This window comes from Eretmochelys imbricata, chromosome 3 (assembly GCF_965152235.1).
Source record: "Eretmochelys imbricata isolate rEreImb1 chromosome 3, rEreImb1.hap1, whole genome shotgun sequence".
NCBI classification, from domain to species: Eukaryota; Metazoa; Chordata; order Testudines; family Cheloniidae; genus Eretmochelys; species Eretmochelys imbricata.
In genome coordinates this window covers 89,821,054-89,893,142 of record NC_135574.1, presented here as the reverse complement: position 1 = coordinate 89,893,142, position 72,089 = coordinate 89,821,054, and the positions used below count along the sequence as shown (strand labels likewise).

General features: G+C 41.7%; 1 protein-coding gene across 1 annotated transcript; it reads right to left on the bottom strand.

Moving 5' to 3' along the window:
• Window positions 1–14,381: 14,381 nt before the first annotated feature.
• RFX6 (regulatory factor X6) lies at window positions 14,382–67,360 on the bottom strand. Its single transcript, XM_077811718.1, has 19 exons — window positions 67,141–67,360; window positions 66,426–66,582; window positions 64,356–64,479; window positions 60,684–60,745; window positions 51,982–52,059; window positions 49,332–49,359; window positions 43,854–43,961; window positions 38,498–38,575; window positions 38,293–38,406; window positions 35,564–35,613; window positions 34,055–34,214; window positions 33,025–33,169; window positions 31,228–31,337; window positions 26,921–27,038; window positions 25,560–25,682; window positions 23,693–23,902; window positions 21,014–21,526; window positions 17,415–17,633; window positions 14,382–14,575 (listed from the first exon to the last, which is right to left on the bottom strand). Exons 1-19 carry the CDS (start codon window positions 67,358–67,360, stop codon window positions 14,382–14,384), a joined length of 2,811 nt encoding a protein of 936 aa, XP_077667844.1.
• Between the last annotated feature and the right edge of the window lie 4,729 nt (window positions 67,361–72,089).

Below are 72,089 nucleotides of genomic sequence, written 5' to 3'. Positions count from 1 at the left end.
GTGATTTGAGTTTGAGATCCCTGGCGTAGAGACTGTCTGGTTTGGCCAGTATACATGGCAGAGGGGCATTGCTTGCACATGATGGCATATATCACATTGGTAGATGTGCAGGTGAACGAGCCCCTGATGGTATGGCTGATGTGGTTAGGTCCTATGATGATGTCCCTTGAATAGATATGTGGACGGAGTTGGCAACGGGCTTTGTTGCAAGGATAGGTTCCTGGGTTAGTGTTTTTGTTGTGTTGTGTGTAGTTGCTGGTGAGTATTTGCTTCAGGTTGGGGGGGCTGTCTGTAAGCGAGGACTGGCCTGTCTCCCAAGGTCTGTGAGAGTGAGGGATCGTCCTTCAGGATAAATTGTAGATCCTTGATGATGCGCTGGAGAGGTTTTAGTTGGGGGCTGAAGGTGACAGCTAGTGGCGTTCTGTTACTTTCTTTGTTGGGCCTGTCCTGTAGTAGGTGACTTCTGGGCACCCTTTTGGCTCTGTCAATCTGTTTCTTCACTTCAGCAGGTAGGTATTATAGTTTTAAGAATGCTTGATAGAGATCCTGTAAATGTTTGTCTCTGTCTGGGGGATTGGAGCAAATGTGGTTGTATCTTAGAGCTTGGCTGTGGACAATGGATCATGTGATGTGGTCTGGATGGAAGCTGGAGGCATGTAGGTAAGTAGAGCGGTCAGTAGGTTTCGGTATAGGGTAGTGTTTATGTGACCATCGCTTATTTGCACTTTAGTATCCAGGAAGTGGATCTCTTGTGTGGACTGGTCCAGGCTGAGGTTGATGGGGGGGGTGGTGGAAATCGTTGAAATCCTGGTGGAATTCCTCAAGGGCCTCTTTCCCAAGGGTCCAGATGTAACTCGGATTCACCCAGGCTCCAGGATAAGGATAAGATGAAAATCTCACTTGGAGATCCTTTTTGTTTGAAATTGGTGGAGTGGGTCAGCGTGTCCAGCAGCTTGTACATATGCAAGCTGCAGGAGTAAATCTGCAAATATTTGATTTAGAGTTAGAGCTAGTAAGAATAACCCCAAGTAAATAACAAACAGCCCTCTTGTATTCATCTCCTATGGAAACTTATAAATTTCTGTTTCTGTTAAAAATATTAATCCAATATACCTTTGTGTTGGCAGTGCTTTGCCATTGACTCTGTTGCCAATAGATCACCAGTATAAATTTTGTCTGTGTTAGAATTAGAACCAATTCTCTGTACTCTGCGGTCCCTCAAAGCACTTAAGCAGCTGTTTACTTCAATTTGAAGTCAGTGGGATTACTCAGATAAGTAATGTTAAGCATGTATAGAAGTATTTGGCTGGAATGGGTCAGCATGTGCAGCATCTTGCAAGATCGAGCCCTAAGGATGTTTTCCCCTTCCACCCAAAGGACTAATGAACATTTTCCCTTGGAGTCATGAGGAAGACTCCTCCCACAAAGTCTTAGCCAATCAGCACCAAGAAAGGCTCCTTTGTCCAATAACTAGAAGAGTTTTCACAAGTTATCCTTGATAACATCTATTAAGATCATAAAGGTAACAGATAAATTATCAAATGTTTATTCTGCTTAGCAAATATGTCCTCCGTCACCTGAATCCACTGTCTTCTACTCACTATACAAATTTAACAGGAAGGGGCAAAAGGGAATGAGGAAAGGAAAATTCACACATCAAGGGCCTGATTCCCATTTCATCTTCATCATTGTAGATCAGGAGTAACTCTATTAAGTCAATGGAGTTACCCCAGTATAAAAATCTGTGTTAGCAAGAAGAGTATTAAGCCCTATTTTGCCTTCTCATTTTGGAGCCCATTTCTGTGTTACTGATACTGACAAACATCATACTCCATGAAAAGTCCCACCTAAGTCAACGGGGAGAAATAGCATCAGAACTGGGCCCACAATTGGCAGCACGTTCTTTGAATGGCATGAATTTGATTCCCTTTTCACCAAACAGTTATCTATATTATCTATATTTATCACTCTCACGTGGTATTAGAGCAGTACCTCATGGAGTGTGTGTAATGTGAATGTAAATATCCTATGATACGACACGCCAGGTGCAGATGTGACATGTGCAAGATTGTGACATGAAGCAATTCTTTGCAGTACTGGCAACTTCTGCCTATTTTGGCTTCTTTTACAAGGCTATAGTAATAATAAATAAGCTGAATGCCTCTATGTGTATAATGTCCTCTGCAGTTGTTAAGGAAGATGTATGGTATGTATATTTGATAGTAAAGAACAAGACTATGGGTTCTTAGCTGTTGAATTTAGCTCTATCGTATCTGGACTCAACTCCTCTAGAATGTGGTGGTCAGGGTCCCTCTATACTGCTTTTTCCGGGGGAATGAAATAAGATTCCTGCCATTTAAAATCATTCCAATTTTTTTCCCCTCTCTTTCTTCCTATATCTCTAATTTTTTCATCAGAATCCCTAGTATGAAATAAATCAGAACTTTCTTAAGAGTCATTTTAATTCAAAATACCATGTTATGATTTCTTTAATATAGCTAGAGATTTATCATACAATGAGTCTTAAAATACTTGCTTATTTCTCCTTCGTTAATAATTCCCAATTCCATTTGGGCCCTAATTATTATCTGGATGTCAAACCATGCCTAAATTATATGTCCATAGTACTGGAAGATGGAGCCCATTTTTTAGAAACTGGGCCTTAGCCTTTCTTTAAAATTACCATCTGGCTATTGCACCTCATGTTTCAGTAAAGTCTTTCCATTTGTCTCAGATTGGTTTGTTCCCCTTTAGCTGCCATGCCTTGATACTAAAGCAGAGATGGTTAACAAATGTAAACTGGGAAAAATCAGTTGATCGTCAGTTTACTAAAGGCCTGATGGAGAGCTATAGCCGCAGTAGCTAATGCAAAGTTCTGGTTAAACATTGTCCTACCGTTTGCACTCTGCCGTCTGTTGTTTTTACACAAGAGCCTTAGCAGAGGTTGGAGGCAGTATTGACTTTGTAATTAAACTATTTTAACTTCAGGATTTTGTAATCGCCACATTTAAACCATCTGTTGTAGTACAAGGGTGATTTCCCCCACCCCCATCCCTTTTAAAGTACAAAAACTCCATAACGTTTTTAATTGCAATGTAGATTTCACAACCTCTTGTTTCGTGGAGCTAGTGTGCCATCATCAATAGGGAAAATGAGGATAATTTCCTCTCTCTAGGACAACAAGCAAAAGTGCACACACTGTATCAGGAGACTTACAGCGGAGTTGAAGAAAATGCTTTTGGCTGGATTATGATTATAACCATAAATCCTGGTCCCTGCTGCCCCCTAGGTTAAGCGCAGAAATAAACTGTGCCAGCCCTTTTGTTGGCATGGGTTACTTCCCCCATCACATTGGTTCAGTTGCGCTGGCCAGCACACTGAGGCTGGGGGTGGAACCTTAGCCCCACCCACTCCTATGCTTCCCCCTTGGCGCTGGCATGGTGTCTGGCAATGGGGATAGCCCACACAGAGGAGTAAAGGACTCCTTATGCTTGGTAAAAGAATAGAGAAATTTAACCTGGGGTAAGAATGACAACAACAATAAGAGTGTGCATATCTATTTGTCTGTCCAGCCAACCAGCCCCATCACTCTAAGTAGTCTGTATACTATATTTCATCTGAGGCTGTCAACACTTCACAAACATTAACACCCCTGTGATTTCCTTGGACAAGTCATTTAGGGCTTGTCTACACACAAAAGTTGTGCTACACCAGTATAATTAAAGCAATACAACCCCCTATTGTAGACACATTTATTGTGTATAAAAGAGCTTGGCTGGTATCCCTTATTCCCATACTGGAAAGGAAATAAACTACTTTTATAAGCACTTTTATACCAATATAACTGTGTTCACATTAGGGTTTTATACCTATGTAACTACTTCAGTAAAAAATCACACGCCTAACCAACATAGTTATACTGGTATAACTTTTAATTGTAGGCCAGAGATTAAGATCTCTCTGAGCCACTGTGAAATGGGTGTAGAAGTCTTTTCTTTCTCCCATCCTTTGACTTGTTTGTTTAGATTGTACCCTCTTCAGGTCATGGGCTGCCTCTTATTGAGTGTATGTTCTGAAATAAAGCTATAAGTAATAATAATAACTAAAGGCAGGTAATGTATATTTCCCCCTTCCTCCCCTGATCTTACAGATGAGAAGATATCAATAGAAGGCTGGATCCTGATTCCCAGTCCCCTGCTCTGACCACTTATCACTACTGCCAGACCACACCATTAAATGTAAAATAAATATTTTATATTCTTGCTTATAAATATTTGTCTTTATTATTTATTCATTCAAACAACTTTTTGGAGCCCTCCTTAGAAATTCTCTTTAGCCCTATTTTACTGTCCCTCATTTCAAACCTCAGGTCTTGAGTTTTACCAACCATCTTTCCACTGCCAGGAAGTTGGAGGGAGCTCCTTCAGCCCAGATCCTGGCTACTCTGTCACCTCTCAATCATTAATAAAACAAAAAATGTATTTTATAACTCAGTGCAAAGTTCAAAAGGAATTATCTCGGAGTTCCATGCCCTCTGCTATACAGGAGGCCAAACTAGATGATCACAGTGGTTCCCTCTGGCCTTGGAATCTATCAGGTGCAAATGGCCTGTGGTTTATAAAAATGGCAGAGTATCTTTAAAGTTGTACTTTAACAGTGCTCACTTTGTGCTGTCGTTCTACATTGTCTGGTACAGAAGCAGTTGCTATCAGCACAGATAAAAATGGTGACATCAGATATGTCACATGGTGTATGTACCTGAATATCAGGTATCCAATTGTTCTTCTATATGACGTGCTGATCACACATGATGCACAGGCTTAAGCTTTGATCTCAGCCCAGGTTTGTTTGGCATTTTTGTCTCAGGAGCTCTTCTTGAGGACAGCAGATAAAGTGGTGCTTAACAGAGACAGGTTTTTTACTGTTAAACAATGCAACCATGCTAGAAGTTGTAAGTTTGTATTTGTGCTTGTGGAGACATAGAGCTGGTCAATCTCTTGTCTATCTTAAGTTGCCTGGTCATAGATTCGCTTCGCAGAATTGCTCACCAAAAGTGGAAATGTCTCCACAATTCTTGGAGGCTGATGAAAAGTTGAACAGTGTGACTTGAATGCAAATATGTGAGAAATTCCATCTAAATTAATTTTTAAAAAGCCCCCAAGCCCCACATAATTAGTTCCTTATGAGCCAGTTTTTTCAGCTCACATTTAATATACTATGTGTGTGACCTATTTAATGATACTGGGATTAAAATGCTGATACTGGGCTTTAATAGTCCTTACTGCTTTTTAAATCAATGGCAGTTTTCTGACTGACTGACTTTCACTGGGAGAAGGACTAAACCCAATGTGTTGGGGATGGTGGTATTATTGTCATGATGAAAATCAAACTAAAGTGTTTTAACAATGATTATTATGAGAAAATGGTAAATAATATGTGCGCAAATGAACATGTCCTGGCAATTATAAGGAAAATAACTGTTGTTTGTTTTGTTTATGGTCCGTGTAGCCCTTCAGCATTTACTACTTCATAAAGTCATTTGAGTAATGGCAGTCAGGAAGGAACGCTGGGTGCACTTCAGAAAATCAGGTCACTTATGTAGGAAGTTAAATAGAGAATTGTCAATTATCAATTAACTGAATGAAGGGAACCCTTTTCAAGTGTTGAGCCCAGATTTTTAAAGATATTTTTAGTTGTTGTTCTGCTCAGAGTTGTAAATCCTCAATTACTTAGCCGGCTAAGTCCTATTTTCAAAAGATACACAGGCACTTAGGAGCCCGAGTCCATGAGTCTTAGGCTGCTTAATCACTTAATCCTTAATCACTGTTGAAAATTGAACTTAGCTGTCTAAATCACTTAGGCTTTGCAACTGTGAGCAGAGCAGTGCCAAAATACCTTTAAAAATCTAGGCTTTGGTACCTAGAGTTAGGCACCTAAATTCCTATTTGCCCACAGAAATATATGATTTTCAGCGATGCTAAATGCCAGCATCTCCACTGACTTCATGGAAGTTGAGGGTGCTCAGCGCCTCTGAAAGTCAAACCACTTATCTAATAGACTCACAGATTATAAAGTCAGAAGGGTCATTAGATCATCTAGTCTGACCTCCTGCAGAACACAGGCCACAGAATGTCACCCAGTTACTCTGCCCAGTAACTTGTGTTTCACTAAAGCCTCTCTTCCAGAAAAGCATCCAGTCTTGACCTGAAGACTTCAAGAGAGAGAGAATCCTTCACTTCCTTGATAGTTCGTTCCAATGATTAATCACCCTGACTGTTAAAAAAAATTGTGCCTCATTTCCTAACTGAATGTGTTTGCCTTCACTTTGCAGCCACTAGTTCTTGTTACACCTTTTGCTGCTAGAGTGAAGAACTCTTTGGTATGTGGTGTCTTCTCCGTGTGAAGGTACTTAAGTGCCTAAATCCAGATTTACAGTACATGAGTAAGTTAAGTCACCAAAGTTTGAACATTTGGCTAAATTCTCTAAATTCCTTTTGATATTAATCGTTGTTTAGCAATATATTATGCATTTAGGGTGGAAATTCACCTTTCAGATTAGGACTTTAGAGGGAGTTAAACGCTGAGGTTCTGCGTAGAGGTGAATGTTCTGGAAAAATCATGGAAACATGATATAGCTTTGTTCACTGTGTCAAATACTAAGAGTTGTCTCTAACAGTGTTAAAAAAAACCCACAGAGAGTCTTCTAATAGAAATTGAAGACAATTAACGTGGGCTTTAACAGGACTCCAAATATAAAAACTTAAACATATTGGCAACTTCAAAAATAGATATGAAATAGAGCTATAATGGCAATGACACCCAAAGGAACGCCATGTGAGCAACTTTTCAGGAGCATGAGGTCTGTACCTGTGGCGACCATGGTGGGGGTTGGACCAGCTAAAAGCATGAATATGAACTCAAGATTTAGATCCCGTAGCTGAGGGCTAGGGGATACCCTCTGTAGGTTGGCCATAGTGGGGGCCATGTTCCACACACTAACCAGTGAGCTACATAGCTACTCTATATAAAAAGAGCAGATTCAATATAAAGATGCCACTAAAGGATGCTAAAAGTCTCAGCTAATCTCTGAGACCTGCTCCTTCTCTAGTAAAAATGAGAGCAGATAGAGACGGTATTAGAGAGAACTACATTCCAGATTAGAGAACTACAAGCGCTGCATTTGGGTGGCAAGGGCTGTGATTTGTCCACTTCTCTCTTATAGTTACAAGCAATTTTAATTGGAGTGTAGGTTGTCTAAAAGATGAAACTTTATACATGTAACTTTATAGATGTAGATGTAATTATTTTTCTCTGTCAGTTGATTCAAGGAGGTGACTGTCTTGTGGAATAAACCTTCCACACGAAGGTGAATGTTAGGATGGGAGAAATACGCTATTAATTTACCATTATGAATGTACAGTACAGGAAAAAAACATAGAATATCAATCTCTTTTTAAATGCAGAATTTCCCTGTATGTCTCTTTTTACTGTAGCAACCAGGGCATAAGGGCAATGTGAACATGTGGCCCTTTATTTGATCAAGGATAATAATCAACTAAGCCAAGAGAAAGGGAAGTAGATTTTCCTATTTCAATCGCTTAATATAATCTTTTATGCGTTTCCAAATGGGTGTCTATCTGTGCTCCCATTATAAGAGGGGAAAAACCAGCACGTAACAAGAATCTGAACAGGATAGACATGGAGGCTTTTAAACATATGAATATTACTGAGCTCATTCTATAGCATTGCTTATTCTGCCTTTGGAAATGCACAATATGGGCCTGAATTTCTGCCTCCTATCACCCTCATTCCCAGACCTGCTCCTCACCCAGAAGCGAAAGGTGGGCGGAAGGTCCCACTTTTGATGATTCAATCCCTTTGGAGAAACTGAACCTCGCAGATGCCCTGTTACCATGGAGAGCGGCAGTGGGATTTGTGGGCAGGATCTCCCACCTGGATAAGCAGCTTCCCTGCCTCTGGGAAGCTGCATTCACCAGTTCCATTTCCATTACCATCATTATTTCAATAATGTTGAGCTTTGAGCAGTTTTTCCTGTTGTGTGCCAAGCTGTTAGAAGTGATCTGCCCTAGCTTGCAGACGCTTAGCCACCTGGGACATCATGCTGATCCCAAGTGCGGACAAAGCCTCTATTTCCCATTGAGATCTAGCCTGTCCAGGCGTATGTGGTACTAATGACCATTCAGACAGCGACCAGTTGCCCCCTTCGCCAATTCAAAGTCAATAATCAGCATAAGGGTATCTTATGTACTGCTGCTTTGTGCACGGAACCGTCCCGTCATTCTCCAATTGCATCATCTGCTGATCATGCGCTGTGCTATTTTGAAAGCATGCAAAGATTTTATTTATCTGGGATTCTAAAGGTACTGATCTTTGCAGTAGGACAGAGATGTCTTTCGCAACTCACAAGAGCATGGAGGCTTTTTTATATAATGCATCAAAGGTGCCGGAGTCCCAGTGGTCCCCTCAGAACTACATTCATTTGAATTTTGATTTTCTTTATGTCCATGGCTGATGTCCATCTTGGAAATTATGACATTTTTTGAGCAGCAGTCGTCTCGCTGATAAGTTTTCCTAGAAAGTGTCTGTCATCCACGAGTAGGCCAGAAATTTTAGGCTCAAGACCTGTTTGGATTTTTTTTCCCCCACAGAAAATTTCCACTTTTCTTTGGAAAACCAAAACCCCTAACCCCAACATTTTGGGGGTTTCAACCAATAAAAAATAAGTTTTTGGAAGTTTGTAGCCAAAATTGTTTGTCAGAAAACTGCCAAAAATAGAAATTTTTATGTCTGGGGGTTTTATAAAGAAAAGGACATGGGAGGGGGGATGAAAGGAGGGTGATTCCTCATTTTCTGGTCAGCTCTAGTATTTATATTTCTGGCTGACTCCAGGATGGCAATAATAATATTTGAAGCCTTATCCAGGTTTAGATACCATATTCTTCTGTCCCCATAGTTTGGGGTATTTGAACCCAGGTTTTGGTCACATCCCTGTACTTTTCCTTTTTGTGATGGTGATGCTTTGTGGGCAATGACTTGACGGGGCTCTATTCTTCTCAGGATAATTCAGCATAAGCAAAAAAGCCTGCTTGGAAATCCAGGAGGAATGTATCTGCCTGTACTATCTTGATGTATAATCAGGATGGTGCACAATCAGAAAGGATATGACTTTTCTGAGGGGCAGGGTAGTTTGATGGAAAAGGGACCAACCAGGAAGTGACTTGTAGGTTTGCTTTTTCTAGTGCTTATGTTCTTCTGCTAGTTGGTATGCAGAGTATTTCTTCATGTGAATGGTGAAGCAATAGGAAATATTGCTTCTCATTTCCATGTGTGTTAACACCACGGAGGTAACAGGGAATCTAGTGTCTCTGTGTACTGTTTTTGGCCTGCCCAGTCCTGTCAGCTCCCAGTTCCTGATGGTCCTCTACTCCAGTCTGTCACTTTATTAACTGTATCCCATGCATTCCTTTATTTCCCATCCATTCATCAATGTTTTTGTATGTTTGCAGTCCTTATCATCCCTGTTTTGTTACAATGGAAGATCATGAGACTTGATATCTATGAGCTGAATATTTATACTTTCTGTCTGTGTCCTCTGTAACTGTCGCCCTCTCCATGCTAGTTGCTGCTGTCTGCATACATTTGTGGAGTGAAGGGGCTATCTGGCTCGGCTTTCTTTGGCCTGCTCCCCAGCCATAACTGTTTTCTGGCTCTCTGTATTCTTCTTTGAACTGGGACCATTTGTGTTGGCAATTGGTTGGCAGTGGCACTAGTTACTAAACCCCTTGTGAGGTTTCCCCATCTGGTGATAATGTCTACCATTCTATGTCCCAGGGCTATGCCAATGGTGACCTGAGTTCATGACTTTCTTTTTTCTGCCAGGTTCTTGCATTTCTCTGCCCCATCTTTAATTCTTTTCCTAACAGATTGTTATTAGTGGTGCCAAATAGATGTGACACCGAGAGGAGTTGGCTCTGCTGTACCTCCACCTTTCCGTGAGGGACTCTGACAGTGGTCTTGGCTTGTGCATTTGCAATTAGTCCAGCTTTGGAGATGGATCAGTTTCTCCACAAGCCCCTAGCCCACAAAACCATGAACACAGGCCCATTTCCTTGCAGCTCCACCGTCTTGTGTAGTTTCCCTTTACTTTCCATAGTGCATTTGTAGTGAGGGGCAGACTCTGTTCACTGGTACTGACAGTGGAGCAAAATCCCACAGTCAACTTATTTTCAGATGACAAGTAGTACACCTCTGTATCAGTTCTGGAGATACATTCTTTCCAGGCCTCCCATAATTAAGGACAGCAGCAGGGCCCATATCTATGAACTCTCAGCTACTTCTCTGGTATTAATATTGCTGCTTGTGTCTCAGTCACTTGCATTTTTATCTGTTTTATTGTTGAACAGAGAGCAGAGTAGAGGAATTCATTCATCCACCCACTCATATACTGCACAGTCCAAGCTCACTGTCAGTTCTCATCTCCCTTTTTTGAGGAATGGCTCTCAGATTTTGGGTTTTGGAATATTCTTATTTGCTAGTGAATAATTGTGTCACATGCAATCTATACCTGCAAGTTTTTATCACGTTGAATTGACTTTCTGGAATATACATACTAGAAATGACACATGAATTTGTATACAACATATGCTCAAACTATTTAGACAGTATTTCCAAATGATCACTCTCCACTGAGTCTATTATTTACTTCTTTAATGATGGTACAATGCCAAAAATAAGAATCTTAAAAAGTTCTTAAATGATCTGAATTCACATAAGCAAGCTTTAGATTGATCTTAGAAGGAAATTCACATTACGTAGTGTAGCATTAAATATACCAAACCACACTTTTGACTAGACTATAAGGCCATAAAGGCACCGATTGCTCATTTGAATTGCTAGGATATCAAATCCCATGCTATTTGCCCTGTTTTTAATTAAATAACAAACTCTGAGTCTTCTGACCATGTAAAGGGCCTCTTGATTGGTTGAGCCATTTAGATGATTATTTAAATATTAGATGCTTGTTTTTTTTTACGGCTCCTGCTGTCGGTAATGAATTACATCTTATAGTAGTTTAATATTTTAGCTGGCCTGCATCCAGTGTCCATTATAATGTTAATCTGCTAATATTTACTGATGGGTATTGAGATATTGGGTCTTGTCTTATCCAAAGATGAAGGGTTTAAATGAAGCACTTTATGACAAAACCTTTAATTAGCTACACAGATCCTTTTTCTGGATAACAATTCCCCCTTTGGTTATATCTAGTCCCTAGATATTGCAGCAAGTGGGTAGAGCCACTCTCTCTCCTATTTAGCCAATCCCCATTGTGGTGCAGCCTTGTGAGACTTTTACCTTTGTGGCACAGTATATTGAGTTTGAAATCTGTATTTAAGTACTTCCCCTTAACTGCTCACTGCTTCCTGTATGAAAGGGAAGACCTAATATAAAATGCCAATTTATAAACTATAGTAAATCAGCACAATGATGGGGGGATAACATAGATGAGATTGAGTACTAGTGGCACCTTAGAGACTAACCAATGAGATTGCAGCTCTACTTTCTTTATTACATGTTCATAATCTCATAGATTTTATGGCCGGAAAGGACCATTATAGCCATCTAATCTGATCTGCTGTCTAACACAGGTCAGAGAATTTCACCCAGTAATTCCATAGCTTCTGGCTGAGCTAGATCATATATTGTAGCAAGACATCCAAACTTGAGTTAAGTTTTTTGGCATAGTGTGACATCATTTCAAGTCTCTCATTTGTCTTACAACATTTGTATAGTGAAACGGTTCTCAACCTATTTATCATTGTGGGGTGTTACCTGGGCCATCGGTTGAGAACCACAGCGCCCCCCCCAATTGTCCCTGACAGATCCCTATGCCCAGCACCCTAGTCCCCGCCCAGAGACCCCCAGAGTGGGGCCAGGAGCGGATCCCACTGTGGGGCTGGGCAGCAGGACAGCCCTGGACCCCGCGGCATGGTAAGGCAGGGCAGCCCCGGACCCGGCCACATGGGGCAGGGCAGCCCTGGTGGACCCAGACCCTGCTGCGCTGGCGGGGCAGCCTGGCATCCTGGACCCTGCCACGCAGGCCTGGCAGCCTTTAACACACAGTTGGGCTGCAGCTGTGTGCTAATTGGGCTGCATGCAGCCCGTGGGTTGAGAACCACTGGTATAGTGAGACTAGCATTGCTACCATTAGCAGAGATGACTTAAAGACATATCACAATATTTTTCTTGTTTTCTCTATTGCAGCCAATACATGTATAATCCTGTCTCAGCTTGTCTAGATCAGTTGCCATTATGGAAAACGGTGTTGGAGGGGTGTGTGCTAAGCAGTACTACGGCTTGTTCCAGAGGCTGATATTTTATACACTTCTTTATCACAGTGTTTAAAATGAGAGGGGATTGTTACTTTGCTCCATGATAGTTAAATTGATGTTTTTCAAAAGGGTTATTTTCTATGCTGTGAAACCATAGAAGATAAATGTGCACTCACACTGACTGTATTATTGCCTTTCTGCTGCAATCAGGCTTCCATGACAGAAGATACGGTAAAGAAAAAAAAAAAAAAAAAGGAAAATTAAGTTATGCAGGAGATGGAACTAAACTGAATACTGCATCATAAACCCATTTCCCCCCCACCATAAAAACCCAGTGGCTCCAACACATGGGGAAGTTCTAATCCTCATCTGAGTTGTGTATAATGGACTGAACTGGACCAATAAAACTAAACAGCCCCTTAAATTTGGGAAATTTGCATTTACATCCAAATCTGAATGCTGTGGCTTGAGACCATTTCTGTAGGATACTGTCTAGGGTTGCCAACCTTCCAGGATTGTCCTGGAGTCTCCAGGAATTAAAGGTTAATCTTTAATTAAAGATTATATCTTGTAATGAACCCTCGCAGAATACATCCAACCAAAAGTGGTGACTGTAATACTGTCTCCTCTTAAATGCATATGACGACAGGTTAGCGTTATGTGTTTATTCCCATCAGGGCCAGCCGTAGACCTAATGGTGCCACAGGAGGGGAGCAACTTTGGCACCTCCCTTCCATTTGTTAAACATTTGAATACCTTATTTTTCACTGCATTTGTAGCCCATTTCAGGACCGATGCATGGTTTGCATGCTTCTGCATCTGTTCTTTGCTCTGTTCATGTGTAGGAACACATGTTCCAATAAATCCCTTCCTCCGCTCACCGTTGCAGCCCCTTTCTATAGAATTCTTGAAAATGCTGTATATAGAGGCTCATGGGCAGGGCCAGCCCTAGACCAAATAGTGCCCCCCAAGCCTGGCATCCCAGGTTGTCTGCCCTTAAATCCGGCTCTGCTGCCCGCCCCCTCCACAAACACTCCTATAGAATCATGACCCTTTTAAAGGGAAATTTATTAAAGCATAACTGGAGTTTTGCCATATGTTTTGATCATCTCCACTCCATTCGTGCTGGGTACACAGAGCGCTAGCCAAAGGCCCACTGAAGACAATGACAGTCATTCCATTGACTTCAGTCAGCACTGGATTGGACCCATACAGCACAAATATTTTCAGAATTCCAGGAGATTTTGTGGCAGTTTCCATTTAATTTCAGTTATCTGGCAACAGTATCAGGCGGTGGTATGAAATATTTAGAGGATAATGTTTGCAGTCTCTAAAGGTAGGATTTAAATAAGAAAGGTGTTTAAATTTTTATTATTACTATTTTAAAAGAAACAAACTGCCCTAAAACATGGTTAATTTTTGTGGACTCTGACTTTAACATAAGTAGGAGCATAAGGCACTAAGCATTCGAAATTGACATTTTAATGCACAACAGTAGAAAACTTAAGAAATTTGATTTAGATTGATTTGAAGCCGTAAAAAATTGACCTTGTAAACATTTCCATAGGAGGTAGAACACATACATTTGACTATTTGTCAAACAAGAGAAAGTAAACAGTGACTCTGCAATCCTAATAAATAACAAGCATCACAGGCATTAAATAAACAATTTTTATACAAAAAGGGTTTACGTGAAAGACTGAAACAGTGTATTTAATAAATTAAAAATGGGAAAAATCATCTCTTCACAGCCAAGTCACGTCTGCAAGAATCGTTGGTTCTTTCTGCTCAGCCTGAAGTTATGACTTCAGAACGGCATTGATGCTGACAATTTCTGAGCAACTCATGGGCAGGGCACAATCTGACTACAGCTTGTTTTCTGTGTGGGTGTTAATATCTTCATGCTGGGTTCCTTAAGACCAGTTTTTAATACTTTTTCATCCCAGTCATTGATGGGCTTTGACAACTAACAAAACCACCAGAGGCTAGAACTGGAAAATAAGTGTAAAAAAATAAAATGCCTCTCCTAATTCAGGTGTCTCCAGCAGCCGCTCCCATGAAGACCGTGGTGATTGGTGGTAAAGATGGCACCATCTCTCTGTTGGGCTGCCCATGGGAGTCCAGCGTTTCCTGAGAGGGATACTGGTTAGATGTTCCGTACATGCACTGGGAGGAGGATGCAGCTATTGCAGTTTGCATATTAGAAGCTGTGAAAAGAAAGGTAACTATCACTGCACGTTGTCTGTTCGATTCTCTCTATCTTAATCTACAGTTTACTTTAATTAGGTACAGGCCTGTATTCAGACATGCCATCTTCCTAAACACAGGTAATGGGGAGGGCAGGAGGGCTGAAATCTGAACCCATTCTGGATGCAGATATGAATTTCCCAAATGGCTCCTCTTTTTCTAAAGGGATAATCTAAAATCCCAGATCTGAAGGAACATCTCTGAATTTTTAGGATGTTACAAATCCAGCTGAACTTCACAGCAGGAGGCCATCTCTAACACAAGGCGTGCAAAATGAAGCAGGTTTGCTATTCCTCCTCCTCCCCCATCAAGCATCAGTCATTCCAGTACTGATTCTTAAGGCTTGTCTACACTTACAGCCTTGCACCAGTGCAGCTACGTTGCTGTAACGCTTAGTGAAGACGCTAACTGTACCAATGGGAAAGGTTCTCTTGTCAGGGTAGGTACTCCACCTCCCTGAAAGGTGGTAGCTAAGTTAACCGGAGAAGTCTTCCCGTCAACATAGTGTGTCTACACCAGGAGTTTGGCACCAATGGGAAAGGTTCTCCTGTCAGGGTAGGTACTCCACCTCCCTGAAAGGTGGTAGCTAAGTTAACCGGAGAAGTCTTCCCGTCAACATAGTGTGTCTACACCAGGAATTTGGTCAATACAACTGCAACGTGGCAAAGTCACACCCCTGAGCAACGTAGTTATACCAACATATGTTAATAGTGTTGACCAAACCTCAGACTGCACCACTGCCTCTAGGTGTAAAAAATCAAGCCTTCCACCTGGCAAATATCATCCCAGGACACAAAAGGCTCTTGATGAGGACAATCCCTAGAGTGTTTTTTTGCTGCTGAAGTTTCTCTTAAAGAAGCCAGCAAGCCAGCCAGCCAGCCAGCAGTGGCTATTTGGAAGTCTCCAGAAGAACCATAGTTAAACACTGTTTGGGGATTTCTTTATGACTGGCACAGGTGAATACAGCTCTTTAAGACGTTATTGCAAGGAAAAGAACAAGGGCACAGTTAAGTGGCAGGATGAGTGGGCAGCTGTCCATTCGTAGATTTGGGGAATCATTTTTAGTCTGACTGTCTTGCCCAAATTGTTGCTCACACTTATTAGCATGATTGTTCTCACAATCAGGAGACTGTATGTGCCAATAGCAGATTAAATGTTTTCAGATTTGCCAACAGGGATACCTGACTAGCATGTGCAGCCACAGAATTAGTGTACAGTTCCACAAAATTTTTTGCATATTTCAAAAGTGTGGCCCTTTTAGTCAAAACTAGTTTAACTAGAAGACAGGTGCAAATCTCTTGGAGAAAGTGGGCAAGGAGGAGCCAGAAAGAGAGCTGGGGCGATCATATTCAACCACATGTGGAGGATAGCCCTGAGCACTTCAACATTGCTAAGTCTTGAAAATTGCTAACCATTAACCGTTAAAAAAAGGGAACATCACCAATAGCAAGTTATCAAGACTCAGGCTTCAGTGGTTTGGAAACTCCAAGAAAAGGCATGATCTAGTAGAGTGCAAGTGAGATGTGATTCAGGCTGAGCTGAAAACAAATGCCCTGTTCTGTGAGCATTTTTGAGATTCTGAAAAAAATTCCCATCCTGAATCATGACAAAAAATCAAAATTACAGAAATTTTCCAAGAACTGGCAGAAATATTTTACAGTTTGGGTGAATGAAAACATTTCATCGTGATAACGTCAAAATATTTTGTCTGAATGTCAGTCTTCCCCCGCCCACCTTTAAAACCTTTTTTAAAGTCTAAATAACCAACATTTCTAAATGAAAAGTTATTTCGACTCAGAAACCTCAAACTTTTGTTTCAAATGTCAAAACTGGATATTTTGGCAATTTAAAAACTCTCCCCCCCCCCAGTGTTTGTGTTATTGTCATGTGAATTCATAAATTCATAGATTCCAAGGCCAGAAGGGACTACTATGATAATTTAATCTGACCTCCTGTACAACGCAGGCCATAGAACTTCCCCACAATAATTCCCAATGCACAGTTTTCAGAAAAACATCCAATCTTGATTTAAACATTGTCGGTGAGAATCCATCACAACCCTGGGTAAATTGTTCCAGTGGTTAATGACTCTCAGCATTAAAAATTTACACTTTATTTCCAGTCTGAATTTGTCTAGATTCAACTTCCAGCTGTTGAATTGTGTTATATTTATCTTTCTCTACTAGATTGAAGAGTCCATTATTAAGTATTTATTCCCCATGTAGATACTTATAGATTGTAATCAAGTCACTCCTTAACCTTCTCTTTTTGAGTTGGGAGATTCATTGAAGCTTGAACAGTTTCAGTTTCTCCCAGCTGGCATTTTTGGACCAAAAAAAGTTTTGTTGAAAAATTCCTGACTAGCTCTACACATGATCTGTCTAAAATAGAAGACATTATTCTTGCCTCTTTTGCCTGTTTATTGCACAAGATAAGCAGAAAAGTGGGGAAAAGAAATCAAATAGCTGAGGTCTAGAAGCAAATGCATATTATGTATATAGAGCCTAATTATGCTGTGATTTACATCTTCCTTGCAGTTCTTCTGACCCCATTAATAATATTGAATCAAAATAAGGGTCTAGTATAATGCAGCTGACTTCCATGGAGTTAAAGGGGGATGAACTAGTCCTTTATTCTTAATATTTACCTTTCCAACCACCTTGGGATCACACAGTTCTCACTCTGGTAAAACTCACTGACATCGGTGAATATTTTGCCTTAAGTAAGGACTACAAGATTTGGCAAAGGTGTTTAGACTACACTGTATTAAGGTGTTACCAGGTTCATAGTGCTTGCTTGATCATCCGAGGTACTTACTTATGGGGGTCCGACAGACTATTGAAGATGAGGAATCTGTATAGTATGAGCCTGCCTGTTTTCTTCCATTGTCATCTAAGATGTTGAGTGGGTCATGAATGTCATTGTATGGCGGCAGTGGTCGAATGCTGCTTACACTACTGATTACAGAAACATGCTGATCCACCATTGAGCCAAGTCTGTGGGATTCTGGGTAGTTTATGTTGTTTCCATAGTATCCTATTGACAGGAGAAAAAACAAAAAAGTAAAATAAAATAACTACATAAAAAAGAAAGGTTTCAGAGTAACAGCCGTGTTAGTCTGTATTCGCAAAAAGAAAAGGAGTACTTGTGGCACCTTAGAGACTAACCAATTTATTTGAACATGAGCTTTCGTGAGCTACAGCTCACTTCATCGGATGCATACCGTGGAAACTGCAGCAGACTTTATATACACACAGAGAATATGAAACAATACCTCCTTCCACCCCACTGTCCTGCTGGTAATAGCTTATCTAAAGTGATCATCAAGTTGGGCCATTTCCAGCACAAATCCAGGTTTTCTCACCCTCCACCCCCCCACACACACAAATTCACTCTCCTGCTGGTAATAGCCCATCCAAAGTGACAACTCTCTACACAATCACAGGGCCTAATAACATCAGCCACACTATCAGAGGCTCGTTCACCTGCACATCCACCAATGTGATATATGCCATCATGTGCCAGCAATGCCCCTCTGCCATTTACATTGGTCAAACTGGACAGTCTCTACGTAAAAGAATAAATGGACACAAATCAGATGTCAAGAATTATAACATTCATAAACCAGTCGGAGAACACTTCAATCTCTCTGGTCACGCAATCACAGACATGAAGGTCGCTATCTTAAAACAAAAAAACTTCAAATCCAGACTCCAGCGAGAAACTGCTGAATTGGAATTCATTTGCAAATTGGATACTATTAATTTAGGCTTAAATAGAGACTGGGAGTGGCTAAGTCATTATGCAAGGTAGCCTATTTCCCCTTGTTTTTTCCTACCCCCCCCCCCCCAGACGTTCTGGTTTAACTTGGATTTAAACTTGGAGAGTGGTCAGTTTGGATGAGCTATTGCCAGCAGGAGAGTGAGTTTGTGTGTGTGTGTGTCCCTGGAAAAAAAAAGGGGGGGGGGTGAGAAAGCCTGGATTTGTGCTGGACATGGCACACCTTGATTACCATGCACATTGTAGGGAGAGTGGTCACTTTGGATGAGCTATTACCAGCAGGAGAGTGAGTTTGTGTGTGTGTGTGTGTCCCTGGAAAAAAAAAAGGGGGGGGGGTGAGAAAGCCTGGATTTGTGCTGGACATGGCACACCTTGATTACCATGCACATTGTAGGGAGAGTGGTCACTTTGGATGAGCTATTACCAGCAGGAGAGTGAGTTTGTGTGTGTATGGGGGTGGGGGGGTGAGAAAACCTGAATTTGTGCTGGAAATGGCGCACATTGTAGGGAGAGTGGTCACTTTGGATGAGCTATTACCAGTAGGATAGTGAGTTTGTGTGTGTGTTTTTTGGAGGGGGGTGAGGGGGTGAGAGAACCTGGATTTGTGCAGGAAATGGCCCAATTTGATTATCATGCACATTGTGTAGAGAGTTGTCACTTTGGATGGGCTATTACCAGCAGGAGAGTGAGTTTGTGGGGGGGGGGGTGGAGGGTGAGAAAACCCGGATTTGTGCTGGAAATGGCCCAACTTGATGATCACTTTAGATAAGCTATTATCAGCAGGACAGTGGGGTGGGAGGAGGTATTGTTTCATATTCTCTGTGTGTATATAAAGTCTGCTGCAGTTTCCACGGTATGCATCTGATGAAGTGAGCTGTAGCTCACGAAAGCTCATGCTCAAATAAATTGGTTAGTCTCTAAGATGCCACAAGTCCTCCTTTTCTTTTTATAAAAAAGAAAGGTTGCTCTAGTGGCTTAACTGCATGACTGGGAGTCAGAAGATCTGGGTTCTACAGCCATCTCTGTTAGTGCCTAGCAGCGCGACCATGGGAAATCCATTACCCCTCTGTGCCTCTGTTTCCCCATCTGTCAAATGGAGGTAATAATACTTCCCAGGGGCGCTGTGAGATTTCAGTTAATTAATGCTAGTAAAGTGCTTTGAGAACTGCTGACAGATCATGCTCTTGAAGAGCAAAAATGATTATCATCAGAGATGGGTCAAAACCAAACGCTTGCAGCTGAACCCACTGAATTTTAGGTAGTCTAGGATTAGCATCTCTAAGTTGAAATTCATTGTTCCAGGTCAGCTTCAAAACCAGAAGGGGCCAATTTTCTGGGTTCCTGTCATGCTGGAGAGAAAACCTAACTAGAACAGCCACTCTTACAAGAATTTGGTACAGTGGAATGCAAAGCAAAACACTAACTTTTATATGGCCTTCAATTCAAACTTCAAACCCTAGCTCAAATATCTGGATCTAGTTCCAAACACGACTTCTTCATTTTCTATTTATCCTTGTTGTGTTCTCTTGAATATGTATAGGAAAAACTAAACAAGGATTATTTATAGAACTAATATAAATTAGCTACAAGTCACTGGTTGTAGTGATTATGCTACAATAAATCCATTATGTAAAATCCACTTCTTTTAAGTTTTCCCTAACTAGCTACAGTATGTAGTTCTTAGTGAATTCCTTGGCACACAGCTTATTAAACACTAAGGCATTATCTATGTGCAATGAAGAGGGAAGAGAATCTAAAAACTTGCCCAAGATTTTGGCACAGAGTGAATCTTTCAATGTAAAGTCAGAGTCAAACCTATCTCAGCCACAATCAAGTAGTCAGAGGAGCATCTACTCAGCTTCATATCCCTAATTCAATTCTGTGCTTTTGAAAATTTGACCCATAATAGTAAACAGATTTTGAAATGGATGGCCAAGAAAAAAATACAAGAGAAGAAAATTCTAATTATAATGGTATTGCATATGTGCTGTGCCTTTCATCCTGAAGGACCCGAAAGCACTTCATAAACTGATCTACAAGTCACAGTCCCAATAGGAATCATTTCACCGACCACATCTCTGGGGTGGGACATGGCCACTGTTTTAAGTTCACAGCAATCCACACTAGGACCAAAATCCTGAATTGCAACCAAGCTGTGCTTTAAGCCACTTTTGTTTTGCTACCCTCGCCTGGGGGCAAGTTGGCCATGGGACTTGTCCTGGTATTAAGAAGAGCAACTTGAGGGTTGCTCCATTTGATACCAGCTGCCGAAGGGACTCTTCCAGCAATGGAGATTGCTGAAGCACAGAGACATGGGCCTTTTACTCCCTTTATGCTCGACAGGCCAACTCTGCTAGAGGGAGGTTAGCACAGGAGCTGCTAAGGCACTCTGTGCCACCCGGGTATCCCCCAGGGCCGTAGGAATAGGGAAATCAATCCTCAAGTAGCTAGTTACACTGGCTTTACAGTTGCTTTGTGTCATCAAAGCAGTGGCAACCAGCCAGGGTGCACAGGAGGATTGAAGTTGTGGACAGGAATTGAAGAACACCTTATGTGCAAAAGACAAAGAGCAAGTATTCCCTCTGGGTATGAATAGATAATCCGAGAGAAAAGAAGATGATTATAAAGATTAATACCATTGGAAGCATTAGGGGGATATGTTGCTCCTGGACAGGCAGCAGACACTGAATTGCCCAGGAAATTGAAGCTCCCAGTGTTCAAAAACTGCATATTGTGTGTGTCCTGTGTAGTCGAGGAGGGACCGTAGTTGGAGGGAGACCTGGGATTGTATGGAGACACAGCACAACTGCTACTGAAGTAGTCTCTGGAGAACTGCTGCTCACTCAAGGCTGCGAATCGACTGTGCTCTGCCCTGTGGTGATAAACTCCTGAAGGGGTAGGGGTCTGGGGCCTGAACATGGCCTGGTAATTGGAATTGCTTCCATAATAGCTCTGATTGGTTTGTGACAAAGTCTGGTAAAGGGGCTCTGAATAGGAAGAGCAGTGTGAATGTGTGGATAACACTGGGCCTACACTTGGCGGTCTCCCAGCCATTGGGCCCTGGTTGATAACACTTCCTCGATTGGCCATGGCTGGGGAAATGGGTGGAGTCATCAGATGACCAGTGCTTTGAGAGAGCTCCAGCTGACCTGCAAGAAACAAACATTAGTGTTTGGTAGAGTTCATGCTGTGATATTCTCAGATGCTGACTAGAGTGGGTTTTTCTAAAACTGTAAATATAATACAGTGGTGAGTGTGTAGAGGATCTGTGGGCCCTCAGTTCAATCTCTGGTGTGCTGGCCAACATGGCAGCCACCACATTCAATGGAGGAGGGGGGCACCTCTGGTATTCAAACTGCAGTGGACCTCAAATGTTTGAAGCAATGATGCTTCTATCCACTGCTCAAAGGAAGTTCCTCCTGAGCATCTGAGGTCCACAGTAGTTCAAATCTACAGATGTGCTTCCACTTAATGTGACAGCCACCCTCTACTGGCTAACATACCAGGACTGAACTGGGGAACTCTAGAGCTAAAAGCATGAGCAGCTCCAGCTCCAGGGCAAATGCTCTGCAGCTAGTGACTGTAACAACTCATATCCTCTTTGAATTGGCTTAGGGGGGACCCATAACACAATCACCAGTTGATTACATAAAGTTTACACACTGTTATTCCCCCTTTAGTAACTATAGACTAAAAGAGCAATTATATCAGTAAAGAGAAGATACTGATGCATAGAATCACAGAAACGGAGGGCTGGAAGGGCCCTTGAGAGGTCATCTAACCCAGCACCCAGAGCTGAAGCAGGACCAAGTGTACAAGACAATCCCTCACAGGCGTGTGTCTAACCTGCTTTTAAAAACCTCCAATAAAAATCTCCACAACCTCCCTTGGAAGCCTATTCCAACGTTTACCTATCCTTATAGTTAGAAAGTTTTTCCTAATATCTAATCTAAATGTCCCTTGCTGCAGGCAGATTGAGCCAATTACTTTTTATCTTTCCTTCAGTGGACATGGAAAACAATTGATCCCTGTCCTCTTTATAACAGCCCTTCACAATTTTGAAGACTGTTCTCAGGTCAATCCTCAGTTTACTTTTTTTTCAAGACTAAAACATGCCTGTCTTTTTTAACCTTTCCTCAAAATTCAGGTTTTCTAAACCTTTTATCATTTTGTAGCTTTCCTCTGGATTCTCACCAATTTGTCCACCTCTTTCCTGAAGTGTGGTGCTCAGAACTGGACACATTACTCCAGCTGAGGCCTCACCAGTACAGAATAGAGCAGAGCAATTACCTCCTGTGTCTTATATATGACACGCCAGTCAATACAGAGTTGACTCATATTCAGTTTGTGATCCATTATAACCCTAGATAATTTAGAGCTATTAGAGTTATTCCCCGTTTTGAAGTTGTGTGATTGATATTTTTTCTTTCTGTGTGAAGTACTTTGCACTTGTCTTTACGAATTTCACATTAATGAAGTCAGACCAATTCGTAATCCTGTCTTCCAAAATGCTAGCAACCCCTCCCTGCTAGCTGTAATTCACAAATTTTATAAGCGTACTATCCACTTCATTGTCCAAGTCATTAATGAAAATATTGAATAGCACTGGATCCAGGAAAGACCCTTGCAGGACCCCACTTGATAAGTCCTCTGAGTCTGACAGTAAACCACTGATAACTACTCTTTGAGCAAAAGTGCTGACTCTGTGGGTGCTCTGGGGCTCAAGCACATGCGGGAAAAAATAGTGGATGCTCAGCACCAACCAGCCATTGTGGTTCTGTGGCCCTAGGGCTGGCCATCAATCAGCTGTTCGGTGGGCCCCAGGGCTGGCTGTCAATCGGGGAGGGGCTGGTGGGAGGCACTTGTGGGAGAGGGTCAAGATGAGCGAACTGTGGGCAGGGGGACATCGGGGGAGGGGGTGGAGTGGGGGAGGGAAGAGGCGGAGCGAGGGCGGCACCTCAGGGGAAGAGGCCCAGCAGGACCAGGTCCTTGGGGGAAAATAGGGGTGGAGCACCCAGCGGGAAAAACAAAAGTCAGCACCTGTGTCTTTGAGTATGGTCTTTCAACCAGCTCATAGTAATTTCATATAGACCACATGCGGTTATGAGAATGTCACATGGAATGTGTCAAAAGCCTTACTAAAATCAAGATATATAATGGCTACAGATTTCCTCTTATCTAATAACCCTGTCAAAGCAAATAACCCTGTCAAAGAAGGAAATTAGGTTGGTTTGCCATGATTTGTTCTTGACAAATCCATGTTGGCTATTCCTTATTACCTATTATTTTCTATATGCTTAAAAACCGATTAATACCTGTTAGCTGCATGTTTTCACTGTCCCCAGTGGAGAAGGGGTTCAAACCAGAATATAAACTGCTGTGCTGGTTGGCTGACAATGACACATACGTTTGCTCTGCAAGGCACTCATTTTTGACTGAAGTGTCACTAGGAAGGGTAGCAGCTTTGTTGCGGTTTGCGAGGAAGCAAGAGCTTGGTGATGCGGTAAAGGCAGCTTTACTTGCATCTGGAAAAGTATAAGAAAATTCTTTTCAGAGTAGCAGCCGTGTTAGTCTGTATCCGCAAAAAGAACAGGAGGACTTGTGGCACCTTAGAGACTAACCATTTATCTGAGCATAAGCTTTCATCGGATGCATTCTTGATTGTGGTTGTATGCATATATAGCATGTAAACTCACTGTCCGTATACATCAGCATGTGAACCGGCTGATGAGAATACAAGGGGCCTGTTAGTGATTCATTAACATTGTTTGATCACTTATTTTAAAACAAAAATCCTACAAAGCCTCCAAATTTGACTTAGTCAACATATGCAACTTTATTAGTGTCACTCTAGTCTTCCCCTTCCCTGCTCAAACGCCTTCCATTGTGTTCTATGTCCATAGACCTACATCATAACAGAAGAACTGCTCATAAATGAAGCAATACCGGTAATCATTTGGGTCAAATGTATCCCTCTGGAAATGTCATTAAAGTAAGTGGAAACACTCCAGCCATGAAGTCAATTGAGTTACACCAGGAATGAATTAGGCTTATAACATTTAATCCTTAATCATATGAAGGGTGGAGGAGGGGAGCTCAAAAGCCCATAAAACTCATACATTTTACAGTGTTGCCTGGCAAAACGTACTTGTTCTTTTCAGTACTTCTCAAGTTCATTGCTCACCCTGGGTGAAAACCTGGCGCCAGTGAAGTCAATGGGAGTTTTGCCATTGTCTTCAATGAAGCCAGGATTTCACTTCAGGTCCTCAAGTCCCACCTGAGTCCCCAAGTTGAATGCAAATTTTTCATAGCACAAAACTCTGTAAAGCTGAATAATAATAATAATAATAATTAATAATAAAAGGCCAATTTCCCCCTCAGATTAAATCAATGGGAACTGCTTGTATTAAAGAGCAGAATTTGACCATTAAGAAACGAAAAGCTGAAGACTGATTTCATTTAGACTGGTGTAAATCCAAAGCAACTCCATTGAGCCCAGGTCTCTGGATTTATATGGTGTAAATGAGACTTGAATTTGGTCCAAATACAATTTCTTGAGCTTTAACTGAGCTTTATTCACCTCACAGCAAAGTGCCTGGAGTATGATAAAAGTGTCAAGGTTAAAGTAGAATGATAGCTGGAAATGCTTAAAATGCTCTTTTAAAATTCCTGTTGTGCCTTTGCTCATATTAATACTTCACCAAGGATACATTTACACTGGAATAAAAGACCTACAACATGGCCGCAGCTGGCGTGGGTCAGCTGACTCAGGCTTGTGTGGCTCGGGCTGTGGAGCTAAAAATTGCTGAATAGATATTTTAGGCTTGGGCTGGAGCCTGGGTTCTGGCACCCTCCCCCTTTGCGGGGTCCTAGAGTTTGGGCTCCAGTCTGAGCCCAAACGTCTACATAGCAATTTTCCAGCGCTACAGTCGGAGCCCTGCAAGCCAAAGTCAGCTGACCCGGGCCAGCTGTGGGTGTTTAATTGCTGTGTACATGTACCCTAAAGGTGAAATACGGCTCCAGTCCTGTAAAGACCTTAACTTTAAGCATATGGGTAGTCCAACTGGAGTCAGCGAGACTACTCATGTACTTAAAAGTTAAGTATGTGCATACGTCTTTTCACGGTCTGGGCTTAAATAAATAAATAAAAACAAAAGGAATCAAATGTAACAATCAAGTTACCCAAATTCTTCATATACTTGTCCAATAGATTCTGGAGTTCTTGTTCTTTGTCATTGTTGAACTGGGTCTCCATGGCTAGCAGGATGTACTCATCTAGTAGCATACGGATCAAATGAAAAGAACCTTGGTGGGGGTGGAGGGAGAGAAGAGAGAGTGTAACGAAATTATCTTTGTGACCATCTCTCAACACTTTACAAGAAGCAAGTGAAACAAACAAATAATTGTTGGACTTTAAATGACCTGCCAAGACCAACAAGGAATAGTGCCTAACTTCTCGCTCTAATCTCTGTTTGCACTGGCCCACCTAGCTCAATATGTTTACTATCCTGTAGGCTATTTGGCCACTAATTACATCAAAGAAAAATACTGATGAAAGTGAGACATGCTTTATACATGAAGAGGGCACACACTGGAGGTAGATAAGGCTGCACTCCGCTAGAATGAGCCTGACTCTGCTCTATTTCTGTTTGTCTTGTACTAAATAACCAGACAATGGTCCACAGAGTCCTGGAGTTGATTTCAAGGAAACAACACATTCAAACCAGATCTCCCACTACAGCCTTTTCAAATATCATTTGAATGAAAAATAAAAATGTAACTTCCAATACAGAGATCAGTTGAGAAATGATGCGCTAACTGTAATTTGTGCTGAAAAAAATTCTAATTTAGAAATATCAGTTTCTAAAGGACGTTTCTAAAGTGTCTAAAGGACACTAAAATGTTAAAAGCTTCAAAGTATATGAAGTGTGAACTTGAAATCTTAAAACAAATAGGAGCAGGATGGTGTGTGTGATGTCCATTATCCCAGAGCTAAACCATAAAGATATTTTGATATTTTGTTAAATTCCTGGTAAAACGACTTGATGTGAAAAACAATTATTTTTGCCAAACTGATTCAGATGTATTATTCTTATTTAAAATCACTTATCTGGACCTCTTTTCTTGGGAAATATGATTGTGTATTTTATTGCCAAGTTAAATAATCATAATATTACCTTGTTCTTACATAGCACATTTAATCATTATTATTTGTGGTATTATTATTGTTATTTAGATCTCAGTACTTTACAAAGGCCAGTATCATTATCCCCATTTTATATGTTGGGAAATTAACTCCTAGCACTAACTCAAAAATGACAAAGAAATATCAAACCTTTAAAAATTGACATTAATCCTAGGGTACCAACTAATTACTGCTAAGAATGTTCTTTAAAAATGCAGTTGGCAATGTATATAGAATAATTGTTTGGGCTCTGGTCAGAGAAACATTCGCCAGAAGACAATTCCATATGTTTGGGAAGTCTGGATAGAGTTCCAAGCAGGTAGTTCATAAAGGAGGGGTTTTATAAAGCCAAGGGTACCAAAACTTGATGCGTTGTTTAGGGTGAGGTTATGCATCACTCGGGCACCAAAAAAGCTCCATTTGAGAAGGAAATCTTGAGCTCTCTTCTTCAGTGACCTCCCATTTTGTTTGCTTGCCTAAAAGAGAAAGGAAGAAAGAGGAATCTATAAGTAAATTATGTTGACTCCTACTTGTCGGGAATCTTATTCAGCCTGTGCACGTGGCCACACAACACAGCAGGGGAGACAGGAGAGTGGTGTCTGCTTGGCAGTTCACGGGATATCTTGGGCAGTCTGGCAGGACAGTTTGGCTGCATGACACACGCTCTGCAGGGCACATACTTGGTACTTCAGAAAGGATTAGTGCGCGCTCTCGCTAGTGCAAGCAGGCTGGGGACCCAGCCAGGCCTCCAATGAGGCAGGCTGCTTTCCCTTTTGGCTGTGAGCTGGATGGTTTTTCTGCTGGGCTCCTGTCCTAGTACTCAAGATAGTAATACCGCTCTACACATGTATAGGTAGAGAGGAAAAAACTCTTTGCACTGTATTATGCCACCTACAAACAAAGAGCTGGAACTGATGATCCCTGTGCTTAAACTTCATATGTACACTATTCAGTGGGCCATCTCGCTTGTCAAACAACAAAATGGGAAATCTAGTATCCTAACACTGGGGCTTTTAATACTAGCGGCTCATTGTTGTCACTTCACCCTGACAGGGCTTTGCTTCATGTGCTAACATTATAACCTGTCACTTTTGCAAACAGAAAGAAGCGGTGTTGTGAATTTGACAGTGACTGCACTTTAACATGAACAGAAGGTAGAGGGCAATGGGAGGATTACATGTTCTGTAAATGATTAGCTCTGACTCAACTAATCTCGACTCCTATGGGGGACTATTGGTTGGGTTTGTTTTTAACTAACCCTGGGAAAACAACCCTGGAAGCCATACCTGCTTGCCTTTGTATCGTATTACATAATAGATGCTAAAGGGGGATGATCTCCTATCTTTTCTGCCTGCTTTGTTTATCACTGATTGTCTAAAAGAATATCCCACATCACATTTTAGATTGTAACAGTCAAATTCTGCCTTCAGAGAAGAGGGCTGAAACCTCACTTAAATCAGTGGGAGTTGTGCATTTATGTATGTAAGACAGTAAATATCATAATGCTGCTTTATAAATCCATGATACGCCCACACCTTGATTACTTTGTGTAGTTCTGATCGCCCTGTCTCAAAAAAGATATATTAGAATTGGAAAAGGCACAGAGAAGGGCAACAAAAACAATTAAGAGTATGGAACAGCATAAGGAAGTGTTATTTACCCCTTCACATAACACAAGAATCTGGGGTCACTCAATGACATTAATAAGCAGCAGGATTAAAACAAACAAAAGGAAGTACTTCTTCACACAACACACAGTCAACCTGTGGAGATCTTTGCCAGGGGATGTTGTGAAGGTAAAAACTATAACTGAGTTCAAAAAAGAATTAGCTAAGTTCATGGAGATAGATCCATCAATGGCTATTAGCCAAGATGGTCAAGGATCAACAATTATGACGAGATAACTGGCTCTGTGGATGAGGGGAAAGCAGTGGACGTGTTGTTCCTTGACTTTAGCAAAGCTTTTGACACAGTCTCCCACAGTATTCTTGCCAGCAAGTTAAAGACGTATGGGCTGAATGAATGGACTATAAGGTGGATAGAAAGCTGACTAGATTGTCGGGCTCAAAGGGTAGTGATCAATGGATCCACGTATAGTTGGCAGCTGGTATCAAGTGGAGTGCCCCAAGGGTCGGTCCTCGGGCCAGTTTTGTTCAATATCTTCATTAATGATCTGGAGGATGGCATGGATTGCACCCTCATCAAGTTTGCAGATGACACCAAACTGGGAGGAGAGGTAGATACGCTGGAGGGTAGGGATAGGATACAGAGGGACCTAGACAAATTAGAGGATTGGGCCAAAGGAAATCTGATGAGGTTCAACAAGGACAAGTGCAGAGTCCTGCACTTAGGATGGAAGAATCCCATGGACCGCTACAGACTAGGGACTGTATGGCTAGGCAGCAGTTCTGCAGAAAAGGACCTAGGGGTGACAGTGGACGAGAAGCTGGTATGAGTCAACAGTGTGCCCTTGTTGCCAAGAAGGCCAATGGCATTTTGGGATGTATAAGTAGGGGCATTGCCAGCAGATCGAGGGACGTGATCATTCCCCTCTATTCGACTTTGGTGAGGCCTCATCTGGAGTATTGTGTCCAGTTTTGGGCCCCACACTACAAGAAGGATGTGGAAAAATTGGAAAGCGTCCAGCGGAGGGCAACAAAAATGATTAGGGGACTGGAACACATGACTTATGAGGAGAGGCTGAGGGAACTGGGATTGTTTAGTCTGCGGAAGAGACGAATGAGGGGGGATTTGATAGCTGCTTTCAACTACCTGAAAGGGGGTTCCAAAGAGGATGGATCTAGACTGTTCTCAGTGGTAGCAGATGACAGAACGAGGAGTAATGGTCTCAAGTTGCAGTGGGGGAGGTTTAGGTTGGCTATTAGGAAAAACTTTTTCACTAGGAGGGTGTGAAGCACTGGAATGCCTTACCTAGGGAGGTGGTGGAATCTCCTTCCTTTGAAGTTTTTAAGGTCAGGCTTGACAAAGCCCTGGCTGGGATGATTTAGTTGGGGATTGGTCCTGCTTTGAGCAGGGGGTTGGACTAGATGACCTCCTGAGGTCCCTTCCAACTCTGATATTCTATGATTCTATGATTCTAAGGATGCAGTCCCACGCTCTGAGTGTCCCTAAGCCTCTGACTGACAGAAGCTGGGAGCAGACAACAAGGGGTGGATCATTCAATAATTGCCTTGTCCTGTTCGTTCCCTCTGAAGCATCTGGCACTGGTGAATATCAGAAGACAGAATAGTGGGCTAGAGGCACAATTGTTCAGACCCAGTATGGCTGTTGTTATATTATATGAGGGCTGAATTAATCTCTAAGGGCTCTATTCAGCATTGTACTTAATAATAACAATGCCTATTTCTTATATAATGCTTTTTATCAGTAGATCTCAAAGTGCTTTACAAAGGAGGTCAGTATCATTATTCCCATTTTACAGATGGGGAAACTGAGGGACAGAGAAGGGAAATTACTTGCCAAAGGTCAACCCACAGGTCCACTGCAGAGTCAGGAATAGACCTCAGGTCTCCTGAGTCCAAGTCCAGTGCACTAGCTACTAGATTACACTGCCTTCCCTTAATGTACTCGCTTACATTAAGGAGCTCAGTAAGATGATATAAGACTTTAGCATTAAAAACCATTATATTTTCAAACAAAAATAATTGAAAAAAGTTCCTCTCTCACTGGAAAGGCTTGATTCAGGATTTGGTATTTGACTTGAGATCACTGATCTCACTATCAGCTGAAGCACCGAATTTTCCTCATCTCTTTGTTCTTCTAGATGCTCACGAATCACAAGCTGGGATGTCATTTATTATTCCAGATATAACCTGGAACTCTGAATGCAGGTCTTAACAGGCAAGGAAGACCCAAATTTAAACTATTTTGTTTTGAAAATATATGTGTGGTTGGTCACAGACAAGCATAACAATCTTAATTTAACTGTACACAAATCTTCACTCTTATGATTTCAATTTGCTTTACAAAAGATTTTCAATTCACAATTCATTATTTTATAAAAATAATTCCCACCAAAATCTTGAGTAATACCAGTGCACTCAGCCTAAAATCACAGCGAGGCACTTTCCATGCGGTTATTCTTTTCATACAAGAAATCCTTCTGCAGATTAGCCAGTCCTGATTCCATCCACCACTTTTTCTTACACCACACTTAATGTCACACAAATATCATTTCGAAAAAAACAAAGATCTCCGTCTCTGAGGACCAAATCTTGCTCACACTCATTTGAGCAGTGCCACTGATGTCAGCTATACAAAGGTAAGGTGTGAGTCTTTTTATTTTTACAACGTTTTGGAAGTGCTGATTTCAATGTCGTAGTCATATGGAATTGAGGTTTTCATATATAAAACACTTGCGGTGAGATTTTCAGAAGAAGTGAGCACTGGCTTAACTCTGACCTTATTGGAGCAGATCCTCAGCTGGAGTGAATTATCATAGCTCCATTGACTTCCATGGATTGATGACAATTTACAGCCACTGAGGATCTGTCTCATTGAAAAATCATTGTCTTCAGGGAGAAGAGAGTTTGCCCAAAGCTGAGTACTTTTGAAAATCCCATCCTTGAAGTCAGTGGGACTTCACTTACATGATTAAGGGGAGCAGGATTTGGCCCTGAATCAGACAGAGCAGTTGAAAGGTACCTTGATAACCCTTTGCTCAACCACAGTATCCAACCATTCAATAAATGATTCCACAGTGGCATTCTTCTTTAGCAGGTCCTTCAGTTCTTGGAACACTGTAATAGAGTCATCTACCATGTAAAAAGGAAAACACATCGTTGCTCGCTCCTCTGAGTATGAGAGAAAGCCACTCACCAGTCACTGACAATTTTGTAGCATGGAAAGGAAAGGAAAGAATTAGAGCATTGAAAGAATGGAAAATTCACCAAGGAAGCAAGCATTCTTGTTTGTTAGCTTTTTGTTTTTGTTTGTTTGTTTTGTTTTAAAAAGCTCTTCCACATTGCAAATTATGGGAGACTTTAAGAAAATGGAGAATTTTCCCATAAAATAAAATTACACACTAAGATACTGACATTTTTCATTAGTTCCAGGATCTGTTCTTGGAATCATGTCTAACTCTAAATTTAATAGGACAAAGAACAGCTTTACCATACTGTAATATGGATGATCGAAACAATGGATGACTCTCAGAGTGTCTTAGGTTTCTCTGACTTCTTAGGTTCTTACAACATACAGCAAAACTAAGCTTCTAACCCTTCCAAGATTCTCCTTTTCTATAAAATGTCTCATTACCTGTCCAGTGCATTCCCAGCTAATCTCTCTTTTCTCTCATGCTAGGAGAGCAAGAACAGAAAGGAAAATAGAAAGAAAGAAAGAAAGAAAGAAAGAAAGAAAGAAAGAAAGAAAGAGCAACTAAAATGAAAATGTGACTTGATTGTGAGGCATTTTTAAGAAAAGAAAGCACAACATATACTTTGTTCAACCTTCAATGATCAAAGTAATAAAATGTAGAAGAACACAGATGCTGCTGCTCTCAGTTCTGCCAGTTTTTGTCCAAAATGTTCCTTAAGTGATTAAAAAGTATCTTTTGTCACCAGTTAGTATATTCAGGCACTGAGAAGAAGGTGGCTAAATCCCTTTATTCTGAGCCAATAGCTATAAGAACTGGTAAAAAAAAATAGAAAAATGATTGTGTGAAAAAATTCAAAATTTTGTAGCTGTTTCCATTATCTAGTTTTTGTGACATTGTCTAGGATATATTTACTGACATTTTTCATTTTAGAAAAAAGGCCATTTTCAACAACAACAAAAAAGTTTTTATGCAAGCAATGTAATCCAGCTCTAGTAGCTATTAAATAAAGCTACAATTAAGTATTAAACATGCTTTTAGATCTGTTTCTTAAAACCCGTAAACCGCATCTTCACTATTAAATGACTGTTAAAGAGACATTTTTCAGAAACTAATCAGCTGTGTTGACCTGTGCAGATGGTGGCTAACTTTTAAAAAGAGTTCTCATGACAATCATCAGATAACACAGATATTTTCTCAACAACCATTTAAAAAATGCCCAGCTGGGATGCCAATAACTGACACAACTGTAAAAAGAAAAGAAGTGCTTGTGGCACCTTAGAGACTAACCAATTTATTTGAGCATAAGCTTTCGTGAGCTACAGCTCACTTCATCGGATGCATTCAGTGGAAAATACAGTGGGGAGATTTATATACATAGAGAACATGAAACAATGTTTTCAAGACTGATATTTGCACGCAGAATTTGGTAAAAGCTTCCCTTTTTGTTGGACACATTGGGGCCATTTAATGGCTTTTTTAAAATTCTGGAGGTGAATCCTGAATTAGCATAGGGCACTCAAAACCTGTAACTGCAAAGACATTTTCTTCAGTCCATCTTCACACAAACTAATTAAGCATAAAATGCAATTTTTTTTATTTTACAAAATATCTTACCACAGACTTACATTCAGTGTAGACTTCCCCATCAGATTCCATGCTGCCTGAGACTGTAAGAAGAGCTTGAGATCCAATGCTATTCAAATCTACCTTCTCAATATCAGCCACCATGGAATTCACCACATGCTGATCAAAGAGGGCTGGTCGAGCAATCTGCAAAAGACCATAGAGTTAAATGCTAAAATCTGCACCTGTGGAAAGAACTGAATAATTTGTGGAAGAGGAAGGACCGTGCGGTCTTTCCTTCCTTTTTTCAAGGCTGAGGATTGATGTGACTTTTTCACCGATTAGATACCACCACAAGAATACAATTATTTCAACACTGACCAAATTGAACTGCCATGACTGAGTGAGAATTGATTCAAGCTCCATATTAACTAACTCTTAGCGTCCCCTTGCTTAGTTACATATACATTATAATACCTTGTTCTACTAAAGTGCCTTCCATCAGAGGCTCTCAGAGTATATTTTCAACCCCACTGTGATGTTTCTGTTGTCTTCATTTTACATATGGGAAAACTGGGGCACAGAGAAATTATATGACGTGTCCAAGGTTACACAGGAAGTCTGTGGCAGAGGCAGGAATAGCCTCCTGTGTCTTAACCACAAGACAGTGTTTCCTCTGATATAGTACACCAGATAATAAGATGATGTTATTTCATAATTGTGAATGACTGCATGTTACTGGTGCAGAGCTAGCACCACTTACATGGGTAAATCACAAGTTAATCCAAAAGGTGATGAACTCACTAACCACTGCACTGAGGAAGTCATCACTGGGAGAAAGATCATTTGATATTTTCCACTTTGGGAATAAACAAATACCCTTTTATCCCACTTCATAATTTGCTTGCCAAAGCATGGAAAGATTTTCAAAGAAAACTCCTGTGGGGATTACAGTGTTGTCACCTGAAATGGTAGCAGACTCATGGGTCCAATGACTATAGCTGGTCAAAATATGGGAAAGTTTTTCATGAACCTTTCACTGTACAGTGTTTTGTAGTGATTCAAATTCTCATTCTGGTCTCCAAAGCTTACCTGAGCTAGGTGTAAGAATGATGTCTGTCGTTTCAGAGAGGAAACAAATCTTCGTGCAATAGGCAGTTTCTTATCTGCCAGGTCTTCTGGTAGATTTTCTAGAGATGAAACAACCCACTGTTCCCAGTTTTTAGCAAAAGTCCTTATATCTGCCAATAAACTACAATAAAAACAATATATTTAAAAAAGGCCAACATTATGGTAAAATATTGCATTGCATCAGTTTAAGGGGAAGAGTTTGAAAAGCCAAGGCCATTGGAGATAGCAGCAGCACAAAGACCTAGACAGACAAATAATCTGCAACAATTTTTCCCCGGGGAAAAGAACAGAGAGGCTCTACAGATAACAGATAATAGTCACATTCTTAAGGCATTGTTGGCAGGTACTTAGATATTATGATGATGGGTGTGATGCAAGAACCATAATAGTATTCTGAAAATAGTGGAAATTAAGCTTTCATCTCACATAACAAGCATGTTCTAGTCCCCTTTGTCTTCAAAGAACCTTCACTCAACCTATCTACCTCTCCAGCTGCTGCCCCATCTACCTTCATCCCCTTCCCTTCCCCTTCAGATTCTCTTCCCCAAACTGGCTACTTTGTGCCACCCAAGTAATACGAAGGAGCTGGAATCTGGCCTTAGCTGGCCAGCTGAGAGCTCCCCTTTCAGCTAGATGGTTTAGCTAACTGTTGGGATATATGCCATGGCACGAGAATGGCAGAGATGTACAAACGGCTACCTTTAATGCATTAACTCTAGCAGAGCTAGCAGGAGTCTGTCTACCCATGCTGCGAATCACACCTCCCAGATGTAGTGTAGACATACCTGGGGGGACTATACTCATCTGGTATAAATTAGAGCAGGCCCGAGGCTGCCATAATTAAGGCCCCGGCATTGGAGGTGGTAGAAATTGGCACCTAGAATAAGGGCCGTAACTGGCTCCTTAACATCTCTCTCCTTACCACTCTCCTAAGAGCCTGGTGCAGGAGAAGATCTGTTCCACGGTGTCAATAGTGATTATGGGCCTAATCCTGAAACCCTCAGTCATGTGAGTAGTCCCACTAAAAGCTTATGCTCAAATAAATTTGTTAGTCTCTAAGGTGCCACAAGTCCTCCTTTTCTGATTTCATAGGGCCACTCACACAAATAAGGGTTTCCATCATTGGAAATTTTAAAATGGCATCATCATTCAGTCTACTTTGATTACAGCTGTAATATGAAAAACAGCAGCAGGAACAGAGAGCAACATACCAGTAAAGTCAGATTTTAAAATATTTTGGAAAAAATACACGCAGGTCTACATCTATACATTCCATCAGTTCAGACTGTAGCTTGCCCTGTACTGCACCATTTTAGAAAGGTACTTAAAATTTATGTTGTGACTGAGTAAAAATCTTCTAAGCTTAGAATTCTATCGTCACATCGGCTGTTTACTCCATCTCTCTTTGGAGCATTTGATTGCATAACCATTACCCAGAATATAGCATTATAGTAACTGCCAAGTACCCACCTTTCTGGCATTTCTTGCATTGTTGCAGGGATGAGTACATCTGTGAGGACCTTGAAAAAAGTAATAGAAAATTGTTTTACACCTCCATTGTCAACACATTCATACAAAGAAATTTAACTTCTGGGAAATTTAATTCCCATTGTAAGTTCCTGGAGGACTCTTCCATTTACACCTCTTTGAATCTTTCCTCAGGCCTCTTAAGGAAAAAAAAATCCAGGTAACGAGAAAAGAACTGGACATTAAAATAGGGGTCTCTTTGCTTTGTTTGTTTTGGATATATTAATGTAACAGTTGAAGCTCACAGCATTGTCATGTTTTCTTATCTGCTGCCTTTATTCTGATCAAGGGAGTCACACCAAGTTAGTTATAATAATGCATTTCATAGAGGTCTGCTCCAGAAATGTCTCCAAAATTCCCCTGTTTTTGTCACACCTGAGATTATTGTTATGGAACCAGCTGGTAGTGTTAAATTCAGCAACGATGACACTATGGATAGGAAGGGTGGCTTGGGGGTTACAGCGTTAGATTGGGACTCAGGAGAGCTGGGTTCAATTTCTGGCTGACACAGACTCTCTCCATAGCCTGGGGCAAGTCAGTGTGCCTCAGTGAAATGGGGCCACCGATACTTCCTTTTCCCACCCTTTGCCTCTCTTGGCTATTTAGATTCTTTGGGGGCAGGGATTCTCTCTCACAATTTGTCTGTAGAGCACAGAGCCATGCTCCTATCTTAGAAATACCTTAGGTACGTATATGACCCCCATCACCGCAGTATCTGAGATAGCTCTGTAGACACTATGACTCAGGCTGGACCTCAGGTTCTGAAGCCGAGGGAGGGGCGCTGGCTCAGAGACTTGCTGCGTAGAAGTACTCTAAATCACTTGCCTACAGTCACACAGGAAGACTGTGCTGGGGAAAAGAATTGAACTCAAGTCTCCCAAATCCTAGGCTAGTGCCCCTAAGCATTAGACCATCCTTCCTCTTGTATGGGTGGAGCCCAGAGGATTTTCAGGGTCTGGTGCAGGTCCCGGGACTCAACCTCAAGTAGGGGCTTGGTGCAGGGTGGGATTCTAGTCCCTTGGTGGAGCAATTAGGGTGAAATAGCAGTGAATATTATCCTCTCTGATGGGTTTTATTTATCTGGCACAACACAGGGTTTCTTATATGTCATATAATAAACTGAAATTTGTTTCTATGAATAATGTTAATGGTATAATAATACAATAGAATGCTAGTTTATGTTTGACAATTGTTATGCCAAGAACACCTTTAATGCTTGAAAGTGAGAATTAGGGAAAATGACATAGAAGAAATAGCAAATTTTTTAATGTGATGACGTTTTGGGGAATTCCACTATTCCAGATTTTGAATTCTGCACTTTGTAGTATTTTTTCCCTTTTAGCTCAATCTTAGTTTAATTTGTAACAAATACTTATGGAGATACTGTGTTTTTAAGCAGAAAATCCATGATAAACTCAAGGCACAACATGTCCTGTATCCGGAACTGATGTTAAGTGGCACAGTCCAAGAGCAGTAATTCATATCTTTATACTAATCTCCTACACTTTTTATTGATTTTCATAATCAATTGACATGAATCTAAAATTTGCTGCTCTGTTTGCTGCTTGATATGCTTCTATGAAATCCTTTCCCTGCATTTTGTAGATTTTTTTTTCATACTTTTATCCAGTCAAGAAATGAAAATAAATTACAATAAAAGACTCAATGCTAACTAGGCCCAAAGCTCTCCATTTGCCACAAACACTACTTTTGATAGGTTTCAGAGTAGCAGCCATGTTAGTCTGTATTTGCAAAAAGAAAAGGAGTACTTGTGACACCTTAGAGACCAACAAATGTATTTGAGCATAAGCTTTCGTGAGCTGAATGCATCCGATGAAGTGAGCTGTAGCTCACGAAAGCTTATGCTCAAATAAATTTGTTAGTCTCTAAGGTGCCACAAGTCCTCCTTTTCTTTTTACTACTTTTGATGTTTTCTGATTTGCAGTAGCCACTTCATTTAATCCACATGCAACTGTGAAACCTATCAGAAAGATAATGATAATCCTTTGTACTTATGTGATGTCTCTTATCTGAGGATTTCAAAGATCTTTACAGCTATTAATTAAATAAGGGGCAGATTTTCAAAAGATCTCAGCACCCAACAGCTCCCAAACAGGTGTTTGAAAGAGGCTATTTCCATTTTATGAGTGCTAAAAAATTGAATCAGGGAGAGATCAAATGCCAAATGTTAAGGGCCTCCCTCAGGCCTGGTCTACACAAAGTTTTTAGACTGATTTAACTATTTTGGTTAGGGGAGTGATTTTTTTTTTTTTTGGCCAAAAAAGTAAAATCAATACAATTCCTAATATGGATATCAAAATACAGGTATAAAGGTTTTTATCCATGTCCTACTCAGCCAATGAAGTTACTGTGTATTTCCTTGAGTAAAACCTGAGTGAGAACCTCAGGATTCGGTCCTACGTGACCTACTCAAGAGCACACAGCAAGTAGGTGGCAGAGGAGAGAATAAAGTCAGTACAAATTCTGCTCGGACACCAACTTTATGCTAATGATTATAGTGAAGTTGCTGCTGATATACAGAGGTGTGAGGGAGAGGAGTCAGGCCTCAGGAATCTTGTTCTAACTTCTGCACTGTATTTTTACTCAATAACCTCCTGTTAAATAGCTGTAGATTGACCCCGATTATCCACAAAACTGAATGCTTAACTCACCTTGTAGAGTACTGAGTCACAAACACAGAAGATGTCAATGATAACAGGATTTTCGAGCAGGGGAAGAAGGTGGTCAGGCATTCCTTGCCAAAAATGTAATAAGAAATGCTGGATCTGGGGAGGGGAAACAAAACACAGAGACAAATAATGTCTTTTCTGCTACCTATGCATATATAACCAAGAATGCGTATTCAAACAGCCTCACCTCTTCAAAGTTCCCATTAATTGCATTGTCAAGGACACACTGACAGTGTGTTTTGTACATCATGATAAGGGTATCTACCTGTTTTGGAAGAGAGAAAGATTAAATAGGATCTCTTACCACTCTCCGTTAGTGCTGTGATGAAGTAGGTTTCGGCTGTCTTTTGCTAGCATTGAAGTACAGTATATCAACCTTCTAGCATAAAAGGAGTGAAAGTGCATGACCTTCAGAAAACAGTAGGTACAGCTTTAGAATGGGTAACAATGAAAGAGGCACCCATCTCTAGTTCTGCATCAACGCTTTTAAGGTCCAATCCTGTTTCAGACCTGCAGAATATATTTTGAAAGTTTACATAGGCAGTGGCCAGTTTATCCAAGTTAGGTGGTGAAGTATACCCACATATTTGAAAGTAGGATTAATTCCCAAGAGTAGTACAAGTTAATCATTAGGCTACTATAGGCGTCTATGAGTGTTTTGAAACATCATTGGGTGGACAAATGGGGAAAAAAGCTGTCAGTCACTGGGTCAAAGTTTAATCATCACCTTTCAAGAGCAAAGCTTTAAAGAGCAGAATTTTTCTTTCATCTCATGCAGCTGATTCATCTCTAGTGCATTGCTCCTTGATTTTAATGGGATTGCAGAGGTGTGACTGACAAAGGAATTTGTCCCAGTGTCTGAAAAATGGGTAATATTCCTAACTAGAGTTGTGCAAAACATTTCCAAAGAAGCCTGACATTAGACAAAACTTACCTGATCATCCAGATTCAGAGAAAGTTTGCTATGGTTTGTGAAACTTTCCAACATACCAAGGCCCAGATTAAACTCAGGTTTGCATGGTTTCTGCTAGGGCTCTCAATTAATTGCAGTTAACTCATGTGATTAATTAAAAAAATTAATCGCAATTAAAAAATTAATTGTGATTAATCACGCTGTTAAACAATAGAATACCAATTAAAATTTATTAAATATTTTGGATGTTTTTCTACATTTTCAACTATATCGATTTCAATTACAACACACAATTAAGATGAGCTATTATCAGCAGGAAAAAAAACCTTTTGTAGTGATAATCAGGATGGCCCATTTCCAACAGTTGACAAGAAGGTGTGAGTAACAGTGGGGGGGAGGGGGGAAATAGTTTTACTTTGTGTAATGACCCATCCACTCCCAGTCTTCATTCAAGGCTAATTTAATGGTGTCCAGTTTGCAAATTAATTCCAATTCAGCAGTCTCTCCTTGGAGTCTGTTTTTGAAGTTTTTTTGTTGTAATATTGTGACTTTTAGGTCTGTAATCAAGTGACCAGGGAGATTGAAGTGTTCTCCGACTGGTTTTTGAATGTTATAATTCTTGACATCTGATTTGTATCCATTTATTCTTTTACGTAGAGACTGTCCAGTTTGTAAGTTGCACATCATGTGCCATCAATGCCCCCCTGCCATGTACATTGAAGTGGGTTTTAGCCCACAAAAGCTTATGCTCAAATAAATTTGTTAGTCTCTAAGGTGCCACAAGTACTCCTCCTTCTTTTTACAGAATACAAAGTGTACAGTGCTCACTTTATGTTATTTTTTATTATAAATATTTCCACTGTAAAAATGATAAACAAAAGAAACAGTATTTTTCAATTCACCTCATACAAGTATTGTAGTGCAATCTCTTTATCGTGAAAGTGCAACTTACAAATGTAGGGTTTTTTTGTTACATAACTGCACTCAAAAACAAAACAATGTAAAATTTTAGAGCCTACAAGTCCACTCAGTCCTACTTCTTGTTCAGCCAATCGCTAAACGAAACAAGTTTGTTTACATTTACGGGAGATAATGCTGCCCACTTCTTATTTACAATGTCACCTGAAAGTGAGGACACGCTTCCATGCTGATGATGCTCGTTAAAAAAACAATGCGCTAATTAAATTTGTGACTGAACTCTTTGGGGGAGAATTGTAAGTTTCCTGCTCCGTTTTACCCTCATTCCGCCATATATTTCATGTTATAGCAGTCTCAGATGATGACCCAGCATATGTTGTTTGATTTAAAAAAACTTTCACAGCAGATTTGACAAAACGCAACGAAGGTACCAATGTGAGATTTCTAAAGATAGCTACAGCACCTGACCCAAGCTTTAAGAATCTAAAGTGTCATCCAAAATCTGAGAGGGATGGGGTGTGGAGCATGCTTTCAGAAGTCTTAAAAGGGTAACATTTTGATGCAGAAACTACAGAACCCAAATCACCTAAAAAGAAAATCAACCTTCTGCTGGTGGCATCTGACTCAGATGATGAAAATGAACATGCATTGGTCTGCCCTGCTTTGGATTGTTACCGAGCAGCACCCGTCATCAGCATGGACGCATGTCCTCTGGAATGGTGGTTGAAGCATGAAGGGACATAGAATCTTTAGTGCATCTGGCACGTAAATATCTTGCAACGCCAGTTACAAGAGTGCCATGCAAAAGCCTGTTTTCACTTTCAGGTGATATTGTAAACAAGAAGCAGACATTATCTCCTACAAATGTAACCAAACTTGTTTGTCTGCGCGATTGGCTGAAGTAGGACTGAGTGGACTTGTGGGCTCTAAAGTTTTACATTGTTTTATTTTTGAATGCCGTTTTTTTTGTACATAATTCTACATTTGTAAGTTCAATTTTCATGATAAAGAGATTGTACTACAGTACTTATATTAGGTGAATTAAAATATACTATTTCTTTTGTGTTTTACAGTGCAAATATTTGTAATAAAAAATAAATATAAAGTGAGCACTTTACACTTTGCATTCTGTGTTATAATTGAAATAAATATATTTGAAAATGTAGAAAACATCCAAAATATTTAAATAAATAATATTCTATTATTGTTTAACAGTGCGATTAATCATGATTAATTTTTTCTATCACGTAATTAATCATGATTAATTTTTTTAATCACTTGAGAGCCCTAGTTTCTGCATGTTTTTGGTGTAGGGAAAAGAGGGGAATGTGCCAAGAGAAACAAAAATAAAAGATGTGTACAGATCACGGTGTGAAATGAACCTGCTGATTTTCACACAGCTACAATAATGACTACAACTGTGTGGAAAATGGAGGATGAAAGGGAGAGTCAACAATGTATTCATGGAACTTTTGGTAGAAATTTATAATTTTGATAAATTTTCATCAAAAAAACCAACTTTGGAAAATTTCAACTCACTTTAGTTGTAACATCTAATTCCAGCTTCTACACTTTCAGAACCTCCATTCACTTAAGTTTCTTAGCATTTTAACTATCTATCTGTGTAGGTTTTTCTAGCAGCTCCCATCACCATGGTATCTGAGGTGCTTCTGGGCATTTCCTAGAAAGGACGATCCCATTCTATCCTTTTCAGATACTATTTGAGCTCTGTTCTGGACCTGTAAACGTTTTCATAGTTTTCCAGCTGTTTTGGATGCAATATTTGTTCCCTCCCTGTCTCCAAGAGTCAGACTATGGTGCAGCAGTCAGGAAGTTTCTGTCAATACAGCCAAAACAGGGCCCATGGCTTCAGCACAGGTTTTGATGTGGTTATTACCTGGCTAGCTCCATCTGCAGAGGCTGAACTATCCTGTATTACAGCTCATTTTAACCACAACTGAGAGCCTGTCTACAGAAGAAGTTTTCATTGGTTTAACTTAAATTGATTTAAATTCTCAATACCTTGGGTGGCGGGTATCATAGGCTGGGGGAGGCTGTGCCTCCCCAAACAGCCAGGCATAGCCCCACCCATGCTCCGCCCCCAGCCCCCCTCCTGTTTGTCGCTCTGCGAGGCGGCTCTTCCCATGTGCTGTGCGGCTGGTGCTGGGGCCACGCCACTTCCGGTGCTCCGGGGGCTGGGTGCACTAGCCTGGGGCGGGGGCCAGCGGCTGCGGGTGCAGGCTCTGGGCTCCCGCGGGGGGAGGGGTGTGGAATGGGTGGGGTTGGGGGCTAGCCTCCCCAGGCCAGCAGTTCACATGCTGCCCGTGCTCAATACAACTTCCCAACTGTAGCAAATATATTTTTCTTTAGCCACAAACGCAGCATGGGAGCTTCTGTTTTGTTGTTGCCCTGAAGGGAGTCAAAGTGGGGCAGCAACAGCAGGTCAGAAGGAGCAGGCCAGTTGAGTATGCCAGGCACCCCCTGCTGCCCTCAGACACTGCTGTTACAGGAGTGGTCTATAAATGAGAGACGTCTATCCATATGTAGATAGTTAGCTAATGGATTATATGCTAGTAGGTGATGCTCAACAATATATAGCATGGATTTTGTAGAGGACCAATGAAACTTGTTGTGCACTGCAAATGGCTTCTTACATGTAGCTCTTCATAACAGAGGCACAAGGGCTTCCAAGGCCTTCACTCCTTTCACTCTTTCAGAACAAGTAGGCATGAGCCCACCAGCTCCTCCCCTGATGGGATGGCTGAGAAGGGGGACGGGCAGCACTGGAACACCTGGTCAGTGGCCATTAGGGACTCAGAAAGCCTTCAGAGACCTCTAATCTTAGTACAGCAGCCACCAACTTGGCCAACACTGGGGACTGAAGCAGCAAATTTCAGAGTTTACAGCTTGCGCTAAAGATCTAAGCTATGCAGTTCAGGGCCCTTTTAATGGATTCATATCCTACATGGATCAGACACATAACACATGTACTAACCTCTGGGTTATGTAAGCAGAACTGTTTATTGGATGGTTAAAGTGCAAGCGGGAATGGAGTAATATTGTGTATTTACTTATAATATTCACAATTTATAATGTACACTGTGTTGTTCAGTTACATACATCATCCATACAGCAACAATACCATCGGACTTATGTAACTGAGCAACGCAGCACAGACTTCCCATGCTACAGTCAAATACGCAATTCAAACAATATTGTGACCAAGAATTATTTGCTACAAAATTCATGAATAATTTCAAATAATCAGCACACATGGCATTTTGTGATTTGTTCATAGACAGTTGATGAAGAGGGGAGGTGGGGAAAAGTAAATTTCATCTAATTATTTGTTGTGAATTATTTGCTCCAATCTAATCAGTAAAAACTGACTTTAAAATCCAAAGGCATTTGGAATGAATACAGCTCCCAACTATTTGTTTGTTTTGCCCTCCCCTTGTTACATACCATCAGTTCGTAAAATACTAAGTCAGTTAATAGGTAAATAATTCAACCACCTTGCCAATGGTGAACCAGTTAATCGACATTAGTAAAGGTTTGCCCCTTCTATAAATCAGTCAACTCTGTTTGATTGTGGACATTTCTGGCTCTTTCATGTCAATATTGTGATCCTCAAAGGCTGAGTGAGATATGGAGAAAAGTTCTCTGACAGTTTTTGGTCTGCAAGTCAAGAAAGAAGCATCTCCCATTTTACCTTTTCTTTAGAAATGCACCCTTGAAGAACAAGGTGTTGAGCACTGGGGAACTCTGGAAGAAGTGTTCCAGTTTTGGAACTAAGAGAGTATTTCCTAGTGAAGCCACCCTGAAATGTGTAAAAATACAGTAAAATTAGAACTATTTAATACTGCCAATACCACCACCAATTAGTATTTAACTGATGTTATATCTTATGAGACTCCCAAAGGTTCCAAAACTTTGGTTAAATTCAGATAATACTTCCAAAATCTGAAGGTTTCAAAACTTAGGTCACTATTCAGTAAGATACTTAAGCATGTGCCTAAATTTAAGCACCATCGACATTTGCTTTCACAGTCGTACAAACCTGGAATCACTCCACTGACTTCATGGAATTCTATTGGCTTCAAAGAATTGATTCCCGATTTATAAGTGAAAGCAGACTATAATCTCTTGTGTTTAAATGGACATACATAAAACATACACAAAGCTTTGTAAAACCAGGTGATCACATTGGGCCAAATTCATCTTTGGTGCAACTCCATTGACTTTAACTGAGTTATATCAGAGATTAATTAGACACATCTTTTTCTGGAAGGGACCCTTTAGAGAGTATGGGCCCAATCCAGTGCTTAATTTGTTCCATGGCTTGCCGGGGGGAGCCCTGGCACCTCTAGGTTTGGCAGTTCGTAGCCCCAGCACTTTTGAGCTTGCTGCATCAGTTTGAATGCAAAAAAATTGCTTGATCCCCGGCACCTCTTCCATTACAAATTAAGCACTGGCCCAATCCTATTCCATTGAAACAAGTGGGAGTTTTCACAGTGAGACTCAAATTGCCTCCTGAAACACTAATAAGACTGTAAACACCACGCCCTTTTCTTCTGTGCACACTGGCTGGATAAGTGAAAGAGCACCTCTGCTGGTTGCTCATTTCGGAGGTAAGCTCCCATTCATTTATAAAGGTTCCCAGAACAGTCTAAGCCCTGGTCTACACTAGGACTTTAGGTCGAATTTAGCAGCGTTAAATCGATGTAAACCTGCACCTGTCCACACGAGGAAGCCCTTTATTTCGACTTAAAGGGCTCTTAAAATCGATTTCCTTACTCCACCCCTGACAAGTGGATTAGCGCTTAAATCGGCCTTGCCGGGTCGAATTTGGGGTACTGTGGACACAATTCGATGGTATTGGCCTCCGGGAGCTATCCCAGAGTGCTCCATTGTGACCGCTCTGGACAGCACTCTCAACTCAGATGCACGATTGTTTGCTGTTGCTCTGACGCAGGGAGGGGCGACTGACGACACGGCTTGCAGGGTTGGCTTCAGGGAGCTAAAATCAACAAAGGGGGTGGCTTTACATCAAGGAGTATTTCAGGCAGGACTTCACGGAGGGTTCCAATAAGAAATGGTGCACCTAAGTTATTGTTCTTGTTGGAACAAGAAGGTTAGTCTGGCCTCTGATTGATACATGGCTAGATTTACCTCACTGCACCTTCTCTGTGAGTGACTACGGTGTGACCTAGAGGAATGAGTCCCCTAGACAGGGGAGAGGGGGAAGCAAATGAGTACAAAACAAATCTGGTCTATTTCTTGTTTTGATCCACTCCATCTATCTTTTACATCTTTGGCTGGCAGCAGACGGTGCAGAAGGACTGCATGCCATCCACATCTCATGGCTGCTCGGCAGAAGACGGTACAATACGACTGCTAGCCATCCTCATCTCTTGCCTGCCTGGCAGAAGATGGTACAATACGACTGCTAGCCATCCTCATCTCTTGCCTGCCCGGCAGAAGATGGTACAATACGACTGCTAGCCATCCTCATCTCTTGCCTGCCCGGCAGAAGATGGTACAGTACGACTGCTAGCAATCCGTATCGCCTGCCTGCTCACCATAAGACGGTTCAATAGGACTGACTGCAGGACTAAAGAGAATGACCTGGTCAAGTCACTCCAAATTTAGTCCCTGCGCCCATGTCTGCCCAGGCGCTCCTGGCTGACATGGCCAGGAGCACCTCGGACATGACAATGACGGCTACCAGTCATATTGCACCGTCTGCTGCCACAAGGCAATGGGCTGCTGCTACTGTGTAGCAATGCAGTACCGCGTCTGCCAGCACCCAAGAGACATACGGTGACGGTTACCTGAGCGGGCTCCATGCTTGCTGTGGTATGGCATCTGCACAGGTAACTCAGGAAAAAAGATGCGAAACGATTGTCTGCCCTTGCTTTCACGGAGGGAGGGAGGGAATGGGGGCCTGACAATATGTACCCAGAACCACCCGCGACAATGTTTTAGCCCCATCAGGCATTGGGATCTCAACCCAGAATTCCAATGGGCAGCGGAGACTGCGGGAACTGTGGCTTAGCCACCCACAGTGCAACGCTCCAGAAGTCGATGCTTGCCTCGGTACTGTGGAAGCACACCGCCGAGTTAACGCACTTAATGCACTTAGAGCATTTTCTGTGGGGACACACACACTCGAATATATAAAACCAATTTCTAAAAAACCAACTTCTATAAATTCTACCTTATTCTGTAGTGTAGACATACCCTAACCTTCATACACGTGATTCCCATTCATTCACTCTCAGGAGCTGAACTAAGCTCTGTGCCTTGCTGCTTTCTCACACCTAAAGGAGTTGTCCCTCATTCAAATGGCAGTGGCCTGTGATTTTGGCTCAATCCCTGCTGAAGATAGTGATGCCTGGAGGGGTGTGTAACCACAGTTCATTACAAATGTACAGCAATACTATGCAACAATTCTAGAGCCCAGCACTGAAGTCCCTAGTTTTGCTTGACTGAGGTCTCCCGGACTGCGTGTAAGGGCAGGAAGTGAAAAATAAAATCATGCCAGGGCTAGTACGGAGAGGCAAAACACTCTTAACCAAGCTGCAATTTGGCCAGGACACTAAGGTCAACTCTCTCTTACCAAAAAAAAAAGAAATGCTGTGGGATTGTTGATAAGCACAAGTGGTCGTGATGTCAGGCTTACATCTCCTTGGAAGATAGTATTCTGAGAAGCACCAGGCTGCCAATTACCCTGGGGGCACACTGGTTCAGTACTAACTCAGAGGGAAAAATGCCTCCCTTCTGGGCCAACAGTACCACTTTCTGCAGTTCCTAGATGTTCCCTACAGAGCTCCCATTCAACCGGGGCCCAAATTAATCTTGTAAGCCCCTGGCAGGATCACAGCCAAAGGTAACACAGGTGCTGGCTATACCTCGAGAGGAAAACTTTCAGGGCTAGAACTGTGGCCCCAAACACTGATGCTAGCCTTTCCTTTTCAGAGCAACGGCAGGTGCAGATGATGAAACAATGACAAGCCTGCATGTTCAGATACTAACTGAATGATAAAACGACAAATCAACGCTTCACTAGTTTGCTGACTTTATAATTCCCACAAAAACCTGGCTGTCTCAGCCCACTTCTCAGCAAAGACTGAACAGTAGCACCCTGTATAATGTGAGGTATGACGTTACTAAGACTTCCTAAGCTTTACAACATATACCACAGTGCACTATGAAATATCGTGAGGAAAATGAAATGATAGTGGTCAAGATAAATGGACAGAGTACATTCTGTGATGCTCTCCTGCCTTGTTGAATTGTGTTTGCTCACACAGGATTACATTTACCCTGGGCAGGCTGCCTGCACAAGTCCCTGTGTTCCATCTCTGCCTCACTTAGTCCTCAGTGCACAGAGCCTTGCACCGGCCTTCTGCAATGACAGGAATTTCACCTTTATGAATCCACTCATTCTGAATCGGTTTCCTCAGTTACTACTGGGTTGGATTCAGCCCGGGTACTGGGCCAGCCACATTTAAACCCTGATTTGAGAATGTAAGTGGTACTTAAATTGGCCTTGTTCTAGCCCTCTGCATATGGGTGAGTTTCACTCTAGCGTGAATTACCAAGTTTAATGCGTGTACATCAACATAGTGCAAAGAAATACAGTAAAGTGTGTAATTCTGTGGCCACTGAAGCAGATGTAAGGATTTCAACAATCTGAGTCAGCCTCAAATTAAATGAATTCAGAATACCAAGAACTGAAGCTAGGTGTTGTCCACCATTTATTTGCCCTATTTTTTAATCTTTTGACTTACATTCTTACACTGATCTGTTTCGTCTGAGGCTGTGTATTTGCATTTGGAATACCTTAAATTCAGATTTGAATGAACACTTCAGACTTCCAAACAGTCTTTACTTTATCATTAAAAAAACCAAAACAGAAAGCAAGGAATGACAGACATGTGCTATTTGAACAGCACCTTTCCTGTCCCATCGACCTATTCAAACACAGGAAAAGAGCTCAATGAAAGAAATGATAGAAGTTTAAATTCTGTATTGTCTTAAACATTAGACAGTTAAAACACTGTTTTTAGTCAATATTTCTGCAGTTCTTCAATTGCCTATCAGCATCCAGAGTTGTTTTTTTTAATCGATAACAGGAGCAATCTGGGTGCCTTTATTACGCAATTACCCATTAAATGTATTAAAAGCTTTGATTAAAAGAAATTAGTGCATAAACGTTTTTTTAAAGAAAAAACATTTGCACCATTTCATTGTGCTAATGGACTTATATGACTGTATCCCACTTCTAGGTTTGATATTTTAACCCATTGCCACCTGCCCTTTCCATTCTAATGCCATCTGTTTCTAATGGCTATTTAACATTAAGATAATGACAGCAATATTATCAGCCTAATTAACCATGCAGACTCTAATGGCACACTAACTGGTTTAGATAAAAGAGTTTCTGATATCCCCTCATACAGAAAAAATACTAAAAAATGTGATAAAACATACCAGAGGTAAACAATGTGCCTGGCATTCAATGTTCATCCAAGTTTCATTTAGTCTGTACCTATAAGATTTTAAAATCTTTTCAATGTTTCTGTGTTGCTGGTGAGAGTGACATCTCATGCAATCGTAAATCCTTTCTGCGAAAACTAATTGGACAAATTGCCTAGGGAGGCTGTAGAGTCTCCATCACTGGAGATTTTTAAGAACAGGTTAGACAAACACCTGCCAGGGATGGTCTAGTACTTAGTCCTGCCTCAGTACAGGGGACTGGACTAGACGACCTCTCGAGGTCCCTTCTAGTCCTACATTTCTATGATTCTATGGTATATTCAAGGTAGTGAGTAGGTATATAGTTTAATGTAAGGAGAGTTTAAAAATGTTCACTAAATCCTGTCTGGTCACATTCATTTTAGTTTTGTTTTGAAACTTGACTGCATTGTCTCAGACACACAGGGCTAGACTATACAACCCTTATATTGAGAACCCTTACTCACAAGTGTAATCTCATTAACTTCATTGGGATTACTCTTGGGAGCACATTCTTAGCAGCCTGGCTAAAGGTTGCACAATCTACCCTATAATGTACTGTTTCAATTTTCAAGCAAACTGGGGGTTGGGGGAACCATTCCCTATTCAATAGTACTACTATGAATAATGGGACTACAAGTAAGAGAAAAAAGGGCACAGTGCTTACCTCATTCTTCAGCTTGCTTCCAGAAAACCTTTGAAAACAAATAGATTGTATTAGTACATCAAAATTGAGCATTGTGGTTATTTTAATTAAACATCCACAACAACAGCTTCTCCCCCACACACTGCACTGGATGGGAAAATGATCCTGGTAAGCCTGAAACATAAACATATCTGGGCAATTAGCTCTATTCCACAACTTCTACTGGCCTCCAAGCTCCTGAGAACATCATTAAAGCCATGAGGGACCGTCTTTTAAAAGTGACGACTTTAGGGCAGTGACCAAACAGAAAATTCTAAGACCCAGGTTCCATTCAGACTTCAAACCTGTGTCAGAACCTCACAAAAGTCTGTAAATCAGGGAAGCATTGGACCCCAAATCTAGAATATTTTAGAACTGCCCTAGCAGAGAATAAGACTAATAAAAAATAAATGAAAGACAAAAGAGTTTAGACTTTCCCCTTTGAGAAGAAACAGCATAAAATAGTGTTTGCCAGAAACTTTCCTAGAACTCAGAATAGTTTCAATCCAAGAGGGATGTATCTCGGATGGAAAAAAATCATTAATAACTGTCACGAATATAAAACAGTATAGACAGCATTCTGTGTACTATGGGCCTGGTCCAATGGCCACAGAAGTCAGTGGAAAGACTCCCATTGGCTTCATTGGATGTCAAAGCAAGCCCTAGGTGCAGTCACTAGAAAACTCAAGTTGAATCAGATCTACTACGTTAGGTAATCGCGGGTGGTAAGGTTCTACAAGGATCTGCACAATGATGAAAACAAGTCAGTTGTGGTTTGTTTAATTAATAGAATTCTCCCTTATTTTAGCTGCAAGGTGATAAGATTACAATGACAACATGAAGTTTTATAGTGACATGGGGCGATATTGTGGTTTCAAGCCATTGAGATGTGTTGGGGACAGGGAGTGGAGCTGACATGGCCAGAGGTGACCCAAGGCATTCTGCCTGCACAGGCCAGACACAGGGAAAATGGCTCAGGGGAATGCCAGTTACTGTCTTGGAAAGGGGAAATGTGTGTTCCTTCCAAACCTCATGTCTCCTTCCAAACCTCATGCCGATACCAGAAGGCAAGCAGAGAGGGCAGGTGGGTAGAAGAACTCCATTGCCTACAGAGATGGAGCTAGGGGCCTCACAGCTAGATGTGTATTGTGGACAGAGCTGCAAGGGGAGATCACCAATTCAGCATATAACTTGGGCAGCTTTTGCTGGGTGTGTTCCTCCAAAGCCTCAGTCACAAGCTAAAGCTGTTCTTCCCACAGTACTATTGGTAGGAGTGTGCTACGCTTCCTCCTTTGAAGGACAGGGGTGGGGGAGGCAGATTTTTAAAAGTATTTAAGCACCTAAAGATGCAGAAAGGTGCTTAGTGGGGTTTTCAAAAGTGCCGAGGCACTTCAGTCTCATGAAATCAATAGTTGTTAAATACCTGGGAGTGCTGGAAAATCTCACTAGACACCTATCTGCACCGTTAGGCACCTAACTCCTTTGAAAATCTGGCCCTAGGTACTTTTGCATTAACTCCACTTTCTTCCACCCAGCAGCACTGGAGCTTGTAAGGCCACAGGCTTGAACCTAATGGTGCACGGCTCTGGCTGAGATACGGCCCAGGGCCATTCGTGATATGGTCCCCTTTGTGCCTCTCACTCAATTAAATGAGCAATTTGTTCAAGATAATTCTGCATTACAAAATAATCTCATCTACACATGTGCCAAAAACACCCCCGCAACCCTTGATAAATACTGGCTAAGGAAATGGCAGGTTCAGATTATTATACCCAGCAACTGCAGGATCCCCCCTTTCTTTAGATGACCAATGCCAACATTAGCCTCATGTTTTCTGTTGTGCCCCATTTCTTATGCCAGGGACCATGGGCGATAACCTGAAGCGGCCAGCAGCTGAATTTTCTATATATGCCTATGAACTCATTTATCCTTTTCCTTTAACACAGTCCCACTCATGGCTGTATTTTCATCGACAATGAAAGCCTTCATTCAAGCCATATGTGAACAGAGACATTTGTTTTATGAACTATTAATCTTTGTTTGGTAAACCAACATGCAGCTATCATAATTTATTGATCTTGCTAGCTGTCCCTTAAATAAATATAATTAGAGCTTCTGGTTTAGGTTTCAGCTTGATATTTGCCAGTAAAAGAATCAGTAAATATTAATCTACACTGAAACCAGCCCTCCTGCCCACAGGTGCCAACTTCACACCATTCCCTGGCAGTTTCACAATGGTGAGCTGCATTGGGTGGCAAATGGAGAAGACTGCCACACAAATACGTATAAGCAAAATGCTCTGAAAATTGAGCCTCACTACTCTAAATTTAGTGGGCTAGTGTAAATGGTGTAAATGGCATAGCTCCCTTGACTTCAGTGGAGGTAAGCTGAATTACACCAGCTGGCCCACTGTGTCCAAAAATTTAACTCTGGATTTTTGGGAGTAAATTACTGCCCCAAACTAGGAGCATTAAAACCATGAGAGAACAATATTACTGGTGCCTCTATACTACAGTGATAGGTGTCCTGTGACTACCGTACATAGATAGATGAGATTAAAATTAGATCATCGCTGAACATCATTCCAAAATACAGTGGCAGAGACTTAGTCTCAGCAGTCATGTTACTGTACCTTGTCAACCCTTTTCCAGAATACACAGAGTGGTAATACGCGCTGCTTTCTTTAATGCCAATTCCATAGTAATGATACCTATGAAAAAGAAAAGGGACACACATAAAGGTCTACAGGGAACTAAACTGGTGCTTAATTCAACTTTTCCTTAGACTCTATTTTAATTAAAGTAATGTTTCAAGTCACTGGGACAGATCCTGGTCCCACTGAAGGCAATGGGAATATTGGCTGGATGCTCCTCTTAGGCCTTGTCCACCCACAGTGCGTGCATTGATTCACTAGTTAAATCAGTGCAACTCCCTTCACGTGGACACTCTTGACATAACACATAGTTGCACTGGTTTAAGTAATTTGGTTTAGAATCACAACTTTTAGTTAAACTGGTCAACTTTGTGTGTAGACCAGGCCTAAATTGCATTGGCATAACCCCTCCAAACTCAGTGGAGTTGCATCAGCTTAATTGAGGGGAAAATTTAGATTAAGTCCCCTTTGTATATTTCAAACATAAACAATAAAAGTAGTAATGTGTTTAAAAATGACTCATTAGTGTCACATTAGTATCACTTACATCAACATCATTTCCTCATCTATAAAAGCTAATAGCTTACTTTTTTATAGCACTGTTCATCCAGAAGGATGCCAAAGTTATAACCTGGTTTATAAACTCTCTATATTAACCCCTTCATCCCTGATATTTTAAAAAGTGTTCAGTAAGGAAGGAGATACCTAGAGGGAGGGAGAATTAGGTGGAGAAATTCTTAAGGGCTAGAGGTGGGCAATTGCAAGATCCCTGATGGACAGAAGAAGTGAGGTGGAGAGAAGAAGAATAACCACCTCAGGGTGATTTGTCGCATCACATGGCACATTGATAACTAGATTGGAAAAACTCTAATAAATGTATGAGATGAAACAATCCTGCACTGGCAGGAAGGCTAGATGGTCACAGATGTCTAGATTCAATAGTCCTGATTCTGGGTGGGGGTATAAAATGGGGTTGTGTCTTCTGATTCTCCAATGTCCCAATGTCCCTATGCTCTGGTAGAATCTGGAGAGTCACTGGGTAAGTGGTGGTGAGAAAGGGTTGGGGCAGGAGGCCAGCCCCCACTTTTCCCTATATATTGTCTTGCCGGTCTTCCTGTAGTTTAGCTCAATCTGAAGGGCTTAGCTCAGCCTGAGACCACATAGGCTCCTGGAAACTTCTACTTCTACTTTTCAAAGTACGAAAGTCACTTTTAAAGTAAGAAGTAAAAGCACCATAAAGTATCATATGGAGGAGAAGAGGAAGAGGACCATGTGCTTTGGAAGTGATCCAGCATTGCATTATTAGTCTTGGAAGGTGAAAGAGACCTTAATTTTATGGCATCAAAGAGGTTTTAAATGAAACCTTTTCAAGAAAAGCATTGACTTTTCAGTCTGTGCATCAGAGCTAAATCATCATTTCCCAGTGTAACAAAAGAACTCAGTGTAAACAATTATCATGGTGAAAATCATTGTTGAACCTGTTGCTACCAATATAAGCCTCAATGTGTTGGAATAGATACAATTACTAATGAAATACTTTCTCCCTATGATGCTACGGGTGATCCTAATCTACCAATGGACAGTATATCTATATCAAATTGCTGTGCTCTGCAACCAAATTTGGGCCCTGATCTAGTATGATACTTAAGTGCATGCTTATTTTAAGCACATGACTAGTCCTGCTGACTTCAATGAGACAAGTGTTTTGTAGAAGAGCCATCTCCACAAAGTGGTATTTCTTTGATGATGTCTCTGAACAAGTTGATAAGCAATCCCAACTCAGCACTGTTGTTCCTTTTAGCATAACATTGTATCCTCACTGTTTTCTCTCCTGAGGGAGAAGGAAGGCTAGGAATGGTAAAAGATGAAGGGTTTTATATTTTCAAAGCTGACATGGGGATTTAGATACAACTCCCATGAAAAACAATTTTGATGAGAGTTATGTGTCTAAATTATCTGGTTGGCTTTGCAGATCCCAACTGAAGTACTGCTTCTGCTGATGGCCGGCTTTGCTGTCAGCAGTCAAGGTTTTATAGCTAAGGAAATGTGATGCTAAGTGGTCATTGCTAAACACAGTACTGCTTTCATTGTTTACCTGAAATTTATGAGTAAAGGTAACTCCACCAAAACACCATGATACCCATTGACCCTTGAGAAGAGCAATATTTTGTCACCTACATTTTCACCATGTCCCTTGGTTCTTTGCCATGAGTATATTAGTTTGAGGATCGGTGACGTGACTAAGTACACGTGAGCAGGCCAATTTTAAAGATGCATTAACATAGCTCTGAACTACGTCCACCTGCTTGAATCATTCCATTATTTGTGACCAATAGTTGCTCTGTAAAATCATAACAACAGGTGGCTTAGGCCCTAAATAACACCAATCAATGTCATAATGCTAAAGGATCTTACCTCCATAGCATAAACTTCTGTATCTGATCTCTCTTATGGATAGAAGTCATGAAGTTTCTTTCAGCCATTGTATTCCATATATTCTATATTAAAGAGTTGGGCTTGAACCAAACTTCTGGATCTGAACATTCCTGACATTTGGCAAAGTTCAGATGCAAACTTTTCACTCTGAGCTCATGGACATTTTTCTCCCATTGCATTGAAACTATTTTAGATGAGATTTAAGAGTGTTTGATATGAAATGTGTGAGAATATGTTCTCAAAAAATCAAACTTTTATCATTTAACAATTAAATATCAAGAGTTGTACATTAGATTAGAGAAAATATTATACAGAGCTATCACCCGTATTTAAAAAATGTTAAGTGCATTATAATATATGCACCATTGATTTGCTCATTTGCACTCTGTCACTAAAGCAACTTCTCAGATCTTATTCTAATATCTGAAATCTCTCAGCAGCTTCAAACACTTGCCATTTTTTATTTTCAAACTAACCTCCTACAAAATAGTTCTTCTTTCCCAACAAATGTAGAATTCTAATTCATTATATAAAATATACAACTGCATAGCTATATATTTACTATATTGTATATGATTATTAGGAATAAAATAAGATCCATGATCGTGAAGGATTTATTTCTTGATTTGCTCAACAGAACTATAAAAAGAAACAGACTAAACTGCTTTCCTTTTTTATTTCATAGGTCTGCTGTAACATATGTTCCTATGCGACTAGTAGCCCTGATTTTAGCTTACACTGACACGAATGATGGCTGATAAGGAAATGATAGGATTAAGCTGTTCAGGGACTTGCAATAACGTGTTATCACGAGGCCAGCTGCCATATCAGTTTTATTAACCCACTAAATCACTCCTAATAAATAAGATAATAGTTTTCAGACATGATGGATAAAAGCTAAGATTTAACCGATCAAAGTCTACAAAGAAATTAAAATGTAACTTGAGCTCAAACACAATCTCCTGTGTGTCTACTCTACCCAGTATGTACATTTTCCTGAGTAGCTGTCACAGGTAATTCACAGATCATGGTGATTATTGTTTATTATTTCTATTCTGGGAGCGGCCACATTATGCTTGGCATTGTCCAAACACACAAGAGGACACAGTCCCTGCCCCAAAGAGTTTACAGACTATTATATACTAATCTGAGACAGTGTTTACAGCCTTTTCTATAGTGGGTCTCCTCCCATCTAGCTGGGATCTAGCCAGGATCCCCATCCCTTCAGCAATATGGGAAATACAGGGTAGTCATGACGAGAGCTGATTGAAGCCTGCTCTACAGTGAAACATGCTCTTTCATCTAAGCCAAAAAGTTCTGGTTTCAACAAAGATTTCATCAAAATGGGATTTGGGATCCAGGAAGAGAAAGAAAGATTCTTACACCCTAAAGGGCAGTTAGGGCACTGTCCTGGGATATGAGTGAGACAGGTTAAAGGCTCTATGCTGCCTAAATCAGAGGGATCTGAGGTGAAAAACTCTGCTTTCAATCAGTCAGAGCAGGGACTTGGAGCTGTGTGCCCTACCTACCATGACACCCGCACACATCTCTGCCTCTCTGCCAACACAATTCTGTTGTCACAAAAACCTTCCAGTGCAAAATGAAAACAAATGTTGGGACCTCAAAAGCTGCTGAGAAATGGAATTGTCATTCTCTGGTCAGCTCTGGTTGTGGCTGTGTTCTATCACTATCCTGACATATACGAGGTGAGAAGTACATTGTGAGATAATTTATTCATGGAAAGAGCAGGGGGGGGTTCCTTTGAAATATTAGATTGTAAGCTCTCTGGGGCGGGGACTGTCTTTTGGTTCTATATCTGTACAGCACCCAGCACAATGGCATCTTCACTGGAGTTTCTAGATGCTACAGTAATACAATTAAAAATACTAAACAAGAATCTAAACCTTAGAACTGAAATAACTCCATTGTGTTACATTCTTTAAAAGAAAGAGTCTGAGTGCGAGGAAATGACTATGTCCAGCCGAAAGAACCCAGCTTTGCTCCTTACCGACATGTCTTTATTATAATGTGGTGCCCAGTAGTACCTAACCTCACTCAACCCCAGGTTCTGACCTGCTTATTTTCATTAGTGAGCAGTTAGGCTATGTCTACACTACAAGCCCTACAGCATTAATGGAAAGGTTCCTACATTAATGGAAGGGGTTTTTCCATCAGTGTAGGTAATCCACCTCTCTGAAAGGTGATAGTTAAGTTGATGGAAGAATTCATCCACTGACCTAGCTGTGTCTGCAGTGGGGGTTAGGTCAACCTAACTATGGCACTCAGGGCATGAAATTTTTCACATCAATCTAGATAATCCACCTCTCCGAGAGGTGTAGCTAGGTTAATGGAGAAATTCTTAATAACCTAGCCACATCTAGAACAGGACTGAACTATGGTGCTCAGGGAGTGAAATTTTTCACAGCCCTGAGCAACATAAGTAGGTCGATCTAATTTTTAAGTAAAAAGAAAAGGAGGACTTGTGGCACCTTAGAGACTAACTAATTTATCTGAGCATAAGTGAAGTGAGCTGTAGCTCATGAAAGCTTATGCTCAATTAAATTTGTGAGTCTCTAAGGTGCCACAAGTCCTCCTTTTCTTTTTGCGGATACAGACTAACACGGCTGCTTTACTCTGAAATCTAATTTGTAAGTGTAGACCAGGTCGTCTCAGTGTAAATGAAAATCAGGCCCATGATGTTTTCAGAAAAAAAAACAGATAAAAAAAGAAGATCCCAATGCAAGATGTTTGAGCGAAACCTCTTGGTGCCTTACCCATTCGAAGAAAGTGTTCAAGAGCAGATAATCCATATGAAAACATCACTCGTTAATACTGTCAAGGTCAGTGAGCCTGTGCAATCTGCTGAGTAAATGCCGGATGAGCTGTATTTCTGCACTAATATTGTACCATGTCTTCGAAAAGAGATGTGGGCAGTGACACTCATCTGTACACAATTAATGCTGGAGCTAGATCCCCATTTATAAATACATATTTATAAATTGTGCTATTACCTCTCTTTTAAACACCCCCCTCAACTTCACAGAAATCAAACCACCTGACATTTCACAGATGTGTGATATTTACTGAAGGTAGAATTGCTTTTTTGAAGGTTTGGGGCAAAATCTGGTAACCTGTTTATTGATATGACAGGTCCAAAAAACTGAGGTGCATTTTGGGGACATTTTTCTGGTATTTTCTGGTTTATAATAGCAATAGAATGGCAGAACCTAAGGTCCAGATTCATTGGGCTATGTGGGCTTTAGAAGAACTTGACTAGTCTGGAGAATTTGTGAGCTAGTTAGTTTTTTATGCATACAATGCCAACACCATAACGTTTAGAAGTCTGTATGAGATCAGTTACAAACCAAAGTTCTGGGACAATACATCAGTCCACACTTACATTAGGATGCCTGTAGCCATGACTGAGCTACTACAATAAGAGATTTCACTAAAGCAGACAATGCATGATCACCCTTCCACACCCCCAAGCCCATCGGACTTTTAACCAACACAAGCTTCTTTCCAATAACAACTTTACTCCAAAAACTTCCTTTCAGCATTTAAAGGTGACCTGCAAAGGGGGAAAAACGAATTTGCATTCCATTTGTTATTTTTCTTTGTGATATTCATAGCAACTGTGAAAAAATGGGATGGGGGTGGGGGTAATAGGCACCTATATAAGAAAAAGTCCCCAAAAAGGGGACTGTCCCTATAAAAACGGGCCATCTGGTCACCCTAGATATGTAAATAAAGCCTGAAAGATTGTTGGGCTTCCTTCCTCAACTATGCGCTCCCCATCTTGTCACTTTACAATCGAAATTTAGGTCTTGTCCCCTATTTTTCCTGGAAAACTCTATGGACCATTGGGAAACTGGTAGGATTTATGACATGAGAGAAATGAGGCAAGTGGAATAGAGTTGATAGAGATGGGAAGGGATTTTTATTCCAAATATTTAAAACATTTTGGTTCATTTTGTTTTTGTTAATACAATGCCTGAGAAACACTCGAGAGGGAAAAAATATGTTGCTATTAACAATTTGAAATTGTTAATTTTTAATCAAAGAAGGATTTGATTAAATCCTAAAGCTAAATTCCATATATGACATCTCCAGTGAGCTCGCCAAAAAGCCAGGGAACCAACTTGCCGTTCCTGATATTTCTAAGATAAAGTCCAAAGTAAAAAAATAAGCAGCAGGGGGAAAAAAAACTTTAAAAAACAGTCAACCAAACATCCTTCAGGCCATATAGTATAAATGATTCAAGAAGAACACAACCTTATGTTTTCCTTTTGCAGACCACCTTTATTTTCTGTACTTTGTTTTACAGGTAAGAATTTTTCACACAGAGTCTTTTCCCAAGAGTTTTCTTATTACTCTTATTGTCATGGTTTTCCATCTTTGTTTGTTTATTTTATTCCTTGTTACTTGTCTCTGTTTTTCAGTCTTGCCTCAATAAACCATCACTCTATTGTGATCTCTTCTTTGAGTCAAGTCTATTTTCCTATACCCTGATTCAGGAAGGCACTTAAACACATGCCTAACTTTAAGCATGAGAGCTATCCTGGGACTACGCCTGTATTTGAAGGCACATGCATACTTAAGCACTTCTTGAATAAGGTCTAGAATAACTATGGACTAGAGCAGATAGATATATTCACAGAAACATGGATACCATTTATATCCCTTAACGTTCCTCATAGCAACATGGGCATTCTTAAGAAAAACTTCTTCTGAAACCAATAGAAATTCACAGATAAGAACTTGACTAAACTGGACTCAAGGTTGAGGACTGCTAACTTTTTTGAAAAATGCCTTCTAAAACAATAAAGTTTAACCAGACCCCCACTCCCCGGGAAAGTGTCCCCCTCACTTTTGAAATCCCCAGAATTCTAATTTCAGTATAAACTTTACAAAACCCAGCTAAGTATGGAAATTAGCTTTTAAGGTCACTCTAACAATCTTAAGTCTTCCCTGGTAGCACAGCCTCATAGACAGTCAGCTTCAAACAACACAGAATGTTGCATCATTAACTTCCCACTGTTGTACAGCCTATACTCTATGTGGATGCATGGATAACGGTGCCTTACTTTGAATGGAAGAGAGTTTACTGAAATACCTGATTCCTAATTATTCACTGATTGTGCATCAAGGAATCATTTAGAACACCCTGCCTCTGTCCAATTTTGGTTTTCATCATATATGGTGTATTGGTGCATCAGTACAGTACATTGCTCCTTACGTCCTTAAGAACATACACAATCCATGGAAAGACACACTTTTTACATTCTTGAACCAAAATCAAAATCACATTGGGGAAACTCAATCACACTTCCTCAGAGCTCTTGGGGTATTCAGAAAGAAAAGGTGTTGTCATACTATGAGATTCACAATAACATTACACCTGCTCTGCCTAGAGCTAAAAATGTAAGTCCAGGATGAACACCGACATCATTTACACACTAGGCATCATGCTTACTTATCATAAACACACATGTAAAAAATCATCATGCTGTATTCCTAAAGCACAACACTCCACAGACCAGCTACACAAATCAGCAGGTGCATCTGATGAAGTGGGTTATAGCCCACGAAACCTAATGCCCAAATAAATGTGTTAGTCTCTAAGGTGCCACAAGGACTCCTCGTTGTTTTTGCTGATACAAACTAACAAGGTGACACCTCTGAAACAAATCAACTGGTTGATTAGACGGAAGAAGTCTGCAGCTACAATTATGAACTCTCAAAGTCCTTCTAAAACTATCCTTAACAAAGGTCATTTGTATATTTTCTTCTAGGTTTAGCACTAAATGTCTGTCTCTAATAGTTTCAGCTGAAGATTTACTGTAATTTGGAAATGGGAGTGAAAAGCTGCCAGGTTTGCAAACCAGAATAATAACAATCATAATTCAATGATGCAATTTTCCCAGCAAAAATGAGCAAGTATAACAAATATCTGACAAAAGTTTGGAAACACCACAAAAGATCCATGACATTATAAAGATAATGGAAAATCTGGGAAAAAGCCATTACATTTAAAATCATGCATGCAATAATTTTTCTAAAATTCAGACTGTTTGTCAGTTCCATCTTTCTCTCTCTCGCACACACACACACACAAAATGTCATCTGTAGCTCTAGTTATTTGAATGCAGATTTTGTGGCTTAATGCATAAAATACGGACACAGAAGTATTGCATGTTGTACTGTCTATACTCTATGTGGATACATGGATAATTGTGCCTTACTTTGAATGGCCTCTTGTCCCAAGCCGCCGTGTGGTAAGCAGGGGGAATTTCTGACGAATGGTCTAATGAAAAAGTCAGGCATATTAGTTTCTAGCAAGGGCATGTTTCCTTTGTCAGCAGCTCTGAAAAGTTTGTCTTGAAAAAGCAAATGTTGAACAGTGGATAAATACTTATTCCTGAACATATTAAAAATAAAGCGTAGACTTGTAGTATAAGAGGAGACTGCAGAGACCGAAAACTGTTACATTTGTGATTCATGAATAAGTGTTATTTCAATGCTATCAAGATCCACAAACAACTAAACAAATTGTTTATGCTTTCTAGAGCCCAGAGTAGAGGTGACTTGAAAGATTAGGGCATTTCATACCCTCAGTCATCCCACTTTGTAACTCCAGATCTCCCCATAAGTGTGTACGTGCACACACACACACACCACAAGATCTCCTTCCCAGTCTCGCTCTTACTTGTCACCACAAAGACTAGTTGTCTTCAGGAGAAACCCATTCAATGGGTTGCACTTAAGCAGCACTGGATTCTTTGCCCCAGTCTCTAGGGAGGCCGTCAGGTGGAACAAAAGGACCGGTAGCAGGGATTCTACTCCGGCAGGTACTGTGTGGTGTGTCTGGGCTCTAGGGGAGAAAGGAAGGCACCAGGCCTGTGTGGGCTGGAAGGTGTTTAGGCCCTGGGGAAGAAAGGTAGGTACCAGGTGTCGGCACTGGAAATGGAAAGAGGAGATGCCGGGCCAGGGAGTGCGCCAGGGGGCTGAAAGTACTTGAGAGTGCTTCTGGAGGAGGAGGAGAAGCAGCAGTACTGGGGAGTGGGTCAAGGCTGTGTAGAGGTGATGACAGAACTGGGGACCATGGGGAACAGGGAAGGGGCAAATGACTCCTTGTGATGGCTCCTCTCACTCCCCCCACCCTGAACCAAGCTGCAATACTGCAAAGGCTGGAGAAAGCCAGCTCAGGGAGAGCTCCCCCACCGCAGTGCAGCAGCAGGCCAGGATTCTAAAATCATGTCTGTCCCACTTGAGCAGTTCAGGGTGGGAGGAAACTGCTGGGGTGATCTAATAACACCCACATGAGAAATGACATCACACTGTGCTAAAATGTTCAGCAGATGGGTTTGCTTTTAACACCCACTCCTAGCCCTACTGCACCTGCTGGGGCCTCGGACTCAGATCTAGAGACTGACTCATGCCAGCAGGACAGCTCTGCTGCATGAGAGGAGGAAGCAGTGGGCACTCCCTTCCCTGGCAGGCCAGCTTTGCTGGCTGGTATATATGGGGGAGAAACAGGAGAGAAGAGATATGTCCTCACCCTCACCTACTTCCTTTCAGACAGATAGTGGCAAATGGGGGAGCAGGACCTATGCTTCCCAATGGGATTGTGGCCAGGCTATGGGAGTGGGGTGCTCCTTACTGGTCGTAATCTCTGCCTGAATAAAATACAGTGACAGAAGGATTTACATTGACAGTAGGATACAATGACTGAATGCTTCCCATCCCTCTGACAGGGCATCACAGATCCACAGGGTGTGCTATGCCAGCCCTCGACAGGTGAATATTTGAATTTTGATAGAACCTAGGATCTCAAAGCACATTGTAAACACTGCTTGGTTTAGTTTTTCACTCCGTGGGAAGTAGTTTTATTACAAATCTGAGGCACAGAAGGGTAAGTAATTTTTCTAAGCTTGCACAGAGAGTCAGAGACAAAGCTAGAGATAAGATTCAGGTGGCCTGGTTCCAATTCCCTTTTCACTGATGACTCAGACACAATCACCCTGGATTCATCTTGATGCATATTAAACAATACTAATGGAAACCTGAAAAAAAAATGACCCAAACAAAACTGCCATTAATCCTAAGTAAGGATGGCAGGATTTGGCCCTTAGATATTTTGTTTTGTAATGGATTGATTTTTCATCTTAAATGTGCAATCTGGAGGCTAAGACATACAAATTTCTCTCTCTCTCTCTCTCTCTCTCTCATACTTATATGACCCCCCGCTATTGCCCTAGTATCAGAGTGCCTCACACTTTTAATGTATTTATGATTATCCCCATTTTATAGATCAGGAATTGAGGCACAGAGGGACTAAATGGCTTGCCCAAGGTCACACAGGAAGTCAGTGGCAGAGCAGGGACTTACACCCATGTCTCCCAAATCCTAGGCTAGTGCCCTAATCATCTTTCCACACCAATAATTGTTTCAATGAGGCTTAAGGCAGTAGATGTACCAAATGAAAAGTCCTTTATCCCATAAGCAGAGGAAATAAAATTCACAATAAAAATACTGTTTAAGTGGAAATTTGTTGTTTCTCCCAATAATACTGAAGTCATTTAAGCAACGTGAGATGGGAACTCCCCAAATACATCCAATGCAGGTAACAAAATATGAGGAGTGAACGTTTTATGATCTGGAGTTGATTTCCATTACCGTTATTTCGTTAGACTAACAAATGCATTTCTGTAAGCAAACTGAATGGATCAGTGGTGTTTTACAAAATTGATCTGTGATGCCTTCTTGGTTTTCCGTTTCACTAACTGTATGTATGGGATTTAATTTGGAAAGTCCATATCTCTCACTCTGGTTAAATGATTTTAGGACTAATTGGGTGGGAGAGGTTGAAGGGGGAGGCGGGTTCAACAGTTTCCCACTTAGAAACTCATTCTGCTCTGAACTCTTCTTCTTCTCCTACTGAACCTCACAACATTTCTCTCTGTAACTGCACTAAAGACTGCCAAGTATAAAGCTGTGTGTTCTGTCCCAGATCCCTCAGGCTGCACCTTTTATATGAAGAATCACATCCCTCTCATTGCAAAGCAAAGGCTGCGAGAGAGAATGTCTCTTCCAGATTTCACAGTGCAAATCAAGAGGAATCTTAATTTCATTCCTTTGAGGTTGTTGTCTTAGCCCTGGTCTACACTAGGACTTTAGGTCGAATTTAGCAGCGGTAAATCAATGTAAACCTGCACCCGTCCACACGATGAAGCCCTTTTTTTCGACTTAAAGGTGACCGCTCTGGACAGCACTCTCAACTCAGATGCACTGGCCAGGTAGACAGGAAAAGAACCGTGAACTTTTGAATCTCATTTCCTGTTTGGCCAGCATGGCAAGCTGCAGGTGACCATGCAGAGCTCATCAGCAGAGGTGACCAGGCAGAGCTCATCAGCAGAGGGAACGGGGGCCTGACGATATGTACCCAGAACCACCCGCGACAATGTTTTAGCCCCATCAGGCATTGGGATCTCAACCCAGAATTCCAATGGGCAGCGGAGACTGCGGGAACTGTGGGATAGCTACCCACAGTGCAACGCTCCGGAAGTCGATGCTTGCCTCGGTACTGTGGAAGCACTCCGCCGAGTTAACGCACTTAATGCACTTAGAGCATTTTCTGTGGGGACACACACACTCAAATATATAAAACCGATTTCTAAAAAACCGACTTCTCTAAATTCAACCTAATTTCGTAGTGTAGCCATACCCTAAGACTCTTTTCAGAGGGAGCAATGCAGGTTTAGTTGGACCCCTTTTAATTCAAAGATGCAGGGGCTCTAGAAAGCAGAAGGATTTGTTCATTTCTGAGAGTCATGATGACAGGGGAGGAGTTAAACATGGTTCTGTGGAAGAATTAGTCTGACAAGCAATGGACCGCCAGATGTTTGCTCCTTTACCTTCCCAAACGTCGCAGCACAGGCAGGTTCTAGCTTCTCTTTCCTGCAGAAGTCTAAATAATGTGCATAAAGGATGCACCTCGGTAAACAAACTCCCTCACACACGATGTAGTTTTCTTCCAGCCTGCAGAGTAAAAACAATAACCAGAATGAAAAGCCATCCCGTGGGTTCCCCCGTTTTGTTGTCCCTCCCTTCTTTTCCACTGCCCTGTCTGCAACATTTACTGAGAGCTCTCATTACAGCTTACTAGTCAGCAACTTACTGTACAGCACCTTGGGCAAGATGGAGGAGTGGAACGGCTTATGCTGGTCTGCTGTGCTTTATGTGTGACAACCAGCACGGCAGCTTTCTTCTCCAGCAAGAGGGAGAACAAAATCACCACCGCCAAATAAGGGGAAGGATTCCTCCCTGGTGTTACTCCCTGAAACACAACTGATTTACCCGCAAGGATCATTTTAACCCTATCACTTTTGACTGATCCAGAGCCTAAATCTAGATCCTGATTCAGTGCCTGGACTAATTCAATATGCAACTTCTGTCTAAAAACCCAGAGAAACTGGAAATGCTTATTTAGAGAGGGGCTGAACTGGAATTGAGGCACAACCTCATCTAGAGGTTATTTTTGTTTCCCAGACTCCTGTCTGAATGGGTGCGAGCCTGCATCTCTTAATATCTTGCCACTTCATTTAAAAGTGACACAGAGGCTAGCAGTGATGGACACCAAGGTGGTACTTCAAGGAATGAAACGAAGCCTGGTCCTTTCATCTTGTATTCGGTGAATATGGCGTGTGGGGATACCTGTGAGCTCTCAGTCTTGGAGCTATTTCACCCCTGGCCCATTTCTACCCCTCACTATTATCAATGCCATTCCCACATAACAGCTTCCTCTTCACTCAAATTGCATACATGCATAAAAGGACTTGCTGTAGAAACCTCTATTGAATCGGTTTACGGCCCACTCCCCAGGATAAACTAGCCTGAGAAATCTGGGGTAGCAATGCAGTCCTGTGTTTACTTTATATGGTTTTCACTGTTAGAGGAAGTAATTTAGGTCTAAATCTGAAGTTTGTAACAAAGATCTCGCTGACTTCAGTGGGAGATTTCCCTGACTTCAACCATGCTCCGAAGGGAATATTTCCCAAATAAGGGCTGTTCTTGGGTGTTTTCTTTGCTGGAATAAAATACAGTAACATCAGGGTTTCCAGTCTGGGAACAATGACCAGCTGCATTACAATTCAGTAAAACTACCAAAGGCATGACAATTAACTGCTCCTTTCACAAATGTTTATGTCTTAATTAATCACTCATCTTCACGTTTTTCCAGGATATGGCTGTTTATTTTTAGAGGCAGGGGTAACAGTACCGCATTGAAATAAACTGGTGCTAGGCAGCTATAAATCAGATGCTGGTTAATATCGAATTATTGGGTAACCAGAAGAGAATATTTCTGTTGGGATCTTTATGCTTTCAATTGATTTCTATTTCGGAGGTTTGGCTCAGATTGTATGTTGAGCTGCGATAAATCAGTAGCAGTGAAAGTATTCGTGAACAGGTTTACACTTCCAGAGACAGGGCCTTAAAATGAGTCCCACTGCGTTTTACTACAGTCTGCATTAAAGCTAGTAAAAGCCAACCATATACTCCCTAGCAAATCTACTTCAGATATCTTGTGAGCTATGTTTTTAGATCGTTTTTTTCCCCTCCAAAACAGCACCAGATTAAATGGCAAATATTGTGAAAATGGGCTACAGAGACCAATTTCATGATTGGATAAACAAATACTTAAATTCCCTTTGTGGTCCGAAATCTTAATTTTTGATTCATTTGACCAATATACAGCAATAGAGGCATTTTCTGCAAGTAGTAAAGTAACTTCCTTTGGGAAAGCTTTCCTTACACAGATTTTACCACCCTAATGCACTCAGACTTTGTAAATAATTATTAGCTTTCCTCCCACAAAAGAAAGAAAGAAAGAAAGAAAGAAAGAAAGAAAGAAAGAAAGAAAGAAAGAAAGAAAGAACTCCTTGTAGTACAGGTGTGCTCTGTGTGTAGATGGGCAAGAGCCTTACCACTGTAGGGTGAGCTGGGTCTGTTTCTTTTTGTCCTTCATAATCTGCGTGATGGTTTTCTTCGGAGACAGGTTTTTGTCGAAGGATTTTATTTTACTGTCATGAATATCTGTATCCTCCTCTTCTGAGGAAAGGGCTTCACTGTTAAAATGTATTTCTGAGTGTCAGGGGGAAAAGAAAATAAATCCAAGTGCATCGTTACATTTGTTTATCACATTTCCATTTGAAAGAGTATTTTCGATTTCCCTGATTCAATCCTAAATTCCCTTCCTTTGATTTTATATCTCTGTGTGTACGTTGATCTAGATATCCGCACGCGGGTGTATTACACAGATACTTATTACATGTCCCTACACTCTGCGATGAACTAGGTTAGACAGATAGATCTATCGAGTTCATCTAATGTATCTATGCAATCGCCAAGTACGAGCGATATCTGTGTAATGTGACCGGTTGTGTATGCCAGGGATGGTCTAGCACCGGCATTACACTCCTGGCTTTGAGATGACATAGACAGCCTCAGATCCAGGCTACACCTATCTACCTAAGACTCCTGGGGCGCAGGGAACCCGCCGTTCGCACCCCGCCCTATGGACACACTGAAATAGACCCGCTGCCTGCAGGTGGGAGCGGAAAGCGGGGAGATAGAGGCACGATCCGATGCTCTTCAGAGGGCAGTTACACAGCAGTTCCCCCGCGGGGGTAGCGCTCTTACCTGACTTGATCCCAATGGGCAGGCCAGGCTCCGGATCGCCCTGCTCTCGGCTGTCCAGCGAACTGGCTTGCTGCAGCGCCGGGGCGCATAGCCCCTGCTCCGGGTAGGAGAGCAAGGCCTTCCCCAGCAGGCCCTCATAGCAATCCTCCTGGAGCCCGGGGGACCCCTTCTGCGAGGGCTGCAGGAAGGAGTCGTCTTCTCCCTCCGGCGCCTTAGCCATGCTCTTCATTGGCACATTCCCCCAGCAGCGTCCATGCGAGCAGCAGCCCCCTCCCGGGGGCAGGCAGGCGTCTCACGCCTTCAGCAGGGCTGGGGGCGCAGGGGGCACCGACAAGGACATCAGCCCCTGGGCGAGCCCCGCTTCTCCCCCTCCCCCTCCAAGCAGCCTGGTGCCCTGGAGGAGTCTGACTCTGGGTGCCACTCTTGCAGATCAGCCACCCCAGCCACGGACACTGGCAGGATGCCTGCAGCAGGAGAGGGACGTCGGGGGCAGGTTTGGCTTAACCTCTAGTCCCAGGGGGCTGCATGGCTCCTCCGTCCCAATGAGATCGGGCCCCGTTCACGGTGCCTCGCGCGCGCCACACGCCCAGCTGCCTGCACGCCCTTTATGCTGGCCGGCAGCCCCAGGAGCGCTGCTCGTCCCCCATCCCTCCCTGCAGAGGGGCAGGTCCCAGCGAAGAGCCCCCTTCCGCGGGAGCCGCCGTGTGAACTACACGGGCTCCGACGTCACTGACGGGACTGAAAGCGGTTTAGTCCTGGCCCCGGGGGAGTGTGTGGGGGGACCCGGCGGAGAGCCGAGCTGGAGCAGGGTTAATGGTTAACCCCGCAGAACAAGTATTTCTGATTGTGTTTCTAGCCCGCCTTTCATATCTCCAGCGGGGCGGAGGGGGGGGCTGTGGTCCCCGCAGCACCCAGGGGCTTGAGAAGAAGCAGCGGTGCCCACGGTCACGCAGGTGGAGGCAGAGAAACTTACAACCAGGCTGGCAAACAAGTGGCGCCGGCGCGCAGCCGGGTCAGGGCAGCCTGCCCAGCTGTCCCGGGTCAGATCCTTCCTCCTAGAGGGAAGAAGTGGGGCCAGCTGAGGGGGGGAGGGGAGGAGGGGCTCTGCATCTCACTGAGCAGGGCCAGGGACCAGGGAAAGAACACAGGGACTTACATACATACCATTCCCCAAAGGTCGGGCTCTGGCCCCACCCTGCTCTGACCGTCGCATTCACTGTGGGTCTTTGAAAGGACTTGCGTTTGCATTGCTCTTTAAGGGAGAGCACAGAGCTGGGTGGGCATTTTGCGTCGGGCGGGTTTGCCAGCTGGCCGAAATGGACACCTTGTGGAGAAATGTGTCGATGAGGGGCCGGGGGCGGGAAGCATTCTGATACAATGGACACCTTCCCCTGGCCTGGTTTTGGAACTCAGCCTTTCCATTTTTCATTTTCAAAATGGCTTTTTGTTTTGAGGTTTCTTTTCTTTTAAATTCTAATTTAAAAAAAAAAATCAAATGGTCAAAATGGGAATGAAATATTTTGATTTTATTGAAATGAAACATTGCCATCAATCCAAAATTATTTTAGTCATTTGTTGCTGAGAATTTCGTTTGACAGGAAATTTCTGATTTTTGTGTGTGTGTTCAGGTTCCATTTCAGAATGGGACAAATGTTGAAATCATGGAATTTCCTGTGCAATGGGAAATCCAGTTCCTGCCCACCTCTGGAGAGCAGCGCTCTTACAGGCATGCAAACTTAACATGAGCTGAGCACTAGATAGTTTCCTAGCTCTGGGCTGATGTGCCAGAAAGGGAAGAGGGACAAAGAGTTTTGCTTTGCCTAGGCCTTGTTCCTGCACCAGCTAAAACTTTGCTCATCTTACTTCTGGTGTACAAGGATTAAGGCTCTCTAGCATTGACAGTGGTAAGGACAAGGAAGGGGGAATGTGAGGGCGGAGCTAGGGCCCACCCCCTTCACTGGCAGCAGCTTGCAGTGTTGGACCATCACTGGGTATGTGATTCATGAAGCAGCTGCTCCAGTGCGCACTCTCCCAGTCTCCATTGCTTTGCACTTCATGGCATCATTCATGCCTGTGCCAAGAGGCAGAACACTACCATTCTAACTTCAGTGGTTTTTACCCACTCTACCCAAAGGTGTCAGATGACACAAGGTGTCCAGTGAAGTTGATGTTCAGCCTTTCCTCATGACCACAGCATCAGCCCAACACAGGTGGCATTGCCAAGAAAGCCTTGTCTGTGCTTATATATGCCAAAAGGATCAGAGCTACAGTGTGAATATGAATGACAGAATTTAGAAATGGAAAAGACCTATGAGGTCATCCCAGTCATTCCTCTGCCAGGGCAGGATTGTTCCTACTAGTAAATTTCTTAGTGATTCGTTCATTCTACTTCTAAGTGTCCCAAGTGAGGGTGTTTTCCCCTTTTCCCTTTGGATATTATTCCATGGCCTAATAGATCTCACCGTCAGGAAATCATATTCAGCCAAAATCTTCCCTTATTTACTTTCATCTTGTTAACTCTTTCTGTGACCCTCTAAAATTTCTCTCCCCCCAGGAGGAGAGGGACGTCGGAGACAGGTTTGGCTTAACCTATAGTCCCGGGGGCTGGAGGGCTCCTCCATCCCAATGAGATTGGCCCCCGTTCACAGTGCCTCGCGCATGCCACATGCCCAGCTGCCTGCATACCCTTTATGCTGGCTGGCAGCCCCAGGAGTGCTGCTCTTCCCCGATCCCTCCCTGCAGAGGGGCAGGTCCCAGCGAAGAGTTACACCGTTACACAGTTTGTACATCTGTAAACTACTACCATGTCCCTTTCCCCTCAGTCTTTACTCAGTAGTTATCACTCAGCATTCAAACAACACACACAAGACCAAATCCTGACTCAGTTTATACTTCAATTCTTACTCAGTCAAAGTGTTCATCAGACCAAATTCAACCCCGAGTTTCACTGATGCAACTGCATTGCCTGGTGTAACTGAGAATTGAATGTGGCTCTTTGACTTCACTGAGAGTTCACAACACTGAGACATTACTTTGAGAGTTGGTCCACAGTAATTAGCTCTTTCAACATTTCCTCTAAAGTAAATCCTTCCAGTCCCTAATTATTTGTATCCATCTTCTCTGAGCACACTCTAGTGTGTTGTGTCTTTCTGGTAATGAGGTGCCCAAAATTGAATGTACTATTTCTTGCCAAGGAACCTGATTCTATGGCCTTGGGAGTAACTCCACTGAAATCAACAAGATTATGACAATGTAAAAATGGATCGAGACAGTGGTGAATCAGGCCTAGGGGCCAGCTGGCTCCCATCCTTGGTGGAGTCAGACAGTTATGACTGCCTCCTGTACAGAGTGCCCCCTTCCCTTAACACACCTGCTCTGGTTCAATCATGATTTGGCCTATTGAGAGAGAGAGAGCATGCTGAAAAGAGCCACTGCTTCAATTAACTTTACGAAAGTCTGCAATGACTTTTAAGAGCTACTTAAGCAAATCTAAATGCTCAATGAATTTAGCAACCTTTGTCGAGCTCATATAAACAGTCATCTACTTGTCCTTTCAAAGCCAGTGAAAGATTGTCCTGTGGTGTTGCCAGCTTAAAACTAAGCATATGTTTGCAATAGTAAAGAAAGAAAATAGGATGGACTAGAGCACCTAAGCAAACACACACCGAGTGTATGAGAACTAGTATCTCATCCAGTGCCACATTACGTGAGCAAACATGTCTATTCTATAATTAATAGAAATAAAATAAGTAACAGTTTTTATAAATACAGGTAATAGTTAACTGTCAGTTATTCTTTGCTGATGTTGGGTAGACAGTGCACTTTAATAAGCCTAAAATAATTCCAACAGGTTTTATTTGAAAAATATATGTTGATATACTAATCTATGGAAGGAAAAATTATCCTAGGGGTATTGAGTTACAGTGTGTAGAAATAGCTTGCTTGAAAGCAGAAAAAGCAAAAATGCATTTGGCATTTATAATTTCATCAAAATCCAATCCCCCCACCTTATTCCTGGGGCTAAAACCCCTGTTCTTGCCTTGGTCTCCATCTTTCCCTTTGACTACTCCAGCCTGAACTGCCTTGTCTCAGGCCAGTCTGCTTCCTTCCAGTCTAGCCAGGGTCCTGAAGCAAAAATTGTTACTTTCTCATTGCTTAAACTATGTTGCTCCCATATTATTGTTATTTGCCCTCAGTATTACATCATGGGGATTTCTTTTTAAAAAATAGCCTTCAAAACTTACAAGATCTTTATGCATAAAAAGGGGAAACCTACTGTCTAAAATTTGTTCCCATGAGTCACCAATAGCGCCTGACCTCAAATCAACCCCTTAGATTTGGGTAGTTAGGAGTGTTATTAAACCCTATGCAGAATTCCTGCATTTTAGGTGCTCAAATGCACTCATAGTCCTTGACTTTCCTTAAGGTTCTCACAATGTCTAACAGGGCTGTCTTCTGGAGGACACTGATCATGATGTCTTGTACTCTTAACATGTCCTTGAGCTGCTCCTCATACCTTTTGGGATCGCTGTAAGTACTCCAACAATCACAGGGATCATCTATGTTCTAGTTTTCTGCAATGGATCCATTTTGTGGCAGCGTTCTTCATTCCTCACTGTCTCCTCTTGTTTCTTTTTTATGCTTCTATCTGCTGGCACATCACTATCAATTAACATGGGCTTTCTTGTCTTCTTTTCTACAACCACTATGTCCAGCCTGTGACACCTGCACCGTTTGGTCTGAGACAATTACCAGATCCTATAAAATCTTAGCCTCTTTGTTCTTTAGAGCACTTTCAATCTGGTGGTCGTAGTTCTGCATGGCTCATTTGAATCTGTACTTGCCACAGAAGCTCCAGTGCGGGCACTTGTTTAACCTCGTTGTACCTGTCCATGTACTCTCTCCCAGCCAGGTTCCTGCAAGCATTTAGTGTGCAAACACTCCTTTTC

Bases quoted from the DNA above. Each gene is read 5' to 3' on its own strand.
- RFX6 (XM_077811718.1), bottom strand. From the start codon at position 67,360: ATGGCTAAGGCGCCGGAGGGAGAAGACGACTCCTTCCTGCAGCCCTCG. The intron at 38,407-38,497 runs GTGAGGCTGTTT...TCCCCTCCCCAG, and splicing joins TTAATGGGAACTTTGAAGAG to ATCCAGCATTTCTTATTACA. The intron at 31,338-33,024 runs GTAAGTCTGTGG...TTTACATGGTAG, and splicing joins TGGGGAAGTCTACACTGAAT to ATGACTCTATTACAGTGTTC.